The sequence below is a fragment of the Arachis ipaensis genome, chromosome B1 (genome assembly GCF_059453495.1).
Source record: "Arachis ipaensis isolate K30076 ecotype BB chromosome B1, ASM5945349v1, whole genome shotgun sequence".
In the NCBI taxonomy this organism is placed as follows: domain Eukaryota; kingdom Viridiplantae; phylum Streptophyta; class Magnoliopsida; order Fabales; family Fabaceae; genus Arachis; species Arachis ipaensis.
In genome coordinates, this window is record NC_142436.1 from 67,556,219 (window position 1) to 67,628,307 (window position 72,089).

Here is a 72,089-nt window from a genome sequence, read left to right on the forward strand (position 1 = left end):
TATTCTTCGCAGTCACTTTGTTCAGCTGTCGATATTCCACACAAAGTTGCATTCCTCCGTCCTTCTTCTTCACCAATAAAAATGGCACTCCCCACAGAGATACACTCGGTCGAATGAACCTCTTGTTCAGAAGCTCTTCCAACTGAGCCTTTAGTTCAGCCAGCTCTATTGGAGTCATTCGATACGGTGCAATCGATACTGGTCTGGCTCCCGGAACCAATTCAATCGCAAATTCAATCTCCCTTTGAGGTGGAAACTCAGGAATATCTTCTGGGAACACTTCCGGAAAGTCTCTAACTACCGAAATCTGATCTAAGTTCTGGGCGTCACCTAAAGCATTAGCAGCCAACAAGATATAACCCTGACACTCCTCTCCACTATAGTGCACCATTATAGAGTTCAGGTAGTAACCCTCAGCTATCACTGCTCCATTTTCTCCTTCTGGCATAAACTGAATTGACCGCTCAAAGAAATCCAACAAAACCCAATTCTTCAACAACCAATAATCAAACCCCAATATCATCTCCAACGCGACCATTGGTAAACAAATCAATTCATGCACAAAGTCTCTACCCTCAAGTTTGAAACCTACTTGTCTATAACCTGACCTAGTTACCATCGTCTAATACGGAGTATGTACATGCAATTCAAATGCTAATTCTGACACTTTCAAGCCTAGTTCCTCAACTTTGTCAAACGAAATAAACGAATGTGAAGCTCCAGTATCATACAATGCAACCAAGATTTTACCACTAATTAAACAGTTACCGCTCATCTGAGGATCCGCCTTAGCAGCGTCCTTGGCGTTCACAGCAAACACTCGCCCTTGATGTTGACTCTGACCCGCATTCAGGTTCTTCCCACGAGTACAATCCCTCGCAATGTGACCAGGCAAAGCATAGTTGAAGCAACCACATATACCAATCTTGCAAGAGTCATATGGATGAAAACGTCCACAACGATCACAAGTTAAATCCGGAGAAACCTTACTCTGATTCCCTCTTCCTTTGCCACGCTGGTACTGATCATAAGTATTCTTTTTGAAGCCTCCTTGACCTTGAGGTGCATGTCCTCCTTTCTTGAAATTTTGACCCCTTGGCTGAAAGTACTTGCCACGTCCCCGACTAGTATTTCCTCCATGAGTGTCCTTTGACGAGGCTACCGTCTTTGCATATTCCTCAACAACTCTCACCTTGTTCACCAGATAGGAGAAAATACAAATCTCAGAAGGAGTCACAACAGTCATGATGTTATCTTTCAAGCCCCTTTGATACTTGATGCACTTACAGCTTTCGTAGGTCTCCGGGGCACCCTGACACACCCTAAGAACCTACAGAGCTCCTCAAATTGGTTAGTATATTCTGCCACAGACAAAGTACTTCTTATAAAAAGTACTTCTTTGCAGATTCAGAAAAGTACTTCTTATAAAAAGTCGTCTGGAATACATCTCAAGGGATGTCGGCATTTTAAAGCTGTAGCAAGTGGCATTCTCCTTACCACCAATGTTGGGCCTCTCCCAAAAGCTGATACGCAGCAAACTCCACATACTGGTTGTTTGGAACATGCTGTGCTTGTAACGTATGCTCCATGGCCTGAAACCAATTATCCGCTTCTGTAAGGTTGGTTGAACCTCTGAAACTTGGCGGATGAACCTTGAGAAAAGTAGCCAAGGTCATCAGAGTAGCTCCCATGTTATCACCATTTCCTTCCGCATAATTATTTCCGTTTCCATCTCTGTTTCTGTTCCCGGCTGGTTGGCCCAACCTCTACACAGCTTGCAGAGTCGCAGCAGTATTTGCCTCCATGGTATTCGCAAGGTTAGCCATTACCGCCATGAATTCGGCATGGTTATCGGCCGGTCGCTCATTTCTACTCTCTGCTGGTGAACGCATACGACCTCGTCCGCGAGTGGCCATTAGGGTTCCTGTCTATACCAAACAATCGATATCATGGTGATCAGTCTCAATATCAAAAGCCTAGTGCTTCAATTATGCCACAAGGCACTCACAAACAAGCATGCTATGCAATATCAAGTAGATAACCTAATAGCATCAAAGAAAAAGACACACAGAGTTATGCATTGAAGCACAAAAATACTGTTAGAGTTGTATTATGCCTTTCATTCCAGGAAGCACAAGATTAAATGTACATTGTTTGGAGAATTGGTGGACCAAGTGCTTCCACATCTCGAGCGACATGATGGGGAGCCTTTCATAATGGTTGTTCAGCTTTTTAAGTCAAATGTATACGTAAGTTCTGTGAATGTTCAAAGCACTTACTATGTCTCCAAATGTTACTTCAATCCAAACTTTCCCAAAGTTATTGACTTCAAAAAAATGTGTCTCTGGAGTGCCCAAATTACTGCTTTATTATGAGTACATAAAATATAACTTAAAAAACCATGTTAACTTATATGAGTCTTTTTGGACTTTCTATAGATTGGCAGAGGAGGTTGTGCCCTGTTCATAATGGATAACTCATTTTTAATTGTAACACCCTAATTACCCTAAGACTTACCTCGCATCGTAAAGCAAAGGTTAATCAAGGTTACAACTATTCTAAGGCTTATACATATGTATATATAGAAGAAGTAATATATTCTAGAAGCCCGATGATGACTGCGCATCATGTTATGTTTTTCTATGATTTTTTATATGAAAAATTAGTTTATTTTGCTTAATTATTGAGTATTTTTATGCTTAAGTTGTATATTGCTTTGATTTCTTTGAATTGTTTAACTTTGTAGAAAATGGTGGAAAAAGAAGCAAAAAGTACAAAAGAAGTAAAGGAAGCTGGCGTGCCACTTGGTGCTCTGGGCGTGGCACGCCAGGCCAATGAAACAGAGAAGAGTTGCTTAACACAACATAATGGGCATGCCACTTGGAACTCTGGGCGTGGCACGCCAAGCTTTTGAAGCCAATTCTCATCAATGGGCGTGCCACTTGGTGTCGAAGGTGTGGCACGCCAATGCTTGAAAAGGCCTAACCACCTACTGGGCGTGCCACTTGATGTCGAAGGCATGGCACGCCAACCCCAGCAACCTAAGAAGAAGAAGACTGGGCGTGCTACTTGAGCTTTAAGGCGTGCCACGCCAAGACCAGATAACCTTGGGCATGCCACTTGAATGCTGGGCGTGGCACGCCAGCTACTGGAACAAGGGAACCATGCATGCAATACATGGGCGTGGCATGCCACCTACTAGGCGTGGCATGCCAGTTATGTTTTCCAGAGAAGTGAAGAAGGCTTATCATGGGCGTGGCAAGCCACCTATTGGGCGTGGCACGCCAGTATAAATTTCCAGAGAGGATGTATGAAGTGCACACAATGGGTGTGGCACGCCAGACCTTGGGCGTGCTACGCCAGTTCAAAATTCCAGGGAAGAAGAGCAAGAGGAAAGAGCCTGGGCGTGCCACTTGAATTTGAAGGTGTGGCACGCCAAGCTAACCAAGCTTGAAGAAGACCCTGGGCGTGCCACTTGATGTCGAAGGCATGGCATGCCAGGGAGGTTAATGTAAGGGGTGTGCCACTTAAAGAGATGGGTGTAGCGCTCCAAGCCAAACTAAGTGGCTAGGCATGGCACGCCACTCAAACGACCAGCACACGCCAGGCACATACATCATTTCATGGGTTTTTCCTTTTCCCTCCAGATGTAATTTTCTTTTCTCTTTTGTATTTTCTTAATTCTAGTTATAGGAGTAGTATAAATAACTCCTAGAAGTACTGAAAGGGAGGATTATCTATCATTTTTCTGGTCATTCCACAAAGAGGGGTCTTCGGACTCCCTCTTCTCACCCAGACTTCTCTCCTCTTCCACTTTCTTACTTGTAAATATTTTAGTTATGAATCACTAACTCTTTCCATTGGGAAAGAGAGCTCTATTATTTTTCAATGGATTAATTTTTTTATTCTTCTTCTTCTCTTCATCTCTCTTTGATTTACTAGAAGGGATTTCGTTCTTCATGTTAGCATTCAATTATCTTGGAAAAGAGATTGAATCTATTTGGGTTTTATATGAACCTTGGAAGAGGAATCACAAAACCATGCTTGAAATCGTTTCTCACACTTGAGTAGATTTAGATTTTAGGTTGGATATTGTGATATTTAATCTACCAACTACTTGGATTTATGAGGATGTGTGGTATAATCAGGGAACAAGCTTCATCTCTTCTCATGATTAACTAGACCAAGGAATTGGTTATTGATTAAGATTTGAGAGATTGAATCACCAAGGAATTGGGATTCAATCAATCATGATTGCCAAGAGGTCAATGAGTTGCATGATTGAAGATGAGATGAAATCAATTAATCCGGAGAATGCAATAATGTCTCTTGATCCCAATGTTTATTTTATCTTTTTTTCTTTTATTTATTTTATGGTTATTTATATTTTTTGCACTTTACATTTTCAGCACTTTACTTTCTTGTACTTTACTTTCCTTGCCATTTACTTTCTTACACTTTATTGCTTTCCTTTACTTTCATGTCATTTACATTTCTTGTTGATTATCTCTCATTAATGTTTGTCTAACTAGAATAATCAACTAACTATTGCTTGCTTAATCCGTTAAACTCTGTGGGATTCGACCCCACCCTTAGTGGGTTATTACTTGACGATATTTGGTGCGCTTGCCAAAGAACGGATTCATTTTATATGGGGAGTGAATTCCGGTCATCACCCAATGAAGGATATAACTCAAAAACAGGATTTGAAAAGCGCAAAACGTGCACACGAAGCTACAAACTTAACGCACAAGATATAGATATAATATAACAAAATATCAGAGTATAATAATGTAAGGATCTAGCTATGGCTAGGGGAGTTTAGGCCGGCTAGCTATATACAGGCAATACAGAAATATGAAAGTTAAAACAGCTTACACAAGTTTTTCTCTCAAAGTAAGCCTCTAGGAAAACATAAATACAAAAGTGAGAGATATAAACAAAATAAGCAAAAAGACTCCAAAATATATCCAGGATCCTCCGCTCTGTCACCATCGAAGCAACTCACCGAGGTGGGTTGCGACCTACATCTGAAAAATAACAACAGAATATGGTATGAGAACCGGAGGTTCTCAGTATGGTAACAGTGCCCAGTGATGTAAGATATAAGACTCCAGGATGCCAGAGGCAATCCTATAACTTCATATCCATTACAAGATTCTTCTTAAAGCATATCTAAGACAGTAAAGCATAACTTAAAACCTTAACATATTTAAAAGGGGTAATCTAACTTAGTGGATTTTCTAACTAACAACTCTCCACTATCCCACAGCCTTCACCAACCTATCCTACATGCGATCCCATTATCACCGCATTCCGAACCTCCTGAATCCCAGCAGAATACACAATTAATTACAATGCAAGTAAAACACAAGTATAGGCACATACATCAAGTAATTCAAATAGGCAATTAGGCATGTTATACAATTAGGCAAACAATTTCAAGTCGACAAAGCATACAAACAGATAGAAGATGCATATGATGAATGCCTGTCCTACTGGCTGTGATATCACATTATCAGTTCAACTGTCAACCCGACACATCTCCATGGAGATGTCGCCCTTCGGAATCATAATGGGAACCCCCGAGATATGGTGCTCGAAACACCGTCAAGGATCTTGTGCCTACACACTCTAGCGATCCGAAGGGATGCGAACGGGATACTCTTGCCACGGACCTCACATCTCAACGCAAGCGGGATGAACCACCGCCCTTACGCCGCCGCCGCTACCTCGACAAGCGGGATCCAACTGCCGTCCCTGCCGGGCGCATAGCGTCTCAACAATCTCAATTAAAAAATATTACATCAGTGGTTTTGAAAAATTTATTATTTCATTATATCAATAATTCATCATTTCAAACTCGGAGTCCTCGACTCACCTCAACCACTGTCAATTCACAATTTCCTTTCCAAATTTATTAGTTCATCAGTTCTAACTTTTCAAGGTATAAACAAATTAAATCTTCTAGGACTTTTTCCCATGTTTTGATACCCGAAAATAAGCCAAAGAGTCTTAAATAGGTGTCACAGAAGTTTACAAGCTTGTTGGGAAGGTGAAACAGTTAAAAACAAGAATTTAGTTGAAAAACAGGGCATGTGCGTACGTACAGGGGTGTGCGTGCGCATGCCCAGGAAGATTTACAAAATGTGTGCGTATGCATAGCGATGTGCATACGCACAAGTGTAAATATTTCCAATTCTGTTCGCTCGCACAATGCGTGCGAACACCCTCAACAGAATGCATGATGCCAGGGCATTTTGGCCAGTTTCACTGACCTTTTCTTTACTGTTTTTAGGGTAGTTTGATGCATTTCCTTAGAAAATAAGCTAGTTTTGGGTAGATATTCACTTACATCTTGATTCAAGCATACATTGTGCACTTTACATGATTTCATGAGGATTTTGCATGAATTTAATGACAAATTGGATGTTGTACTTCCCATGACTTGGACTAGAACTTTGATGCACTCTATTGCTTGATTTCAGGACAAAGGAAGCAAGGAAGAACCACGTTGGCAGCCATGTTAATCTAATTAACGTAACTCCTAACGTGGAATGGGAGTAACTTGCAAAGTTAATGAGAAAAGTAATCGCCAATAACGCTCTCGAAGCCATCATTGCCCACGTTAAGAGTCACGTTAACTAAGTTAACGTGAACTCTAACGTGGAGGAAAGGAAATGGAGCCAACGTTAGTGACACTTACCTTTGTCACTAACGTTGGACCAAGCTCATAAGTGGCCACGTTAAGAGCCACGTTAACTTAGTTAACGTGGGCTCTAACGTTAAGAAGCAAGAGACAAGCCAACGTTAGTGACATTCACCTTTGTCACTAACATTGGCCAAGCCTCCATAAGCCACGTTAACTCCCACGTTAACTTAGTTAACGTGGAAGTTAACGTGAAGCAAGAATGTGATCGCCAACGTTAGTGACACCTAATATTGTCACTAACGTTGGAATGAACCCAGACAAGCCACTATGAGCCACGTTAACTCCCACGTTAACTTAGTTAATGTGGAAGCTAACGTGGATAAGGGAATGATGAGCCAACGTTAGTGACACTCAACTTTGTCACCAACGTTGGAGATGGCTAGCATGGCCACGTTAGAAGCCACGTTAACCTAGTTAACGTGGACTCTAACGTGAGAAATAGGGGCACATTGGAACGTTAGTGGCAAAGGTAAATGTCACTAACGTTCTCGAAGGTTGGCAAGCCTACGTTAAAAGAGCCACGTTAACTAAGTTAACGTGGACTCTAACGTAGGAAAGGGGGAGACTTCTCAACGTTATTGGGAAAGGTAAGTCCCAATAACGTGTGCGAAGGACAAAGAGGCACGTGTTGCCTTAATGAAGTCATGTGCAGACATCGACGCGTGCGCGCACGGTACGCGTGCGCGTCCCTGGCTAATTCCGCAATGTGCGCGCGAGCGCCTTGTGCGCGTGTGCGTGCTTGGCCGTGATCAATTCTTTGGCTTTTTGTGCTTCTCTCCACTTGCATGCTTCCTTCCTTGCTTCCTTTGATCCATGCCTGGCCTATTTCAATCTTGGAATTACTAGCAAACACATCAAGGCATCTTATGGAATCAAGGAGAAATCAAAATTCATCAAAATAAGGCCTAAAAAGCAAGTTTTTACACTTAAGCACAAATACGGGAGAGATAACAAAACCATGCTAATTCATAGGTTAAATGCGAGAAAAAGGTCATTAAAATACTCTAAATTCAATACTCTAAAAAGGTGCGTCCGCGTGAGTTGAGTTGAGCTGGGGGCTTAAAGTTGGCCCGGATCCAGCGCAACTCTCTAGATATTGGCCCAGAAGTTGTAGCAGCGGATCGACGCGTACGTGGCAGGTGCACGTACACGTGCGTTTCCCTATAGCTGTATGGACGCGCACGCACGTAGCGCGCGTCAGCGTGGAAGGAATTGGGCTTGAGGCACAACGCTGGCCTAAGAGAGGCCCAACTCTCTGGAATATGGGTGATGATGCATCCGCTCAGGGACGCGTGCGCGTACGATGTGCGCGCGCGTCCTCCCCACCCCCCCTTTTTTTTCATGCAGAAAAATTATGCTCAGGTGCTCCCTATACTGCTCACAACTCTTTATTCAATCAACCATCATACAATTCACAGAAATACAATTTGATATTATTCATCTACTACTAAACACAACATACACGTGACTAAGCTAACAATTAAGTTGTACAAACAAATTATGTAAAACATCTACCTACAATGGTAACTCAAATCACTTATTAGGCAAATTTAAAAGATAATGGAAAGAGTTTACCATGGTGGGGTGTCTCCCACTTAGCACTTTTAGTTTAAGTCCTTAAGTTGGACATTTTGAGGAGCTTATTGTCATGGTGGCTTATGTTTGTACTCATCCTCGAATCTCCAAGGATCCTTGCTTCTCAATTGGTTGACAGAATTTCCAACCATCTTCGTCAAGCTTGGGCAAAGTTCTACCCAAGATATGAGTCCCCATAGTTGGTCTTCACCTAGCGAGCCGGGGTCCCATATCTTATCTTCGCACCTGTCTTCAATTTGATCCTCATACTTTTTCCTTCCGGGTGGTAGATATATAGAATTTTCTTTAATATACCCAGCCTTCCTTTGAGACCCATGCAAAGTGGTATTCTTCTAATCATCGTTCCTATGCCTTGAAACTTTGACCTTAATGAGCCTAATTCCTAACTTGCAACCACTACATAATTTTCTTTTTCCTTTAAGTCCAAAAAGAGCTCTAAGTTGTCCATTATTCTCAATCAAACCATATTCAAGTGGGAAATTAAAGTCTAGAGATAGAGATTTTACCCGCTTAAATGTTGTATTGGATGGTAAGTTGGGAAGGGATACCTCCCCACACTTAGACAATGCAAGGTCTACTTCCTTGTACTCTTCTTTGTGTATTTCCACCTCTTGACAAATTTCTTTAATTTCAACCATTTCCCTTTTACTTGGCTTGGTGTTGTCTTCAAGAATTTCGGTTTCATGCCCAATGGGAGGTGATTCAATTTTGGATAGAAATTCATTGATGACTAAACCCATCTCTTGATCAACCTCTTCATAATCTTCAATCTCAATGTACACCGTGCCAACGTTTTCCTCTTGGTAGCTCTCTTTCGATTCACTCTCTTTCTCATTGCTCATCAAGGGTATGGGAGGGTGTGCACATTCTTCTATAATTTCAACTCCATGTCCAATGGGAGAAGATTCCATTGTAGAGAGAAATTCATCCATGATTGAATCCATCTCTTGATAAACTTCTTCCAAGTCTCCAACGACGGTGTGCCTTAGAGGTTGCGCACCCTCTTCAACATCAATATCAAGCTCCTTGGAAGAGTGCTCCATGGTGCTACATTCCCTTGGACTTTTAACATCTCCTAAATCTTCAACCACTTCTTCCTTTTCTTCAATGATTGTAGCTTCCTCTAGTTGCTCCAATACAAAATGGCATTTCTCATCCCCCACCAGAGTTTCCAATCTCTCCTTCATGCTTTGCTCTTCTTTCGCGGTTCCACATGTGGCTACGGAAGCACCTCGAGTATTCAAACATTGGTGGGCTAAAGTGTACACCACCTTGGTCAAATTGGTCACAAACTCAAGTGTATCCTGCTTCATAGCTTCTTGTCCTTGAAGTAACAATGTGAGAGGATCGTCTATTGGGGCTTGGGGTGAGTAGGAAGGTTCATCATTTTGGAGGGAGGGTTCATAGTAGGAAGGTGGTTCTTCTTGGTAAAGGTATGGAGATGATGAGTATTGAGGTGGTTCTTGGGAGTAATCTTGATATGGTTGTGGTGATTCTAGAGGTTCTTGCTCATAATGGCCATAAAAATATGGTATGGATGATTGGTTATATGATGGATATTGATCATAAGGTGGTGTTTCGAAGGCTTGTGAGTATGGTTGAGGTTCATGTTGAGGATAAGAATCATAAGCATATGGTGGTGGTGCTTGATCATCACAAAAGGAGTCACCATAGCCATTGAATTGACATGTACTAGGATGGTAATTATACCTATAAGTATCCGGAGGTTGTTGCCAATAGGAGTGATCAATTCCTTGAGGCTCCTCCCATCTTTGTTGGTTCCATCCATAATGAGTGTCATCATTGAAGTTCATATTTCCTACAACACAATTAGAACCAAACTCATAGCCAAGGTGGGAATTCATAGTGGAAAAGCAAAATAAAACTAACAAAAACTAGCAAATAAAGAAAAAAGCAAGATATTCACACTATTCACATATATACAATAACCAATAACACAACACCATTGCAAATCCCCGGCAACGGCGCCATTTTGATGAGCGAACTCTTGACGGTTTAGAATTTCTCAAATAAAATCTCGTCGAAGTATAGTTTCTAAACCAAGCAATGATCCTTTCATACAAAAAGTTGTTTGTCACTAAAACAAACCCCTAAATTTATAAACTGAAGTATTCGAACCTCGGGTCGTTCTCCTTAGGAATTGCAATGAAGTGGTTTGTTATTGGTTGTAAGTTATTTTGGGGTTTTAAAATTTTGTGCAAGAAATATAAATGGCAAAGAAAATAAACTAACAATTAACAAAGCTCTTGGCAAGATATGAGAACTAGAAATCCTATCCTAGTTATCCTCCTCAATTGTGATGAGAATTGTTCATTACTCCCACTTAGTTAACCCCTAACCATGGAGGAAAGTCAAGTGGATGAATCAATTTGATTCCTCAAGACCTAATCAACTCCTAAAGGAAAGACTAGCTTTAGAGGCATTCAAATCAATTAGAAATCTCTAATTATCAATCAACAAAGTAATTAGATAACTCAAGAGTCACTAATCACTCTACCTAGGCCACGAAGAATAAAATCTATACAAAAATCCAACCAAGCATTTCATCAAACACTCGGAAGGCACAAAAGAAAAGTATAGCAAATCACAACAAGAATGAATTCTAACTACAATCGAATACAAAGAATTAACAACAACAACCAAGGAAATCACAATTATCATGAATTACCTCAAATTGCATTATTGAAAGGGAATAAAAGAAACAACAATCTATCCAAAACAAAGTGAAGAATCACAAGAATTAAAGTACATAACTAGAGAGAGGAAGAGGAGAAGATTAAGAATTGGCAAAGGAGAATTGAATTAAGGCATGAATTAAACCTAGATCTAAGAAGAGAGATTAACCCTAACCTAATCCTAATCCTAGAGAGAAGTGAGAACTTCTCTCTCTAGAACTATTCTAAACTAAAGCTATGACTAACTTCTAATCTAATTGCCTCCCCCTTTAATCCTTGATCCTTTTATTCCTTTCTATCAGTAATTGGCGCCAAAAAATTGGTTCAGAAACCCTTCAAAATCGCCAGGCACGTGTTGCCTTAATGAAGTCATGTGCAGACATCGACGCGTGCGCGCACGGTACGCGTGCGCGTCCCTGGCTGATTCCGCAATGTGCGCGCGAGTGCTTTGTGCGCGTGCGCGTGCTTGGCCGTGATCAATTCTTTGGCTTTTTATGCTTCTCTCCACTTGCATGCTTCCTTCCTTGCTTCCTTTGATCCATGCCTGGCCTATTTCAATCCTGGAATTACTAGCAAACACATCAAGGCATCTTATGGAATCAAGGAGAAATCAAAATTCATCAAAATAAGGCCTAAAAAGCATGTTTTTACACTTAAGCACAAATACGGGAGAGATAACAAAACCATGCTAATTCATAGGTTAAATGCGAGAAAAAGGTCATTAAAATACTCTAAATTCAATACAAGATAAACCCTAAAAATGGGGTTTATCATTAGTAGCAATGTTTGTGCCACTAACGTTGGAGTTAACGTGGCTCTTACTTTGGTGAGGAACGTTAGTAAAAAAGGTGATTGTCACTAACGTTCTCGAACCCACGTTTCCACTTAAACGTTAACACCACTAACGTCCTGAGCTAAAATCTCTGCCTATTTCACATTTTCTCTCTGCAAGTAAAACTAAGCCCAATGAAGAAGATAACTGCTTCAAACTCAAGATCCAAAGGCCCATACCCAAGACTTGAAGAGCCAACTGGAAGATCAGAAGAGTAGTATATATAGGAGTAGCTTTGAATTAAAATGGGAGTTGGAAATTATAGGGAGCCTCCTGGCATAGAACTACTCCCTGTATTTTACTTTCTCTGCACTTCTAGTTTCATCATGTATTCTCCATCTTTGTTTTCATTTTCCAGAGCTATGAACAAGTAAACCCCTTTCATTGGGTTAGGGAGCTCTGTTGTAATTTGATGGATCAATACTAGTTTTCATTATTCTTCTTCTATCTTTTCTCTTGATTTTACTTGAAAGCTTTCGATCTTCATCCAATTGGGTATTTATCTTGGAAAAGAAGCTATTCGAACTTGGATCTCTTCTGAACCTTGAAAGAGGAATGAAGAGATCATGCTAGAAATGCTTTCTCATGCTGGACCAAATTGGGTTTGGATGGATATGTGACTATAATCCTCTCAACACTTGATTTGGGAAATGCATGTGGTATAATCAGTGACCATACTTCATCTCTTCTCATGAGCAATTGACCAAGGAATTGGCTATTGATCAAGATTTAAGAGACTGAATTACAAGGAATTGTAATTCGATCACTTAAGATTGCCAAGGAGATCAATGAGTGCATTGATTGAGGAAGAGATGAAAATGAAATTGATCCGGAGAATGCAACATCTCCTGAGCCCAATGAACTCCCCATTTCTGATCTTACCCATTCTCTTTAATTTCTGTCATTTACTTTTATGAGCAATTACCCCATTCCCATTTAAGATTCTGCAATTTACTTTCCGTCATCTACATTCAGCTCTTTATTTCTAGCATTTACTTTTCTGTTATTTACTTTCCCGCCATTTAATTTTCTGCAATTCTCAACTTAAATTCTGATTCGCTCAACTAGAACATTCCTCTAATTAAAGTTGCTTGATAAATCAATCCCTATGGGATTCAACCTCACTCTATTGTGAGTTTTTACTTGACGACAAATTCAGTACACTTGCCAAAGGAAATTTGTTATGAGACAAGTTTTTCGTGCATCAAGTTTATGGCGCCGTTGTTGGGGATTGATTGTGCATCAACAATGATTAAATTGGAAGATAACTAGATTGAGCCTTTTATTTTTGTTTGATTTAATTTTCTATTTGAGTAATTTATTTTCAGTTTTAGTTAATTTCTTCCATTCCCCCTACTTTTTCATTTTTAGTTATTTACCATTCATTCCACTGACCCACTAACTGTTTGATATATTGCATCACTCACACTAACAGTCATTCTGACAGAAATACTTTCTGTATCTATTTTCCTTGTTTGTACTTGTGGGTTGTATGACAGGGAGAAGAAGCGGCACTTCAACTTCCTTTGATTCTGAACCTGAGAGGACCCTCTTTAGATTAAGGAGAGAAGCAAGAGGAAAAAGAGTAGTTGGTGCTGAGGAAGAGGAGGAATACTTTGAACCAAACATGGAAGAAAACATGGAAAACCATCATGAAGAAGAGACTCACAACCATGGCGGAGGAGGTCGAGCAAATCATGCTGGGGAGGATAGAAAAGTTTTAGGCTCTTACATCAATCCAAACCCAGGAAACTGTGGAAGTAGCATTCAAAAGCCAACCATCCACGCCAACAATTTTGAACTAAAGCCACAGCTCATCACCCTTGTTCAGAATAACTGTTCGTTCGGAGGAGGTGTCCAAGAAGACCCCAATCAACATCTAACCACCTTCCTGAGAATATGTGACACAGTGAAGTCTAATGGTGTTAATCCTGACGCCTATAGACTGCTCTTATTTCCATTCTCACTCAAGGATAAGGCAGCCAAGTGGCTGGAGTCTTTCCCAAAGGAGAGCTTGACAATTTGGGAAGATGTGGAGAACAAATTCTTAGCAAGATTTTTCCCCCCTCAACGAATCAATAGGCTGAGAGCTGAGGTCCAAACTTTCAGGCAACAAGATGGTGAGACTCTGTATGAAGTATGGGAGAGGTTTAAAGACCTAACAAGGAGATGCCCACCAGATATGTTCAATGAATGGGTGCAGCTGCACATTTTCTATGAAGGGCTCTCTTATGAATCAAAGAAGGCAGTAGACCATTCATCCGGAGGATCTTTGAACAAGAAGAAGACCATTGAGGAGGCCATAGATGTCATTGAAACTGTAGCAGAGAATGACTACTTCTATGCTTCCGAAAGGGGGAACACTAGAGGAGTGATAGAGCTAAACAATGTAGATGCTCTGCTGGCCCAAAACAATCTCATTACCCAGTAGCTGGCTGACCTCACCAAGAAGATGGAGAGGAACCAAGTAGCAGCAATCACTACTTCATCAACAACTCAAGAAGGAGTGAATGAAGAAGCAGAGGGTAGTCAGGAGCAAGCCAACTACATTGGGAATTCACCTAGGCAAAACCATGATCCATACTCCAAGACCTACAACCCTGACTGGAGGAATCACCCAAACTTTGGGTGGGGAAATCAATAAGACCAAGGCCTTGATCAAAGACGCCCAAATCCCAACAATGCAGCCCATCAACATTTCACATCTAGACCATATCAACACCCCCATAACAACACCTCTCCACATTCATATCAAAACCAAAATAACTTACCTCATCCTTCCACCTCTAATCCCAATCTACCATCATTTGATGACAGACTCTCAAGGATTGAGAATCTACTTGAAGGCATAGGCAAGGAGATTCAAGACAGTAAAGCATTCCGAGAAGAAGTGATGTCCAATATGCAGAACCAGGATGCTGCCATCAAGAAACTTGAGACACAAATTGGCTACTTATTCAAGCAAATCCCCAGCCACAACCTTCGCAGTAATACTAACTCAACCAAAAGGGAGGAGTGTCAGGCTATCACCCTTCGGAGTGGGAAGGAACTGAAGGAAATCCCCTAGAAACCACAAGAAGAGGACTCAAATAAAGAGGAAGAAGAGCAGGACGAAGCTCGAGTTCCCACTTTGAGTTCACAAAAAGGGGAAGGAGTGCTGAAGCCAGACGTCCCAAGAGTCCCATACCCTCAGCAATTAAAGAATAAGGGAGATGACAATCAGTTTTCAAGATTTTTGGAAATCTTCAAGAAACTGCAAATCAACATACCCTTTGCTGAAGCAATAGAACAAATGCCACTCTACGCCAAGTTCTTGAAGGAGCTCATGACTAAGAAGAGAAGCTGGAAGAACAACGAGACAGTGATACTAACCGAAGAATGTAGTTCTATCATTCAGCATAAACTGCCCCAGAAATTGAAGGATCCTGGGAGTTTTCAAATCCCTTGTATTATAGGGGAAATCACAGTGGAGAAAGCTCTTTGTGACTTAGGAGCCAGCATCAATTTGATGTCAGTAGCTATGATGAGGAAAATGAAGATAGAGGAGGCTAAACCAACAAAAATTGCCTTACAGTTGGCAGACAGATCGTTCAAGTTCCCTCATGGTGTAGTAGAGGATTTGCTGGTGAAAGTGGGAGACTTCATATTCCCGGCAGACTTCGTAGTGCTGGACATGCAGGAGGAAGCCAAGACCTCCATTATCCTAGGAAGGCCATTCTTGGCCACTGCTGGAGCTGTCATTGATGTCCAAAAAGGTGATCTCACCTTGAGATTACACAATAAAAAGATGACAATCAATGTGTTCAAGGCCATGAGTTACCCACAAGAACAACTGGGGGAATGTATGAGGTTGGACTCACTTGAAGAGGAAGTGCAGGAGAGTTTTGATGAAGAAGAGTCTGAAGAGCCCGAAAGAATAATAGAGGAAGAGTGTACATCAAGTGAAGAGGTTGCAACGACAGAAATTGGCATACTAGGTGCACCAAAGGAAGAGAACGAAAAGTCAGAAGCACCTAAACTTGAACTCAAAGCACTGCCACCCACTCTCAAATATGCATACTTAGGAGAAAATGAAAATTACCCAGTGATCATAAGCTCATGCCTCAGCAAAGATCAAGAAGATGAACTGATCAAAGTACTGCGACAGCACAAGGATGCCATTGGTTGGACACTTGCTGACCTGAAGGGGATAAGTTCGGCCATATGCATGCACAAGATACTGCTGGAAGATGATGCCAAACCATCCATTCAATCCCAAAGGAGGTTGAACCCAATCATGAAGGAAGTGGTACAGAAGGAAGTTATGAAGTTATGGCAAGGGGGGTAATCTACCCAATTTCAGACAGCCCCTGGGTTAGCCCCGTGCATGTCGTCCCAAAAAAGGGAGAAATTACCGTGGTTCCCAATGAGAAGAACGAACTAATTCCTACAAGGACAGTCACAGGATGGCGGATGTGCATAGACTACAGGAAGCTCAATGAGGCTACACGAAAAGATCATTTCCCCCTTCCATTCATGGATCAGATGTTGGAAAGACTTGCAAGGCACGCATATTATTGTTTTCTCGACGGTTATTTAGGATATAACCAAATAGTGGTTGATCCCAGGGATCAAGAGAAAACCTCATTCACTTGCCCATATGGAGTGTTTGCCTACAGGCGCATGCCATTTGGGCTATGTAATGCATCTGCGACTTTCCAACGCTGCATGCTTTCTATCTTTTCAGATATGATAGAAAAATTCATTGAAGTTTTTATGGATGATTTCTCGGTATTCGGAGATTTCTTCCCTAGTTGCCTACATCACCTCGCCTTGGTATTGAAAAGATGCCAAGAGACCAATCTGGTCTTGAACTGGGAGAAATATCACTTTATGGTGACAGGAGGAATAGTCCTTGGTCACAAAGTTTCTAACCAAGGCATTGAGGTTGACAGAGCTAAAGTAGAACTTATTGAAAAACTGCCTCCACCCAGTGATGTCAGGGCAATTAGGAGCTTTTTGGGGCATGCTGGTTTTTACAGAAGGTTTATTAAAGATTTTTCAAAGATAGCCAACCCTTAAGCAATCTCCTTGTATCTGATACACCATTTATCTTTGATGAAACATGCATGTTAGCCTTTAAAAATTTGAAAATGAGGTTGTCCTTTGCTCCTAACATTTCCCCACCTGATTGGAATTTACCATTTGAATTGATATGTGATGCATCTAATTTTGCAGTTGGGGCAGTGTTAGGACAGAGGAAAGACAACTTAGTCCATGTGATATACTATGCTAGCAAAGTCCTTAATGATACTCAAAGAAATTATACCACTACTGAAAAGGAGTTACTAGCAATAGTTTTTGCATTTGACAAGTTTAGATCATACCTCATTGGTGCTAAAGTGATTGTTTTTACAGATCACACAGCACTTAAATATTTGTTTGCCAAGCAAGAATCAAAACCAAGACTAATAAGATGGATCTTATTGCTGTAGGAATTCAATATTGAAATCAGAGACAAGAAAGGAGTGGAGAACAAGGTAGCAGATCACCTATCCAGGATTCCTCATGATAAAGGTGGAGCACATGATACAAGTGTGAACGAGCTCTTCCCTGATGAGCAGTTGATGACAGTTCACAAAGCACCATGGTTCGCAGACATTGCCAACTTCAAGGCAACTGGGGCCTTACCTCCAGAGATCAATAAACATCAAAAAAGGAAGCTCATGAATGATGCAAAATACTTTGTCTGGGATGAGCCATATCTCTTCAAGAAGTGTTCAGATGGAATCCTTAGGAGATGTATTTCGGAAGAAGAAGGACGAGAGGTCCTATGGAATTGCCACGGCTCATGCTATGGAGGCCACTTTGGAGGGGACAGAACTGCAGCAAAAGTGTTACAAAGCAGATTCTTTTGGCCCACCCTTTTCAAGGATGCCAAAGAACTAGTAAAGAGCTGCAATGAATGCCAAAGATCTGGAAACTTGCCCAAAAGAAATGAGATGCCACAAAATTTCATCTTGGAACTGGAATTGTTTGATGTGTGGGGAATTGATTTCATGGGACCATTCCCAACCTCATATGCAAACAAGTACATCTTGGTAGCAGTAGATTACGTTTCCAAGTGGGTAGAGGCTATTGCAACCCCAACGAATGATAACAGGGTGGTCATGAACTTCCTCAGGAAGAATATCTTTAGCCGGTTTGGAGTCCCACGAGCACTCATCAGTGATGGAGGGAGCCATTTTTGTAACAGACCACTAGAAGCTCTTCTCCTACGATATGGGGTAAAACACAAGGTAGCCACGCCTTACCATCCCCAAACAAGTGGACAAACTAAGATATCCAACAGAGAGCTAAAGAGGATTTTGGAAAAGACTGTGGGTGCATCAAGAAAGGATTGGTCGAAGAAGCTGGATGATGCTCTTTGGGCATACAGAACAGCATTCAAAACACCACTTGGAATGTCCCCATATCAACTAGTGTATGGGAAAGCTTGTCATTTACCACTGGAGCTGGAACACAAAACTCTCTGGGCTATTAAGATACTAAATTTTGACAGCATTGCTGCTGGTGCAAAGAGGATCTTGCAGCTGCATGAGATGGAGGAATTCAGGTCACAAGCCTATGAAAATACCAAGATGTATAAAGAGAAGGCAAAGAGAAGACATGACCTGCATCTTTCACCCAGGAGTTTCGAAAAGGGGCAGCTAGTACTCCTTTACAATTCCAAATTGAGACTGTTCCCAGGAAAACTCAAATCAAGGTGGTCCGGCCGTTTTCTTGTCACAAAAGTTTCGCCATATGGACACATCAAAATCATGGATGAAGGTTCAGAGAGGACTTTTACAGTGAACAGACAAAGACTCAAGCATTATCTGGGCAACATGGGGGAAAACCCCAGAGTACAGTATCATCTCAGGTAAAGGAGGAATCGTCGAGCTAGCGACGGTAAAAGAGCGCTCTGTTGGGAGGCAATCCAACCTCAGGTAGTTTTCTTTTCAGCTTTATTTTAATAAAGGTCACAAGCTGTTTCCCCTGTATTGCGAGGAGCTAAGTTTGGTGTTCCACACCAACACAATCCAAGAGTAAAAGTGTAATTCTAAGTTTGGTGTTCCACCAAAGGATATTAGTTAGAATCACACTCCACTCCCAAAGAACATTGCCATCTCCAACCAATCAAGGGAAACCACTTAGATGTAGTTAGAATTTAGGTAATCATTGTTTTGTTAATAACAAGATATGAGGTTCTCTGCATATATACAATGTTTTGCACTGGGCAAGGAACTAAGTTTGGTGTTCACACACCAAATTAAAGTCAGAAGTCACAAGCATACATGCAAGCTAACTATTTCTCAAGTGCTTTGGGAACAAGCAACTTCCAATAACTTTGCAGGAATCTTATGAGGAAATGGTGCACCTTCACCCAAGGAAGTGAGGTAGCAAAGACTAGGATGATGACAAAAAAAGAGGGCAACTAGAAATCATCACCCGAAGGTTGCATTGTTACTTAATTCCATTGTACTTAGAATGTTGAAATTGGAAGTCCGAATGCACTTTTGATCAATAGTGACTCGTTAATTGGAACCTTTTTCAATTCTGTCTTTTATGTTTTTGGTTGAATAGGTCTATGTTTGCTAGTCTTTATGTCACTGCATCCTTACTTTGCTTACTTGTATGCTTGTCACTTTAAATCAAATGAAAAAGAGAATGAGTTTTTACAAAAGACCAGAGAGGAGTTCACACTATGGAGTAAGTTCATGAGTTTATGGTATAGTCATAAGATAGCTAAGTTGGTTCAACCACCAGGTGGGAGGACAACTATCTGTCATGAATACTATGCTTGAGACACACCCCATGAGACTAGCTAAATAAGAAGATCCTAATAAGAAAAAGGGAAAGAACAATAAAGGTTGAAAAATAAAAGAAAAAGAGTAAGCAATAAGGCTAGGCACCAATGGTTTTAATCTTGAGGCATGTGTCTGTGGTGCTCCTGTGTGAGGGATCTACTTGGATGAATAAGCTCTTAGGGGTGCCTTATCACTTGGTAACTTGGGTTAACTAACTCGGGATTATCAGCTGAAAGTCCACTATCAAGAGTAACCTTCACCACAGAGCATTTAGTAACCCAAAGAGGTACTGGACACCAAGGTCTCAAGAAAAGAAAATAAATAAACTATATGCCTGTGGTGTGTATGTATGGGGGAAAGAGACTTGAGGGAGTAAGTCCTTAGGGGTGTCTTAACACCTAGCACCTTGAACCAACTGGTTCGGGAGTGTTGGCTGAAAGCTTATCTTAAAGAGTCACCCCCTTACAGAGCACTTAGCCTAAGAACACAAATAAGCCCTGAAATAACAACAAAAGGATCAATGAATAAAAGTCTCATGGGATGCAATCACAGTGAGTATTCTAGGACATGATAAAGGTCTGAAAGCCAGTAAAGGAATGAATCTAAGTTGCTATGCATGAAACCACCATAAAACCAGGGACATGACCTCCACAAGAATGACTCATTTCTCTTGGCATTCCATTCATCATTCTCTTGTTCCAATACTTGCTTAGGGACAAGCAAGCTTTAAGTTTGGTGTTGTGATGCCAAGGCATTTTGGCCAGTTTCACTGACCTTTTCTTTACTATTTTTAGGGTAGTTTCATGCATTTCCTTAGAAAATAAGCTAGTTTTGGGTAGATATTCACTTACATCTTGATTCAAGCATACATTGTGCACTTTACATGATTTCATGAGGATTTTGCATGAATTTAATGACAAATTGGATGTTGTACTTCCCATGACTTGGACTAGAACTTTGATGCACTCTATTGCTTGATTTCAGGACAAAGGAAGCAAGGAAGAACCACGTTAGCAGCCACGTTAATCTAATTAACGTAACTCCTAACGTGGAATGGGAGTAACTTGCAAAGTTAATGAGAAAAGTAATCGCCAATAACGCTCTCGAAGCCATCATTGCCCACGTTAAGAGTCACGTTAACTAAGTTAACGTGAACTCTAACGTAGAGGAAAGGAAATGGAGCCAATGTTAATGACACTTACCTTTGTCACTAACGTTGGACCAAGCTCATAAGTGGCCACGTTAAGAGCCACGTTAACTTAGTTAACGTGGGCTCTAACGTTAAGAAGCAAGAGAGAAGCCAACGTTAGTGACATTCACCTTTGTCACTAACGTTGGCCAAGCCTCCATAAGCCACGTTAACTCCCATGTTAACTTAGTTAACTTGGAAGTTAACGTGAAGCAAGAATGTGATCGCCAACGTTAGTGACACCTAACATTGTCACTAACGTTGGAATGAACCCACACAAGCTACTATGAGCCACGTTAACTCCCACGTTAACTTAGTTAACGTGGAAGCTAACGTGGATAAGGGAATGATGAGCCAACGTTAGTGACACTCAACTTTGTCACTAACGTTGGAGATGGCTAGCATGGCCACGTTAGAAGCCACGTTAACCTAGTTAACGTGGACTCTAACGTGAGAAATAGGGGCACATTGGAACGTTAGTGACAAAGGTAAGTGTCACTAACGTTCTCGAAGGTTGGCAAGCCTATGTTAAAAGAGCCACGTTAACTAAGTTAACGTGGACTCTAACGTAGGAAAGGGGGAGACTTCTCAACGTTATTGGGAAAGGTAAGTCCCAATAACGTGTGCGAAGGACAAAGAGGCAACGTTAGTAGCAACGTTTGTGCCACTAACGTTGGAGTTAACGTGGCTCTTACTTTGGTGAGGAATGTTAGTAAAAAAGGTGATTGTCACTAACGTTCTCGAACCCACATTTCCACTTAAACGTTAACACCACTAACGTCCTGAGCTAAAGTCTCTGCCTACTTCACATTTTCTCTCTGCAAGTAAAACTAAGCCCAATGAAGAAGATAACTGCTTCAAACTCAAGATCCAAAGGCCCATACCCAAGACTTGAAGAGCCAACTAGAAGATCAGAAGAGTAGTATATATAGGAGTAGCTTTGAATTAAAATGGGAGTTGGAAATTATAGGGATCCTCTTGGCATAGAACTACTCTCTGTATTTTACTTTCTCTGCACTTCTAGTTTCATCATGTATTCTCCATCTTTGTTTTCATTTTCCAGAGCTATGAACAACTAAACCCCTTTCATTGGGTTAGGGAGCTCTGTTGTAATTTGATGGATCAATACTAGTTTTCATTATTGGTGCACAGAAATTGTGATTACACTTTGATTATGTAAAATTCATCACTCTTTCTTTCCCTGGTAATGGCGCCAAAAACATGATGCCAATACCATGGTTCACAACTTCGCACAACTAACCAGCAAGTGCACTGGGTCGTCCAAGTAATACCTTACGTGAGTAAGGGTCGAATCCCACGGAGATTGTTGGTATGAAGCAAGCTACGGTCACCTTGTAAATCTCAGTCAGGCGGATATAAAATAATAATGGAGTTTTCGAAATTAAATAATAAAAGAGGGATAGAAATACTTATGTAATTCATTGGTGAGAATTTCAGATAAGCGAATAGAGATGCTTTTCGTTCCTCTGAACCTCTGCTTTTCTGCTATCTTCATCCAATCAGTCTTACTCCTTTCCATGGCTGGCTTTATGTGATACATCACCATTGTCAATAGCTACTTTCGGTCTTCTCTCGGGAAAATGATCCAAATGCCCTGTCACGGCACGGCTAATCGTCTGGAGGCATCACCCTTGTCAATGGCTTCATCTTATCCTCTCAGTGAAAATGGTCAACGCACCCTGTCACGGCACAGCTATTCATCTGTCGATTCTCAATCATGCTGGAATAGGATTTACTATCCTTTTGCGTCTGTCACTACGCCCAGCAATCGCGAGTTTGGAGCTCGTCACAGTCATTCATTCATTGAATCCTACTCGGAATACCACAGACAAGGTTTAGACTTTCCGGGTTCTCTTGAATGCCGCCATCATTCTAGCTTACACCACGAAGATTCCGATTAAGAGATCTAAGAGATACTCATTCAGTCGAAGGTAGAACGGAAGTGGTTGTCAGGCACGCGTTCATAGGGAATGATGATAATTGTCACGTTCATCACATTCAGGTTGAAGTGCGAATGAATATCTTGGAAGCGAAATAAGATGAATTGAATAGAAAACAGTAGTACTTTGCATTAATCTTTGAGGAACAGCAGAGCTCCACACCTTAATCTATGGAGTGTAGAAACTCTACCGTTGAAAATACATAAGTGATAATGGAGTTCATTGGTCTCGGCCCCAGAGGGGAACCGGAGTAACCAAGACTACTATGATCCAAAGATAAAACTCAGGATGTCAAATACAATAGTGAAATGTCCTATTTATAATAAACTAGCTACTAGGGTTTACAGAAGTAAGTAATTGATGCATAAATCCACTTCCGGGGCCCACTTGGTGTGTGCTTGGGCTGAGCTTTGAGTGTTGCACGTGTAGAGGTCCTTCTTGGAGTTGAACGCCAGCTTTTGTGCCAGTTTGGGCGTTCAACTCTGGTTTTGGATCCTTTTCTGGCGCTGGATGCCAGAATTGGACAGAGAGCTGGCGTTGAACGCCAGTTTGCGTCATCTAAACTTGGCCAAAGTATGGACTATTATATATTTCTGGAAAGCCCTAGATGTCTACTTTCCAACGCAATTGAAAGCGTGCCATTTCGAGTTCTGTAGCTCCAGAAAATCTACTTTGAGTGTAGGGAGGTCAGAATCCAACAGCATCAGCAGTCCTTCTTCAACCTCTGAATCTGATTTTTGCTCAAGTCCCTCAATTTCAGCCAGAAAATACTTGAAATCACAGAAAAACACACAAACTCATAGTAAAGTCCAGAAATGTGAATTTAACATAAAAACTAATGAAAATATCCCTAAAAGTAACTAGATCCTACTAAAAACATACTAAAAACCATGTCAAAAAGCGTATAAATTATCCGCTCATCACAACACCAAACTTAAATTGTTGCTTGTCCCCAAGAAACTGAAAATCAAATAGGATAAAAAGAAGAGAATATACTATAAATTCCAAACTATCAATGAAACATAACTCCAATCACATGAGCGGGACTTATAGCTTTTTGCCTCTTGAATAGTTTTGCCATCTTACTTTATCCATTGAGGTTCAGAATGATTGGCATCTATAGGAATTCAGAGTTTAGATAGTGTTATTGATTCTCCTAGTTCAGTATGATGATTCTTGAACACAGCTTCGTTATGAGTCTTGGCCGTGGCCCTAAGCACTTTGTTTTCCAGTATTACCACCGGATACATAAATGCCAGACACATAATTGGGTGAACCTTTTCAGATTGTGACTCAGCTTTGCTAAAGTCCCCAATTAGAGGTGTCCAGGGTTCTTAAGCACACTCTTCTTTTGCTTTGGACCTTGACTTTAACCGCTCAGTCTCAAGTTTTCACTTGACACCTACACGCCACAAGCACATGGTTAGGGACAGCTTGGTTTAGCCGCTTAGACCAGGATTTTATTCCTTTAGGCCCTCCTATCCACTGATGCTCAAAGCCTTGGGATCCTTTTTATTTGCCCTTGCCTTTTAGTTTTAAGGGTTATTGGCTTTTTGCTCTTGCCTCTTGGTTTTAAGAGCTTTTGGCTTTTTCTGCTTGCTTTTTCTTTTTCTTTCTATTTTTTTTTCGCCTACTTTTTTTTTCTGCAAGCTTTGTTCTTTGCTGCTTTTTCTTGCTTCAAGAATCATTTTTATGATTTTTCAGATTATCAAATAACATGTTTCCTAGTCATCATTCTTTCAAGAGCCAACATATTTAACATTCTTAAAACAACAATTTCAAAAGACATATGCACTGTTCAAGCATTCATTCAGAAAACAAGTAGCATTGTCACCACATCAATATAATTAAGCTAAGTTTAAGGATAAATTCGAAACTCATGTACTTCTTGTTCTTTTGAATTAAAACATTTTTCATTTAAGAGAGGTGATGGATTCATAGGACATTCATAACTTTAAGACAAAGTTACTAACTACTAATGATCATGTAATGAAGACACAAACACAGATAAGCACATAACATAGAAAACGAAAAACAGAAGAAATAAGAACAAGGAATGAATCCACCTTAGTGATGGTGGCGTTTCCTTCTTGAGGAACCAATGATGTTCTTGATGGAGTGCTCTTGATGTTCCACCCTTAATTGTCCCATGTTGGCTCTTAATTCTCCTAGGGAGGTGTTGATTTGCTCCCAATAGTTTTGTGGAGGAAATTGCATTTGAGGCATCTCCGGGATCTCATGGTGATGAGCTTCCTGCGCCTCTTGAGCTCCATGAATGGGCTCTCTTGCTTGCTCCATCTTTTTCTTAGTGATGGGCTTCTCTTCCTTAATAGGAATGTCTCCTTCTATGAAAGCTCCAGCTGAGTAACATAGATGGCAGATAAGATGAGGAAAAGCTAGCCTTGCCATGGGGGATGACTTTTCCTCTCCAATCATGATGCTATGAATCATGATGGCCCGATCCACAGTAATTTCAGATCGGTTGCTAGTGGGAATGATTGAGCATTGAATAAACTCCAACCATCCTCTAGCCACAGGCTTGAGGTCCAATCTTCTTAGTTGAACCGGCTTGCCTTTGGAGTCAATCTTCCATTGAGCTCCTTCCACACATATGTCCATAAGGACTTGGTCCAACCTTTGATTAAAGTTGACCCTTCTAGTGTAGGGGCATTCATCTCCTTGCATCATGGGCAAGTTAAACGCCAACCTCACATTCTCCGGACTAAAATCTAAGTATTTCCCCCGAACCATTGTAACGTAGTTCTTTGGATCCGGGTTCTTACTTTGATCATGGTTCTTGGTGATCCATGCATTGGCATAGAACTCTTGAACCATTAGGATGCCGACTTGTTGGATGGGATTTGTTAGAACTTCCCAACCTCTTCTTTGAATTTCATGTCGGATCTCCGGATACTCATTTCTTTTGAGTTTGAAAGGGACCTCGGGGATCACCTTCTTCTTGGCCACAACATCATAGAAGTGGTCTTGATGGGCTTTGGAGATGAACCTTTCCATCTCCCATGACTCGGAGATGAAAGCTTTTGTCTTCCCTTTCCCCTTTCTAGAGGATTCTCCGGTCTTAGGTGCCATCAATGGTAATGGAAAAACAAAAAGCTTATGCTTTTACCACACCAAACTTAGAATATTGCTCGCCCTCGAGCAATAAAAGAAAGAATAGAGGAAGAAGAAGAAGAAAATATGGAGAAGATGGGTGAAGTGTGTTTCGGCCAAGAAGGGTATAGAGGGGTGTGTTGTGTGAATTTGATGAAGAATGGAGGGCTTTATATAGCGAAGGGAGGGGGGTTTAAGGTTCGGCCATATGGGTGGGTTTGGGTGGGAAATTGGTTTTGAATTTTGAATGTAGGTGGAGTTTATGAGGTAGGTTTATGGGGAAGAGTGGGTGGATGTGAGTGGTGAAGGGTTAATAGGGAAGAGGGATGGAGGTGATAGGTGAAGGGTTTTGGAGAAGAGTGTTTATGGGATTATGTGAAAGAGGGGTGAGAAGAAGTGAGTGGAAGTAGGTGGGGATCCTGTGGGATCCACAGATCCTGAGATGATCCTGTGGGGTCCACAGATCCTGAGGTGTTCAAGGAATTACAACCTTGCACCAAATTAGGCATGTAAAATACCCTTGCACACAACTCTGTGCGTTCAGCGCCAGGTTGGTGCCCATTTTGGGCGTTCAACGCCCATTTACTAGCCATTTCTGGCATTGAACGCCATAACCATGCTTGTTCTGGGCGTTCAGCGCCCAGAAGCTGCCCATTTTGGGCGTTCAGCGCCAGAATCATGCTCTGTTCTGGCGCTGAACGCCAGACAGATGCTCCTCCAGGGTGTGATTTTTCTTCTGCTGTTTTTGATTCTGTTTTCAAATTTTTTGTTTATTTTGTGACTCTACATGATCATTAACCTAAGAAAACATGAAAAACAATAATAGAATTAGATAAATAAACATTGGGTTGCCTCCCAACAAGCGCTTCTTTAATGTCAATAGCTTGACAGTGGGCTCTCATGGAGCCTCACAGATGTGCAGAGCTTTGTTGAGACCTCCCAACACCAAACTTAGAGTTTGGATATGGCCTCCCAACACCAAACTTAGTGTTTGATTGTGGGGGCTCTTGTTGACTCTGTAGTGAGAGAAGCTTTTCATGCTTCCTCTCCATGGTTGCAGAGAGAGATCCTTGAGTTACAAACACAAGGTTGTCCTCATTCAATTGAAGGACTAGTTCTCCTCTGTCCACATCAATCACAGCTCTTGCTGTGGCTAGGAAAGGTCTTCCCAGGATGATGGATTCATCATCTTCCTTTCCAGTATCTAAGACTATGAAATTAGCAGGGATGTAAAGGCCTTCAACCTTTACTAACATGTCATCTACTTGTCCATAAGCCTATTTTCTGGAATTATCTGCCATCTCTAATGAGATTTTAGCAGCTTGCACCCCATAGATTCCCAGTTTCTCTATTACAGAGAGGGGCATGACACTACAAGAAAAATACCCATTCAGCCACACTTTTTTTAAGCTACATTTGAAAAGCGTAGCCTATTCCTAGAATAGGCTACGCTTTTCAAATGTAGCTTAAAAAAAGTGTGGCTGAATGGGTATTTTTCTTGTAGTGTCATGCCCCTCTCTGTAATAGAGAAAATAGGCTACGCTTTTCTCCGTGATACCTTTTTATAAGAGAAAAGGATACACAAATATGACATCATTTATAAAGCGTAGCCTTAGGTATTATAGAAATCACTTATAAAGTGTAGCCGTAGGTTGACATCTATAGGTTCACTTTTCATATCAAAGGAGACGCTTTTAAAGGATAGCCTATTTATTAAGTTTTAGGTGCTTTTTAAAAATGATGCCTAATGTATGTAGAGCCAAAAACTTAACACTTAGTAAATTTTCTTCCTCATTTTCGTGAAAGCAAACCGATGACACTTAATAAAATTTTTGCCATTCCCTCCAAATCTCACTCATCACCTCCAAAGCAGGTTCATCCACTTTTGTAAACCCTCTCACTCCAAAGCACCTTCATGGCTTCATCACTCAGTCTCTTCATCACCTTCATCGTGAAGTAGAAACCCTGCCTGCCTCCAAAGCTCACCATCGTCGCTCCCAACTCACTCTCTTCACTCTCGCCATTGACCCTCTCACTCTCGGTCTCGCCATTGACCCTCTCACTCTCGCCATTCCCTCTCACTTTCACTACAAGAAGAAACCTCTACTGACCGTCGCTCCTCTTCGCCATCGCTTGCACTGATCGTCGCTGTGCCGCCCTCACCATCGTCGCTGCGCCGCTCTCACCAATGTCATCTCCGTGCTTCTCATCATCGTGATCGCTGTGCTCACATCATTGAATAGGTATGTATTGATTTCTATTTGGTTCTGAAATTACAGAGGCTTAGGGTTCCTATTTTAGGGGTTTTAATTGGGGGTTTAAATCTGCGAAATATGGGTTTGTGAACTGTAATTTGATAACATGCACGCTGTTGTTGATGAAGATGTGTGGTATTTTAGGGTTTGTGAACTGTGATTTAATATATAGCTTGTCTATTTTCTCTGTATTTTTGTTACCGAGACTGAATCCAAATGCAGTGGAGGGTTTTTGATTAAAAAGAGATCACTAGAAACTTACCTGCAATCTACAGTTAAGAAGTTGAAAGTCTCAATTTTAGGTGTATGAAACAAGACTAAGCTAGTTTTTAAGGAGCCCATTGTCTCTGCTGAACAGGAATAGAGAAAGAATCTGTGTTGGTTCAACATTCTATTAAGGAATGTCAAACAAAGAGAAGGGGTTGCACTCCCCGGAGAGAGATATTGAGAGCTATTTCAAAGAAAAATGATGAAATGATTAAATTAAGAACTAGCTTTGTCTCAAATTGGTTTAATGAGGTATGACAGCTACCAAATACATGAGTTGTGCATCCATTACTATTATTATGTCATTATTAGTAATATATAGTATATACCAATACCTTTTTTTAAGATGTAGTGACCTTTCATGCTTATTTTTCTTTTATATAGTTGACTTATTTTTTTCTTTGATATCATCATTGACTTAAATATAATTTCATATGTTTGACCATTTCAGAAGAATGGTGTTGTGTTTTCTGTTCTGTTCTGATGTCTTACATTTTATTGTTGCAGGAGTGGCCAGAAGAAGTATATCCTCCTTATGCAAATGGGCCTGCTTATGTAATTTCCAGTGATATAGTTACTTTCATCTTATCTCAACATAAAGATAGGAAGCTAAGGGTTAGTTGCCTTAATATTCTTTTTACTTCTGAATTTTATAGTGATATAGTTACTTTTATCTTATCTCACAGTTTTGTATTCATCAGTCATCACTACTGCAACAACATATCCAATATTTCTCTTTTGTACACTTCTCATCCCTAACATCAGCAACCCACATTTTTAAACATTATTACTGCCAATCTGTTCATCCCTGTGATTGAGCAATTATTTGCCAGCCAGAAGAAAAATGGGACAAAATAGTCTATTTTGAGGTGTTGCATAACACGAGTCTTCAAAAAAGCATTGAACAATTAAATATACCACATGCTACATAAACCATGAAGGGTCATCGCTTACTAAACTCAAACTTAGTTAATGACTATAATACAGGTGAAAGGTTTAAGAATGGTGTTGGAAGAGAGACGGAAATTTTTATAGGTCAAGAATGGTGTTGGAAGAAGGTAGATGGTAGTTTGGTGTGGATGGTAAGGAGATGGGAACAAAAATGACTTTTAAATTTTTTTGGTCTTTATTTTTACCAAACAAGATTTTGACAATTTAGTATGTCTCTATCCCTAATGTCACCATCTCCGTCTCTGTATTTATGTCTCAGGACAATATCCAAATGGAGCCTTAGGCCCACTACCTTCTTAGATATAATTTATCATAACAAAAAATAAATAAATATAAATAGAAACCATGAGATCACATGCAGTTCAGTTTAGGATAACATATAGCCTATAACTCCAACATGCAGTATATATAGTTGGAGTGCAATTTATGCACTTTCAATGTCAGATTTTTAGAAAAACAAGTTTCACGTTATACAATTAGAAGTTTGGCTTGAGAGATTGGAAATCTATGCTTCACTGGTCTTTGTTAATTTGGTTTTATTATTCTAATTGTTAATTATTTTTGTATATTGCCTTGTTTTTAAATTTGGAATTTAGGATATTATTATTGGATGTGGTTGAAAATTAATTTGAATGAGATATGCTTGTCATTTTTGTATTTATAATTTTATACTGGACTTTTAAATTTGTGTAAAATTTATACTACAATATCTAGGAATATCAATATGTATCATTTCTCCTTTTGTTCATGGTTGGTTTTTTCATTAGCTTATTCATTGAGATTGAATCCAAATGCATGTTGAGGATTAATAATTTTCTTCGTCCAAAATTGTGTTTCCTTTTCAGGAGCAAAATTTGGTGGCTGCCATGAGCTTTAGATTGTTTTGATCACTCTCTCTCTAGCTCTTTGATCTCAACAGGAAACGCAGTGTTTGCTCAGTGAGCCAGGTAACTTCTCATTTCTCAGCTCCATTATTGTGGTTGCATGCATATTTGATATGAGACATTATATAGTATCTGAAATTAGATTGAGGATGTGGACAGACTTTGATATCAGACATTATATAGTAGTCACACTAAACCTTTTGGTTCAGTTTTTATTGTCTATTGTGAATGGATTTTGAGTGATGTCTATATAGTAGTCACACTATTGACCCTAATCAAGTCTCAAACCTGAGTACGCAACACATATCATAGGGGAGTGGTGTGAGCTTATGAATGAATCTGGTTTGCCATGTTACCAGGTTTAGTTATTAAGTAATTGAGCTGAGTTGTAAGTTTGACAAATGAAATGGTTTCCTGCCAGCGCCAAAAGGGTTGTTTTCGCCGGAGCCAGAACATTATCGAGGACCAAAGTTGAAAGTTGCCATCATTGGAGCTGGGCTTTCTGGCATGTCAACTACAGTGGAACTCTTGGATCAAGGACACGAGGTTCAACTCCTTTAATCTTTAATATCACACTTCCTCCATTTCATATTTTATAAGTTATTTTGATACTTTGATTTATGAATATATGTGAAAAGTCAAAGCGACTTATCAGTATGGAACGAAGAAAATGTTATTTTGAAATTGGATGTTATGGTGTACATGGTAAACTTGATTTTTGAAGCAAAGGGGAGTGATTTGGTCAGTTTCTTAACACAATTATGGTGTTAAATTTATTAGGATATTCTAGCTAATGCATTTTATCTAGTATGTTTACTTCTAATTGCTCTCGATCAGGTGGATATATATGAGTCGAGGACTTTTATTGGTGGGAAAGTTGGTTCTGTTGTTGATAAGAAAGGAAACCAAATTGAAATGGGATTTCTTACAAATAGAAGTTGGTAAACGGATTTGATTGATCCCGTCTTTGAAATTCTCCAACCCCTCTGTTTATTTATGGTCTGAGAAGTTAAAAAATATTAAATATATAACCCTAGGAAACTTTGCCTAAGCAAAATTGATCAATTTTTCATGCCCATTGTGTTTAGGATTTGAAAAGCCATGCTTTATAGATGAATCCTTTGTTTTGCTTTTTTATCATATTATCCTTCTCCTTAAATCTTAATGAAATTATTCTTTTATAAAAAAGATAAAAAAAATGTCTATTGTATTTAACTTATAATATGTTTTATTAATCCATCATATTTTTTCAAAACCTCTGCTGATCTGAGCTTATTTTCTAATGTGCAGTCCCAGAAGAATACACAGGTGTGCTGTAAACTCTGTAGATAAAGGTTGAAGACTTCTTTAGGTACTTTTTCTCAGATGATGCTATAAACTTCCATGAGTCTTTCCATAAAAGATGTGGTGATAAAGGTAGCCTACATGAAACAACTATGAAACCTCTACATTTAAAAAATCATCTTTAATTTTGTATGCTTTGCTGGTTGTGAGTATGGTTTAAAGAGAAAAATTTAAGATGACTAATACCTGTCAATACACCTTAATGTTTTGTCGAGGATGATTTTTTCATTTCCCCCCTCCCCTTTCAGACTTCAAGTGTAGTTCGTGGCGTCCTCAAGAGAAATTTGGGTATGCTCGTGAACTATCTTTCAACATCCAATAAGACTTTATCTTGGTATGTTTCTGCCAGCTTTATTTCTCTTTTCTATCTGAGGTTCAACTAAAATTTTGAATGAAGCCAAAGTGAATGCCTAATATGGGGGCTTATGTACAGAGAAATATATGAACATATTGATGAGTTACAAAATTCCATTTCATGGAAAAAATGATTGAGTAGCGCATGCTTTAAGTAGTTAAGTTTGAAGTTATTAATTAAAATTAAGTAAATATAAGATAGAAAAAATTGTTAAATCTAAGATCCTGAGCATATGTCCTTTGATGAAGCAATAATAAGATCTTTGATGCGTCCCTATGATTTTTAAAAACTTAGTAAACTGTTCCTATGGAGACCTGCCAGTGGACATAATTGTGTTTCCTTTTCAGGAGCAAAATTTGGTGGTTCACCCAACACCACCAACGTCTGCTGTCTTTGCCTGCTGTTTCACAAATTCCTTTTCTTCGATTCTACCTGCTGCTATTCTGTCCTGTGCTATCCGGTTCTACCCTAATTTCCACCTTCTTTTAGGTTGTCTTTTTTTTCCTACCCTATTTTGTTGTTTTACCGTTATCTCTTGAATGATTTAATTGCTGCTGCTGCTAGGTCCCAAATCTGTTTGATTATATCAATTTAATTCTTGCTAAATGATGATTGTGCTGAATTTGTGGTTAAATGGTTGCATGGCAATTACAATTTTTTTGTCTGTAATTTTTACAGTTATTTTGGTTTAGTTGTTTGAGCTGGTAGCAGTGTTGTGCTAACTGTTAAGAATCATTTAATACATGGATTAATTCTGGAATCTCGATAAACAAACCTATAAACAAACCTTTTCATATTTGCTCAGGGGCTGTTATTTCCAACAAGGTATGGAAGTTAAGATGGAAATGAAGGTGGAAGATGCATATAGGAAGTCAATGGAGACAGTGTTGAATTGGATACAAGATACTGTAGATCTTAACAAGAGTCAAGTTTTCTTTCGTACATATGCACCCGTGCACTTCAGGTTTGTAATTTGTTGCAACAATTGTTATGATTTATATTTTGCCTTCCAAGTTTTACATATATTTATCCAATAATGTATGAATAGAAGTGGAGATTGGAGAAGCGGTGGAAGTTGTCATTTGAAAACACTGCCAGAGCTTAACTTGTCATTAGTGCCTAATGATAACTGGTCACAATTCAAAATAGGCAATTCATTGCTATCATCACATAAAAACAGCACTGAACTTGTCAAGTTGAAAATATTGAATATAACAGAGATGACAGCTCAGAGAAAAGATGGACACTCATCAATCTACTATCTTGGTCCGAATGGCAGCACGGCGGCACTCCATCGGCAAGATTGCAGCCACTGGTGTCTGTCTGGTGTACCTGATACATGGAATGAGCTGCTTTATGCAATGTTCATGAAACATGAAGGCTTCTCATAGCAAGGAACTTCAAAGAGTCATGGAAGCATTATATACAGCAATTCTTTTTTATTTGTCTTGGGCAGCAAGGACTCGCAAATTGTTCTCAGCAGTCTCAAAAAGACGCTAACACGTAGGCTAGAATTATGTATTCATTTAAAGAAATTATTTAGTATAATTATGTATTTATTTTTATTTTATAATATTCAATTCATTCAAATAAAAATGCAAAATTATTATACATGTAATAATTAATCATATTACTAAATATTAGGTTTTAGAAAAAAATTATTAGAATATATATATATATATATATATATATATATATATAGAAAATAAAAAAAAAATAATGAGGGACCTAAGGCTACACTTATATACAGTAGCTATAGTATACAAAAAAAAAAGAGGGATCTAGGGCTACGCTTATAAAAAGTAGCTATGGTATACAATGTGGCTACGCTTTACAAGTGATGCAGTAGCGTTGAAAAGCGTAGCCTATTCTAGAAAAATGAAAGCTGAAAAGCGTAGCCTTTGATCCTGGACAGAATCACTTGAAAAGCGTAGCCTATTCCCAAACGCCAAAAGCGTAGCCCTTGGTGCAGAAAAGCGTAGCCTTTGAGAATAGGCAACGGCCGAATAGGAATCACCCCAAAAAGCGTAGCCGTAGCCCAAAAAGCGTAGCCGTTAGCCTAAGGCATCATTTTTTTTTTCACTTTTAGCTATACTTTTCAAGTGTACCTGAATGGGTGTTTTTCTTGTAGTGTGAGGTTTATCCCTGAACCAAGGTCACACAGAGCCTTAAAGATCCTGGTGCCTATAGTACAAGGTATCATGGACTTTCCAGGATCCTATCTCTTCTGAGGCAATGTCAGTTGATCCAGATCACTTAGTTCATTGATGAACAAAGGAGGTTCCACTTCCCAAGTATCAATGCCAAATAATTTGGCATTTAGCTTCATGATTGCACCAAGAAACTTGGCAGTTTGCTCTTCAATAACATCCTTATTCTCTTCAGAAGAGGAATACTCATCAGAGCTCATGAATGGCATAAGGAGGTTTAATGGAATCTCTATGGTCTCTAGATGAGCCTCTGAGTCCCTTGGTTGCTCAGAGGGAAGCTCCTTATTGATCACTGGACGTCCCAGGAGGTCTTCCTCCTTGGGATTCACGTCCTCCTCTCCCTCTTTGGGTTCGGCCATTTTGCTTATGTCAATGGCCTTGCACTCTCCTTTTGGATTCTCTTCTGTATTGCTTGGGAGAGTACTGGGAGGGATTTCAATGATCCTTTTACTCAGCTGGCCTACTTGTGCTTCCAAATTTCTAATGGAAGATCTTGTTTCATTCATGAAACTTACAGTGGCCTTAGATAGATCAGAGACTAAGTTTGCTAAATTAGAAGTATTTTGTTCAGAATTCTCTGTCTGTTGCTGAGTGGATGATGGAAAAGGTTTACTATTGTTAAACCTATTTCTTCCACCATTATTAAAGCCTTGTTGAGGCTTTTGATCCTTCCATGAGAAATTTGGATGATTTCTCCATGATGAGTTATAGGTGTTTCCATAAGGTTTACCTAAGTAATTCACCTCTGCTATTGCAGGGTTCTCAGGATCATAAGCTTCTTCTTCAGAAGATGCCTCTTGAGCACTGTTGGATGCAGCTTGCATTCCATTCAGACTTTGGGAAATCATATTGACTTGCTGAGTCAATATTTTGTTCTAAGCCAATATGGCATTCAGAGTATCAACTTCAAGAACTCCCTTCTTCATAGGCGTCCCATTACTCACAGGATTCCTCTCAGAAGTGTACATGAACTGGTTATTAGCAACCATGTCAATGAGTTCTTGAGCTTCTGCAGGCATTTTCTTTAGGTGAATGGATCCAGCTGCAGAAGTATCCAATGACATCTTTGATAGCTCAGATAAACCATCATAGAATATATCCAGGATGGTCCATTCTGAAAGCATGTCAGAAGGACACTTTTTGGTCAGTCCTTTGTATCTCTCCCAAGCTTCATAGAGGGATTCACCTTCTTTCTGTCTGAAGGTCTAAACGTCCACTCTAAGTTTACTAAGCCTTTGAGGAGGAAAGAACTTGGCTAAGAAAGCCTTGACCAGCTTATCCCAAGAGTTCAGGCTATCCTTAGGTTGAGAGTCCAACCACACTCTAGCTCTGTCTCTTACAGCAAAAGGGAAAAGCATGAGCCTGTAGACTTCAGGATCTACTCCATTAGTCTTGACAGTATCACAGATCTGCAAGAATTCAGTTAAGAACTGAAAAGGATCTTCAGATGGAAGTCCATGAAACTTGCAGTTCTGCTGCATCAGAGAAACTAATTGAGGTTTCAGCTCAAAGTTGTTTGCTCCAATGGCAGGAATGGAGATGCTTCTTCCATGTAAATTGGAATTTGGTGCAGTAAAGTCACCAAGCATTCTCCTTGCATTGTTGTTGGGTTCGGCTGCCATCTCCTTTACTTGTTCGAAATTTTCAATCAAGTTGTCTCTGGATTGTTGTAATTTAGCTTCCCTTAATTTCCTCTTCAGAGTCCTTTCAGGTTCTGGATCAGCTTCAACAAGAATTCCTTTTTCTTTGTCCCTGCTCATAAGAAAGAGAAGAGAAAAAGAAAAGAAGAGGAATCCTCTATGTCACAGTAAAGAGGTTCCTTATTGTTAGTAGAAAAGAAGAAGAGAAAAATCTAAACTCAGAAAGAGAGAGAGAGGGTTCGGATTTTTGGTGGGTGAGGGAGAGATGTTAGTAGATGAATAAATAAATAGAATAAGATGAGAGAGGAAAATTTCGAAAATAATTTTTTGAAAAAGAGTTAGTGATTTTTTAAAATAGTTTTTGAAAAAGGTTAGTAGTTTTTTTTTCGAAAAAAAAAATTAAAATAATAAAAAAAGAAATTTTTGAAAAAGGGGGAAGATATTTTCGAAAATTAGAGAGAGAGAGAGAGTTAGTTAGGTAGTTTTGAAAAAGATAAGAAACAAACAAAAAGTTAGTTAGTTAGTTGAAACAAATTTGAAAATCAATTTTGAAAAGATAAGAAGTTAGGAAGTTAGAAGAGATATTTTGAAATCAAATTTTGAAAAAGATAAGATGAGATGATATTTTTGAAAAGATATGATTGAAATTGGTTTTGAAAAAGATTTGATTTTTAAAATCACAATTAATGACTTGATTCACAAGAAATCACAAGATATGATTCTAGAACTTAAAGTTTGAATCTTTCTTAACAAGTAAGTAACAAACATGAAATTTTTGAATCAAAACATTAATTGTTATTGTTATTTTCGAAAATTTGATATAAAAATAAGAAAAAAATTTTTGAAAAATATTTTTGGAATTTTCAAAAATAACTAAGAAATTTGAAAAAGATTTGATTTTTGAAAAAGATTTTGAAAAAGATGAGATTTTTAAATTGAAAATTTGATTTGACTCATAAAAACAACTAGATTTTTAAAAAATTTTTTGAAAAAGTCAAATCTAATTTTCAAAATTTGATGAGAGAAAAAGAGAAAGATATTTTTTTTATTTTTGAATTTTTAATGATGAGAGAGAAAAACAAGAAAAATGATGCAATGCATGAAATTTTTAGATTAAAACAATGAATGCATGCAAGAATGCTATGAATGTCAAGATGAACACCAAGAACACTTTGAATGTCAAGATGAACACCAAGAACATGATTTTGAAAAATTTTTAATGAAAAGAAAACATGCAAGACACCAAACTTAGAATTCTTTAATGCTTAGGCACTAAGAATTCAGGAATGCATATGAAAAACAAGAAAAGACACAAAACATGCAAATGCAAAGATCAAACAAGAAGACTTACCAAGAACAACTTGAAGATCATGAAGAACACTATGAATGCATGAAAATTTTCGAAAAAATGCAAGATGCACATGCAATTGACACCAAACTTATAACATGACTCAAGACTCAAACAAGAAACATGAAAAATATTTTTTATTTTTATGATTTTCTAATTTTTTTGTATTATTTTTTTTCCATTCGAAAATTAGTGTGAAAAAGAAAAATAAGTATTCCAAAATTTTTAATATGAATTCCAGGAATCTTGCATTCTTAGTCTAAAGCTTCAGTCCAGGAATTAGACATGGCTCACTAGCCAGCCAAGCTTTCAATGAAAGCTCCGGTCCAAAACACTAGACATGGCCAATGGCCAGCCAAGCTTCAGCAAGATATCAGAATATACTGCTCATTACTTATCAAATATGTAACTTGCCTCTATGCTGATGGTTTGGAAGCCTCAGTCCAAAAGAATTTAGACATGGCTTTGCAGCCAGCCAGGCTTCACATGCTTCATGAAACACTAGAATTCATTCTTAAAAATTCTGAAGAAAAAATATATTTTTGAAAATATTTTTATTTTTTTTTCGAAAACAAAGGAGAAATTTTTGAAAGATTTTTGAAAAATTGTTGAAAAGAAAACAAAAAGAAAATTACCTAATCTGAGCAACAAGATGAACCGTCAGCTGTCCAAACTCGAACAATCCCCGGCAATGGCGCCAAAAACTTGGTGCGCAGAAATTGTGATTACACTTTGATTATGTAAAATTTATCGCTCTTTCTTTCCCTGGCAACGGCGCCAAAAACTTGGTGCGCAGAAATTGTGATTACACTTTGATTATATAAAATTCATCGCTCTTTCTTTCCCTGGTAATGGCGCCAAAAACATGATGCCAATACCATGGTTCACAACTTCGCACAACTAACCAGCAAGTGCACTGGGTCGTCCAAGTAATACCTTACGTGAGTAAGGGTCGAATCCCACGGAGATTGTTGGTATGACGCAAGCTATGGTCACCTTGTAAATCTCAGTCAGGCGGATATAAAATAATAAGGGAGTTTTCGAAATTAAATAATAAAAGAGGGATAGAAATACTTATGTAATTCATTGGTGAGAATTTCAGATAAGTGAATAGAGATGCTTTTCGTTCCTCTGAACCTCTGCTTTCCTACTATCTTCATCCAATCAGTCTTACTCCTTTCCATGGCTGGCTTTATGTGATACATTACCATTGTCAATGGCTACTTTCGGTCTTCTCTCGGGAAAATGATCCAAATGCCCTGTCACAGCACGGCTAATCGTCTGGAGGCATCACCCTTGTCAATGGCTTCATCTTATCCTCTCAGTGAAAATGGTCAATGCACCCTGTCACAGCACGGCTATTCATCTGTCGGTTCTCGATCATACTGAAATAGGATTTACTATCCTTTTGCGTCTGTCACTACGCCCAGCAATCGTGAGTTTGGAGCTCGTCACATTCATTCATTCATTGAATCCTACTCGGAATACCACAGACAAGGTTTAGACTTTCTGGATTCTCTTGAATGCCGCCATCATTCTAGCTTACACCACGAAGATTCCGATTAAGAGATCTAAGAGATACACATTCAGTCGAAGGTAGAACGGAAGTGGTTGTCAGGCACGCGTTCATAGGGAATGATGATGATTGTCACGTTCATCACATTCAGGTTGAAGTGCGAATGAATATCTTGGAAGCGAAATAAGATGAATTGAATAGAAAACAGTAGTACTTTGCATTAATCTTTGAGGAACAGTAGAGCTCCACACCTTAATCTATGAAGTGTAGAAACTCTACCGTTGAAAATACATAAGTGATAATGGAGTTCATTGGTCTCGGCCCCAGAAAGGAACCGGAGTAACCAAGACTACTATGATCCGAAGATAAAACTCAGGATGTCAAATACAATAGTGAAATGTCCTATTTATAATAAACTAGCTACTAGGTTTTACAGAAGTAAGTAATTGATGCATAAATCCACTTCCGGGGCCCACTTGGTGTGTGCTTGGGCTGAGCTTTGAGTGTTGCACGTGTAGAGGTCCTTCTTGGAGTTGAACGCCAGCTTTTGTGCCAGTTTGGGCGTTCAACTCTGGTTTTGGATCCTTTTCTGGTTTTGGATCCTTTTTTGGAAAGCCCTGGATGTCTACTTTCCAACGCAATTGGAAGCGTGCCATTTCGAGTTTTGTAGCTCCAGAAAATCCACTTTGAGTGCAGGGAGGTCAGAATCCAACAGCATCAGCAGTCCTTCTTCAACCTCTGAATCTGATTTTTGCTCAAGTCCCTCAATTTCAGCCAGAAAATACCTGAAATCACAGAAAAACACACAAACTCATAGTAAAGTCCAGAAATGTGAATTTAACATAAAAACTAATGAAAACATCCCTAAAAGTAACTAGATCCTACTAAAAACATACTAAAAACCATGTCAAAAAGCGTATAAATTATCCACTCATCAATTATTCTTCTTCTATCTTTTCTCTTGATTTTACTTGAAAGCTTTCGATCTTCATCCAATTGGGTAGTTATCTTGGAAAAGAAGCTATTCAAACTTGGATCTCTTCTAAACCTTGAAAGAGGAATGCAGAGATCATGCTAGAAATGCTTTCTCATGCTGGAGCAAATTGGGTTTGGATGGATATGTGACTATAATCCTCTCAACACTTGATTTGGGAAATGCATGTGGTATAATTAGTAACCATACTTCATCTCTTCTCATGCGCAATTGACCAAGGAATTGGCTATTGATCAAGATTTGAGAGATTGAATTACAAGGAATTGTAATTCGATCACTTAAGATTGCCAAGGAGATCAATGAGTGCATTGATTGAGGAAGAGATGAAAATGAAATTGATCTGGAGAATGCAACATCTCCTGAGCCCAATGAACTCCCCATTTCTGATCTTACCCATTCTCTTTAATTTCTGTCATTTACTTTTTTGAGCAATTACCCCATTCCCATTTAAGATTCTGCAATTTACTTTCCATCATCTACATTCAGCTCTTTATTTCTAGCATTTACTTTTCTGTTATTTACTTTCCCGCCATTTAATTTTCTGCAATTCTCAACTCAAATTCTGATTCGCTCAACTAGAACATTCCTCTAATTAAAGTTGCTTGATCAATCAATCCCTGTGGGATTCGACCTCACTCTATTGTGAGTTTTTACTTGACGACAAATTTGGTACACTTGCCGAAGGAAATTTGTTATGAGACAAGTTTTCCATGCATCAATGCACCTTCCAACGTGTGCGTTCGCACAGGTGTGTGCGTGCGCACAGCTTGCAAAACCTTGTTGGTTGTGTGTGCGTACAGGTCATGCTAGCGCTCCCAACAGCAAGCCTTCCCCTGTGTGTGCGTACGCACAAGGTTGTGCGTATGCACGGGTTCAAAAACTCACAAGGGTGTGCGTGCGCACACAAACCATAAATCACAAATTTTGCAGCATTCACAGAATTCAGATTTCAACACCAAATTTTGAATGATCATAACTTCGTCTACAAAAATCCATTTCCTACAAATTTTATATCCACTTAAAGATTTTTCAATATGTAAGAATCGCGAATTAATTAACCGATTTATTTACGTAAAATAATAATAATTTAATTGTCCGAAATGGGTTCAAAATTTTAGAATATTAATTAGAAAATATAAATATGATTTTTGGATGCAGTAGATTTTTCTGAGTCAGAAAATGTATTTTCTACGAAAAATTGAGAAAAATCGTGAACTGGCAGCCGAACCGGTTGAACCGGTTTAAGTCTGCCCGATACTGTGCGAAAAAAAAAATTTAAAACAGCTGAAAACCTTAGAAAATCTTAGAAATAGAAAACCGGGCGTTAATTTTAAAGGTTTGGCCCGAAGTTGGGCCAAACGGGCTAAAAACGCTAATGGATTGGACTAGTCCCAAGTTCCAAGCCCAACATATATAAGTCATTTAAGTGAACCCTTTTCAGCCATAAACCACTCACACAACATAAACACCAGCTGCATGAGAAGAGAGAAAGAGAAGTGGAAAACACTATTCACTTCTCACTTCAAGTCGTGATATCTCGAGCTACGGTGCTCCGATTCGCTTGCTGATGAGCGGATAATTTATACGCTTTTTGGCATCATTTTTATATAGTTTTTAGTATGATTTAGTTAGTTTTTAGTATAATTTTATTAGTTTTTAAATAAAAATAACATTTCTGGACTTTACTATGAGTTTGTGTGTTTTTCTGTGATTTCAGGTATTTTCTGGCTGAAATTGAGAGACTTGAGCAAAAATTAGATTCAGAGGTTGAAGAAGAACTGCAGATGCTGTTGGATTCTGACCTCCCTGCACTCAAAGTGGATTTTCTGGAGCTACAGAACTCCAAATGGCACGCTCTCAATTGCGTTGGAAAGTAGACATCCAGGGCTTTCCGGCAATATATAATAGTCTATACTTTTTCCGAGTTTAAATGACGCAAACTGGCGTTCAACAATGTGCAAGACCTCTTGGGACGTTCAGTGACCAATAAGGAGTTTCCCTTTGAGGAACCAAAGGAATCTGAGGCTCATCTAGAGACCATAGAGATTCTATTGAACCTACTTCTGCCCTTCATGAGCTCTGATGAGTATTCTTCTTCTGAAGAGAATGAAGACGTCACTGAAGAGCAAGTTGCTAAGTACCTTGGTGCAATCATGAAGCTAAATGCCAAATTATTTGGTAATGAGACTTGGGAAGATGAACCTCCCTTGCTCACCAATGAACTGAATGCATTGGATAGGCAGAAATTACCTCAAAAGAAATAGGATCCTGGTAAATTCCTAATTCCCTGTAACATAGGCACCATGACCTTTGAGAAGGCTCTGTGTGACCTGGGGTCAGGAATAAACTTAATGCCACTCTCTGTAATGGAGAAACTTGGGATCTTTGAGGTGCAAGCTGCCAGAATCTCTTTAGAGATGGCAGACAACTCAAGAAAACAGGCTTATGGACAAGTAGAGGACGTGTTAGTAAAGGTTGAAGGCCTTTACATCCCTGCTGATTTCATAATCCTAGACACTGGGAAGGATGAGGATGAATCCATCATCCTTGGAAGACCCTTCCTAGCCACAACAAGAGCTGTGATTGATGTGGACAGAGGAGAGTTGGTCCTTCAACTGAATGAGGACAACCTTGTGTTTGAAACTTAAGGATCTCCTTCTGTAACCATGGAGAGGAAGCATGAAAAGCTTCTCTCACTGCAGAGTCAACCAAAGCCCCCACAGTCAAACTTTAAGTTTGGTGTTGGGAGGCCATAACCAAACTCTAAGTTTGGTGTTGAACCCCCACATTCAAACTCTAAGTTTGGTATTAGGAGGTTCCAACCTTGCTCTGATTATCTGTGAGGCTCCATGAGAGCTCACTGTCAAGCTACTGACATTAAAGAAGCGCTTGTTGGGAGGCAACCCAATGTTATTTAATTATATCTATTTTATTTTTATTTTTATTTCATGTTTTATTAGGTTGATAATCATGTGGAGTCATAAAAACTACTGAAAAATCAAAAACAGAATGAAAAAAACAGCATTAAAAATAGCACACCCTGGAGGAGGAGCATTCTGGCATTTAAACGCCAAAAACAAGCATCTGTCTGGCGTTTAACGCTAGAAACAAGCATCTACCTGGCGTTAAACGCCAGAAATAGGCTATATTTGGGCGTTTAACGTCCGAAACAAGCAGCAGTCTGGCGTTAAATGCTAGGATTGCACAGCAAGGGCGTTTTACATGCTTAATTGGAGCAGAGATGTTAAGTCCTTGGCCCCACTGGATCTGTGGACCCCACAGGATACCCACCTACCCCACCTCTTCTTCTCTCCTCTTCACACCTTTCCATAACACTCTTCCACAAATACCCTTCACCAATTAGCTCATTCTCTCTTCCCCATCACCTCTTCACCACTCTCCCCTCCCAAACCTACCCACACATGGCCGAACCACTCACCTCCCTCCATCTCCTCCATTTTCTTCTTCTTCTACTACCTTCTCTCTTCTTTTGCTCGGGGACGAGCAAACCTTCTAAGTTTGGTGTGGTAAAAGCATTGCTTTTTTGTTTTTCCATAACCACTAATGCCTCAAGGGATGCACTTCCCTCCATAAAACTATTGGGAGCAAATCAACACTTTCCTAGGAGAATTAAGTTCCAATATGGGACAACTAAGGATGGAGCCCCAAGAGCACTCCATCATCCTCCATGAGATTAGAGAAGATCAAAGAGCTATAAGGGAGGAACAACAAAGACAAGGAAGAGACATAGAGGAGCTCAAGAGCACCATTGGTTCTTCAAGAAGAGGAAGACGCCACCCTCAATAAGGTGGACCCGTTCCTTAATCTCCTTGTTCTTATTTTCCTGTTTTTCGGTTTTTGAGCCTTATGTTTTATTTATGTTTGTGTCTTTACTATATGATCATTAGTGTCTAAGTGTCTATGTCTTAAAGCTATGAATGTCCTATGAATCCATCATCTCTCTTAAATGAAAACTGTTCTAAAAACAAAAGAACAAGAAGTACATGGTTTCGAATTCATCCTTGAAACTAGTTTAATTATTTTGATGTGGTGACAATACTTTTTGTTTTCTGAATGAATGCTTGAACAGTGCATATATCTTTTGATATTATGGTTTATGAATGTTAAATATGTTGGCTTTTGAAAGAATGATGAAAAAGGAGACATGTTATTTGATAATCTGAAAAATCATAAAATTGATTCTTGAAGCAAGAAAAAGCAGTGAATACAAAAGCTTGCGAAAAAAAAAGAAAAGAAAAATGGTGAAAAAAAAGAGAAAGAAAAAGAAAAAGCATGCAGAAAAAGCCAAAAGCTCTTTAAACCAAGAGGCAAGAGCAAAAAGCCAATAGCCCTGAAAACCAAAAGGCAAGAGTAATAAAAAGGATCTAAGGCTTTGAGCATCAGTGGATAGGAGGGCTGATGAGAATTGGATTCTTCCCCCCACCTTATTAACCTCTAACTATGAAGGTAAGTAAAGTGGACAAATTAATTCCAATTTTTAATCAACAATGAGTTTGATAACTCAAGAGTTACCAATTTCTCAACCAAAGCCAAAAGAGAGAAATTCTACTTGAATGGAAATAATTTGGATAAACACAGGGCATTAATAAATTAAAGAGAGCAATCATGAGTCTGAAATACTTCGAATTATATTAAATAAAATGTTTAAATCATAACATGGGAATTCATAAATTAAATTGGAAAAATAAAAATAAATAAAAATAAAGAACCTGGGATTGAGAGTCACTCCTAAAACTAAGAGAAATTCTAAATCTTAATCCTAAGAGAGAGGAGAGAACCTCTCTCTCTAAAAACTACATCTACTCCTAAAATTGTGAATATGAGAGCCTTCTTTTGAATGGATACAGTCCCCCACTTTATAGCCTATAATCTGTATTTTCTAGGCCACAAACTGGGTCAGAAACAGTCCAGAATTCGCTGGTTTCGGATTTTGCCACGCTGGTTTTTCGTCCCTGCGACGCGGCCGCATGGATCACGCGGTCGCGTCACCTAGCGTCATGGGAACTATAACATATTATATATCAAATTGAAGCCCCGGACGTTAGCTTTCTAACGCAACTGGAACCGCGTCGTTTGGACCTCTGTAGCTAAAGTTATAGCCGTTTGAGTGTAGAGAGGTCAGGCTGGACAGCTTAACAATTTCTCCAACTTCTTGCATTCCTTCCACTTTTGCATGCTTTCTTCCCATCCTCCAAGCCATTCCTGCCTTATAATATCTGAAAACACTTAAAACACATATCAAGGCATCTAATGGTAATAAGAGAGGATTAATAATAAGCAAATATAAGATCAAAGAAGCATGTTTTCAATCAAAGCACATAATTAGGAAGGAAATATAAAACCATGCAAATAGTATGAATAAGTGGGTAAAGAGTAGATAAAAACCACTCAATTGAGCACAAGATAAACCATAAAATAGTGGTTTATCAACCTCCTCACACTTAAACATTAGCATGTCCTCATGCTAAGCTCAAGAGAAGCTATAAAGATGAAGAGGAGTAGTAGAATGTATGAAATGCAACCTATCTATATGAATGCAACTACATGCAAAATGATTCTACCTACTTGGTTAAAAATAAATAAGTTCTCCAAGACAAACATAAATCAGATTTCACTAATTCAAATCATAAAATAAAAATCAGGTAAACTTGTAAGAAGACAGCTCATGAAAGCAGGGAACATAGAATCAAGCATTGAACCCTCACTAGTAGTGTATATCACTCTAATCTCTCAAGTGTATAGGGTTATTCACTCTACTCATCTCTAGTCATGCTTTCTAAACATTGTTCTTCATCTAACCAATCAACAAATATTTAATGTACCAATGCAAACATCATGAGGTCTTTTCAAGGTTGTAATGGGGCTGAGGTAAAGGTAAGGATATATGTATGGCCAAGTGAGCTATACTATGAATCTTCAATTAACCTAAGCTCTCACCTAATATACATATACTCTATATACTTTTAAATTCATGCCTAGCTACCCATAATTCTCACTTTTGTATAATTCCCATACTCATGTACCAAATTTTTCTTTAATTTTTATCACATGTGCATTGATCTTTTATTAACTTAACATTGGGGTAATTTTGTCCCCTTATTTATTTATTTATATTATATATATATATATATTTTCTCTTTTTCTCTTTTTCTCTTTTTTTTTCTTCTTTTTTTTTTGTAGAGAAATAAACATAACTTATCAATGCACATGGAATTTCTATTATTTTTCTATTTTGGTTTTTCATGAGTAGGTTCCCAAATTCCTAATATTCAAATAAATTAGAAACATGTTACATTCCCTTATCAATCCATGTTCCCACAATTTTCCCACACTTAATTGATGCACAATCTCTAACTTAAGCTAACCAAAGATTCAATTTGGGATAATTAATTAGTTTTTCTGCTTAAGGTTAGTAATGTGGTTATAGAACAAGAGGGGATTAAAAGCTCAAGGGGGCTAATGATGCCAAGGCATCTTAGGCTAGTTTCACTAGCCTTTTTTCTTTTATTTTTAGTTGTTTTATGCATTTTCTTGAGCCTTAAGTAATCATTTGGGCCAAATAGTCATGTTTGTCTTAAATCATTCAAACATGAAGATTTTGATGCAAATTCCATGAGTTTTTAGTTATATTCCTTGAATGCTATGAATGGAAGAATTCTCAGAAATTTTGCAAGACTTTGATGCAGTTGTTTGGATGATTTCAGGGAAGAAGAGGCTAGGCAAGGAAGCAACAAAATCAATAAAGGAAGCTTGAATATCACATGTGGAGTTTAAGTTCCAGTTTAAGCTTAAACTGGAGCTTAAACGCCAAAACCATGAGAGCTAAGGAAATGCTGAAAGTGGCGTTTAACCTCCAGTTTAACCTTAAACTGGAAGTTAAACGCCAGAATTAGAAATGCACCAGGGAGCATTTCCACGTTTAAGCTCCAGTTTAACCTTAAACTGGAGCTTAAACGTGTTCGACTATTTTTTTTCTCCTCCAGGGTTGCTTTCTCATTTCCACGTTTAAGCTTCAGTTTAACCTTAAACTGAAGCCTAAACGTGCTCGAGCTTGTGCCTCCAGGGAGTGTCAGCGTTTAAGCTCCAGTTTAAGCTTAAACTGGAGCTTAAACGTGTTATATGGAACAGCTTGACCATGCCTTCTTCAAACATAAATAACATGAGCTACAAAACTCCAAATGAAGTGATTCAAAATGCATTGGAAAGAAGACATCTAGAGCTTTCCAAGCATATATGGCATGCATGGTGGATACTAAAAATTGAGGGAAAAAACAGCCCCGTAATGTGCATAGAAGAGCATAGTACCAACATGCAATCAGGCCAGCTGACCTCTTCACCTTCCATGGAGTATAACTCGAGTTGTAGAACTCCAAATGATGCGCTTCCAGTTGCATTGGAAACCAGACATCCAGAGCTTTCCAACGATGTATAGAAGTATGGGGTGGACAATGCAACTGAGCTCCCAAAATTGGCAATTTCGAGCACGTTTAAGTGACTTAAACGTTGGCTTAAACGCTGTCAAACCAACCAGCAACCTTGTCACCTTCAATCAAGCATAACTTGAGCTATAGAGATCCAATTGAGGTGCTTCCAGTTGCGTTAGAAAGCTGACATCCATAGCTTTCCAACGAGGTATAATAGTCTATATTTGGCATCAAATTGGCAAGGTTGACAAGAGAACAAAGTGACGACTCAAGAAAGGGGGGTGCAACGTTTGAGTGTAGTTTAATGGATCATTATCCTTTTTGGATCAATTATGTCACTCTACCCTTCAAGCAAGCAAGGCCCATCAACAACACCAAATCAAGGCCACAAGAATCATCTAGAATAGTTTATTTTTATTTGATTGTAATTTGCTTTGAATTTCATTTTCATTTTGTAATTTAGGGAGCCTATTTAAAGGCCTTAGTTTCTGCATTTGAGACAGGGGGGATTGAGGGGGAATCCAGCCCCTGAGGGTGAAGTTTTGACGGAGGATCAGGAGAGAACTTGGGATCATTTTCTTTTAGTTTTGTAATTGAATTCAGAGCTATGAATCACTAAACCCCTTTCATTGGGTTAGGGAGCTCTATTGTAATTCAATGAATCAATAATAGTTTTATCTTCTTCTTCAATCTTTTCTCTTGAATTTTGTTAGAAAGCTTCTCGATCTAATTCCATTGGGTAGTTGTCTTGGGAAAGAAACTACCCATAATTGGAATCCTTCGGAACCTTGGGAAAGGAATGGAGGATTCATGCTAGAGAAGCTTTCTCACAGTGAATTGGATTGGGGTTTGGATGGATATTGTGACATGTAATCCTACCAAATTGTGGTTCATGAAACTGTGTGGTATAATCAGTGATCGAGCATCATCTCTTCTTATGAACATTTAAACCAAGGGATTGGGAATTTGTTCGTTTTTGAGAGAATTGGTGAGCCAAGGGATTGGGATCCAATCATATAAGATTGCCAAGCAAAATTCAATGAATGCATTGGTTGAGGAAGGAATAAAAATGTTTTGATTCGGAGATCTCAATATCTCCTAACACCCAATGAATTCCCCATTTCTGATCTACCACTTTCTCTTTACATTCTGCAATTAAATTCATGCAATCACCCCATCCCTTTTAATTTCAGCAATTTAGCTTCTCGCTCTTTAATTCATGCAATTTTACATTCCGCAATTCTCATCTAAATTTTGATTCCGCTCAACTAGAACATACTTCTAATCCGAATTGCTCACTCAACCAATCCTTGTGGGATTCGACCTCACTCTATTGTGAGTTTTTACTTGACGATAACCGGTGCACTTGCCGGAAGGAATTTTGCCGATCGTGCAATTTCCTAAATCGTAGCATAACAAGTTTATGCGCATCAAGTTTATGAATCATAATAACATGAATCATTCTGTGGTGGTGGAGAGTTTCTCATGAATTTTGATTGACCAAAAGATGATGGATACTCCTTTCTTTTTTGCAATGTGCTCAGTCTCAAACAATACTCATCCAAAGATAGTGGAAATTCCATAGTGAGGCAATATCACAAACAGCTAGTGGTTAGTATGCTAACAAGTGAATAAGCAAAGAAAACAAATTAAAATTTGCAGAAATTAGCAGTAATAAACTGAAACAAAAACTATTAACAAAAGAAAAGAAAAATTGCTCAATCTAGTTAACTTCCAATTGGAGAATTGTCAATCGAAAACCAATCCCCGGCAACGGCGCCATAAACTTGATGCGCATAAACTTGTTATGCTACGATTTAGGAAATTGCACGATCGGCAAAATTCCTTCCGGCAAGTGCACCGGTTATCATCAAGTAAAAACTCACAATAGAGTGAGGTCGAATCCCACAAGGATTGGTTGAGTGAGCAATTCGGATTAGAAGTATGTTCTAGTTGAGCGGAATCAAAATTTAGATGAGAATTGCGGAATGTAAAATTGCATGAATTAAAGAGCGAGAAGCTAAATTGCTGAAATTAAAAGGGATGGGGTGATTGCATGAATTTAATTGCAGAATGTAAAGAGAAAGTGGTAGATCAGAAATGGGGAATTCATTGGGTGTTAGGAGATATTGAGATCTCCGAATCAAAACATTTTTATTCCTTCCTCAACCAATGCATTCATTGAATTTTGCTTGGCAATCTTATATGATTGGATCCCAATCCCTTGGCTCACCAATTCTCTCTAAAAACGAACAAATTCCCAATCCCTTAGTTTAAATGTTCATAAGAAGAGATGATGCTCGATCACTGATTATACCACACAGTTTCATGAACCACAATTTGGTAGGATTACATGTCACAATATCCATCCAAACCCCAATCCAATTCACTGTGAGAAAGCTTCTCTAGCATGAATCCTCCATTCCTTTCCCAAGGTTCCAAAGGATTCCAATTATGGGTAGTTTCTTTCCCAAGACAACTACCCAACGGAATTAGATCGAGAAGCTTTCTAACAAAATTCAAGAGAAAAGATTGAAGAAGAATATAAAACTATTATTGATTCATTGAATTACAATAGAGCTCCCTAACCCAATGAAAGGGGTTTAGTGAGTCATAGCTCTGAATTCAATTACAAAACTAAAAGAAAATGATCCCAAGTTCTCTCCTGATCCTCCGTCAAAACTTCCCCCTCAGGGGCTGGATTCCCCCTCAATCCCCCCTGTCTCAAATGCAGAAACTAAGGCCTTTAAATAGGCTCCCTAAATTACAAAATGAAAATGAAATTCAAAGCAAATTACAATCAAATGAAAATAAACTATTCTAGATGATTCTTGTGGCCTTGATTTGGTGTTGTTGATGGGCCTTGCTTGCTTGAAGGGTAGAGTGACATAATTGATCCAAAAAGGATAATGATCCATTAAACTACACTCAAACGTTGCACCCCCCTTTCTTGAGTCGTCACTTTGTTCTCTTGTCAACCTTGCCAATTTGATTCCAAATATAGACTATTATACCTCGTTGGAAAGCTATGGATGTCAGCTTTCTAACGCAACTGGAAGCACCTCAATTGGATCTCTATAGCTCAAGTTATGCTTGATTGAAGGTGACAAGGTTGCTGGTTGGTTTGACAGCGTTTAAGCCAACGTTTAAGTCACTTAAACGTGCTCGAAATTGCCAATTTTGGGAGCTCCGTTGCATTGTCCACCCCATACTTCTATACATCTTTGGAAAGCTCTGGATGTCTGGTTTCCAATGCAACTGGAAGCGCATCATTTGGAGTTCTACAACTCGAGTTATACTCCATGGAAGGTGAAGAGGTCAGCTGGCCTGATTGCATGTTGGTACTATGCTCTTCTATGCACATTACGGGGCTGTTTTCTCCCTCAATTTTTAGTATCCACCATGCATGCCATATATGCTTGGAAAGCTCTAGATGTCTTCTTTCCAATTCATTTTGAATCACCTCATTTGGAGTTTTGTAGCTCAAGTTATTTATGTTTGAAGAAGGCATGGTCAAGCTGTTCCATATAACACGTTTAAGCTCCAGTTTAAGCTTAAACTGGAGCTTAAACGCTGACACTCCCTGGAGGCACAAGCTCGAGCACGTTTAGGCTTCAGTTTAAGGTTAAACTGAAGCTTAAACGTGGAAATGAGAAAGCAACCCTGGAGGAGAAAAAAAATAGTCGAACACGTTTAAGCTCCAGTTTAAGGTTAAACTGGAGCTTAAACGTGGAAATGCTCCCTGGTGCATTTCTAATTCTGGCGTTTAACTTCCAGTTTAAGGTTAAACTGGAGGTTAAACGCCACTTTCAGCATTTCCTTAGCTCTCATGGTTTTGGCGTTTAAGCTCCAGTTTAAGCTTAAACTGGAACTTAAACTCCACATGTGATATTCAAGCTTCCTTTATTGATTTTGTTGCTTCCTTGCCTAGCCTCTTCTTCCCTGAAATCATCCAAACAACTGCATCAAAGTCTTGCAAAATTTCTGAGAATTCTTCCATTCATAGCATTCAAGGAATATAACTAAAAACTCATGGAATTTGCATCAAAATCTTCATGTTTGAATGATTTAAGACAAGCATGACTATTTGGCCCAAATGATTACTTAAGGCTCAAGAAAATGCATAAAACAACTAAAAATAAAAGAAAAAAGGCTAGTGAAACTAGCCTAAGATGCCTTGGCATCACAACACCAAACTTAATCCTTGCTTGTCCCCAAGCAAGTTCTGAATTATTGAGAAGAAAGAATGCAACAGAAAGTAAATTCATTAGCCATATCAGTAAGTAATTGACATTGATTAATGGGGTGTTCATGCAGAAAGTTGTTGCGGCATCACTTTATTGTTTCTTAGGTAAGAATGTCACTTTTTATGTTTCCACTAAAACACTGCTATGGCCTCTTGTTATTCACATATCCTTGGCAAGTTTCTTTTCTTTGTTTTTCTTTTCCTTTGAGCTTATTTGCTCCTTGTTGCTCAGTGTCATGTGTTGCACAAGCCTTTGGCATTTTCTTTTTCTTATCAGTGCACTACACATATCCACTACAGGCATTTTAGTTCACATTTCTTCTTGAGACATTGGTGCCCAGCACCTCTTTGTGTGACTAAATGTTTTGTATTTAGGTTGCTCTTGATAATGGACTTTTGGTTGATAATCCCGGGTTAGTTAACCCAAGTTACCAAGTGTTGAAACACTCCTCAGAACCTATTCATCCAAGCATATCCTTAATACATAAACACCACAGGCATTTGTCTCAGAAGTTCAAACCATTGGTGCCTAGCTTATTTTCTCAATTTTTTTGCTTTTTGGTTGCCCTTTTTCAGTGGCTTTTTCTTCTTCTTCTTCTTTCTTTTTCATGGCCAAAGACATTTATTCATCAAGATCCATAGACAGCATCCTAATTTCCACTAAAAGTGACAGTTCTAACTTTATTTCTTAGTGAGCTGACTATTCAATCAAACATGCATACCACCATTTAATCTTATTTGATTTCTTACCAAATGGAATTGAGTTACTTTTGTTCAAACATTTCTTCTATTTTTTTTTTGAACAGAACAAACAGGGCAAGCATACATTTAAGCAAGTGAAATTTATCCAGACACTTAGACTATCACTTATTTGGAAATTAAACAAACAGACAAACAAAAACTGCAATGACTCAAACTTAAAGCAGGGGTGCGTGCAAACTTCCAATATCAGCAATTCAAAGTACAAGCAATTAAGTGACAATACAACCTTTTAGCATCTTCTTTGTTGTTCATCATCCTTCCTAGCCTTGGTGTTCTCTTTGATGATGATGTATATTCCTTCCATGAGATTGATTGTCTTCCTGCAAAGCTATTAGAAGTTGCTTGTTCCCCAAGCACTTTGAGAATTGGTTAGCATGCATGTATGTTTGTAGGCCTCTGAACTTAGATTGGTGTGTGAACACCAAACTTAGTTCCTTGCCATATGCAGCAATTTGGATCATATGCAGAAAACCTCATGTGCTTTTATTAAGAAAATAACTATGAACTAGAAAAAGAAACTATGAACTAGAAATTAAACTATTGTTTAAGTAGTTTCCCTGATTGGTTGGAGCTAGTGACTAGTCATGCTGAGGTAGAAATGTGCTTTTAATGAAGTTTTTGGTGGAACACCAAACTTAGAATCTCACATTCACCCTTGAATTGTTTTGGTGTGCAACACCAAACTTAGCTCCTTGCAATACAGATAAATCTACTTAACTCTTTTATTGAAATAACTAGAAAAGAAAAACTACCTTTGGTTGGGTTGCCTCCCAACAAACGCTCGTTTACTGTCATTAGCTTGACATGCTGTTCCTGACTTTCTTCCTCTTCCTCCAGTTTGTTAAGAGGAATGACTTCAAGTGGATAAAGGAGCTAGTTAGTGCCCCTTGTTGTGAATGCCTCTTTCCAGCAAGCTTTCCCTTGTGATTGGCTTGAGTGAACTTGCTTGTTGGCTCAGGAGTTGGATTGTTCTTCGACCTTCTCTTCTTCATGGATATGGTCCTTTGTTTCTCGGTCACAATCCTCATTTTGGTGCTTGTTTCTACTGCCTTCACATCCTTGATCTCAGAACTTGGTTGTTGTTGGACAGTTGGAGTATCCTGTTCATCAAAAGCTTCCTGAATTTGTGGTTCAATGAACCCTTCCTCTTTGCAACTCTCTGTTTCATTGGAGTGTGATCTCCCTTGATTGACTTTCTCCCTTTCTTGTTCTTCTGATTCCTCCCTTGGGTTTGCCATGGTATCACTAGAAGAATTGTGGGTAGGGATTTGCTTTGATAGATATCCAATTTGTGCTTCTAGCTTTTGAATGGCAGCACCTTGATTTTGTAAGTTGGATATCACTTCTTCCTTAAAGCTTTTCAAATCAGCCACATCTCTGCCCATAGTTGCAAGCATTCCTTCTATCCTGGTTAACTGATCATGAAGTGATTGGTTCGGATTGGGTTGATGAGGTTGATTATCTTGGCTGTGATATGGTGGCTGGGAGTATGTGTTTTGTGTGGGCTGATAGAGTCTTTGGTTGGAGTGTTGGTAGTGGTATGACTCTTGTGTGTAGTGGAATGAGTCTTGTGGATAGTGAAATGAATTGTATGAATTTGAGAAGGAATTTTGTGCTGAGAAATGCTCAAGTGATGAAGAATTTGGATATGTAAAACTAGGAGGTGAGGTTGGATAATTCAGAGGTGATGGCTCTTGATGAATGGGGTGTGAATAAGTGAAATCTCTTTGGTTTTGATCTTCCCAGCCACAACTTGAGTAGTGATCAAATTCACCAAAACATGGACCATTTTGTGGCTCTGGGAAGTACCCCGTTTCCTGTTCCTGATACTCCCACCCACCATGAGCATAATAACATGAATCATTCTGTGGTGGTGGAGAGTTTCTCATGAATTTTGATTGACCAAAAGATGATGGATACTCCTTTCTTTTTTGCAATGTGCTCAGTCTCAAACAATACTCATCCAAAGATAGTGGAAATTCCATAGTGAGGCAATATCACAAACAGCTAGTGGTTAGTATGCTAACAAGTGAATAAGCAAAGAAAACAAATTAAAATTTGCAGAAATTAGCAGTAATAAACTGAAACAAAAACTATTAACAAAAGAAAAGAAAAATTGCTCAATCTAGTTAACTTCCAATTGGAGAATTGTCAATCGAAAACCAATCCCCGGCAATGGCGCCATAAACTTGATGCGCATAAACTTGTTATGCTACGATTTAGGAAATTGCACGATCGGCAAAATTCCTTCCGGCAAGTGCACCGGTTATCGTCAAGTAAAAACTCACAATAGAGTGAGGTCGAATCCCACAAGGATTGGTTGAGTGAGCAATTCGGATTAGAAGTATGTTCTAGTTGAGCGGAATCAAAATTTAGATGAGAATTGCGGAATGTAAAATTGCATGAATTAAAGAGCGAGAAGCTAAATTGCTGAAATTAAAAGGGATGGGGTGATTGCATGAATTTAATTGCAGAATGTAAAGAGAAAGTGGTAGATCAGAAATGGGGAATTCATTGGGTGTTAGGAGATATTGAGATCTCCGAATCAAAACATTTTTATTCCTTCCTCAACCAATGCATTCATTGAATTTTGCTTGGCAATCTTATATGATTGGATCCCAATCCCTTGGCTCACCAATTCTCTCTAAAAACGAACAAATTCCCAATCCCTTGGTTTAAATGTTCATAAGAAGAGATGATGCTCGATCACTGATTATACCACACAGTTTCATGAACCACAATTTGGTAGGATTACATGTCACAATATCCATCCAAACCCCAATCCAATTCACTGTGAGAAAGCTTCTCTAGCATGAATCCTCCATTCCTTTCCCAAGGTTCCGAAGGATTCCAATTATGGGTAGTTTCTTTCCCAAGAAAACTACCCAATGGAATTAGATCGAGAAGCTTTCTAACAAAATTCAAGAGAAAAGATTGAAGAAGAAGATAAAACTATTATTGATTCATTGAATTACAATAGAGCTCCCTAACCCAATGAAAGGGGTTTAGTGAGTCATAGCTCTGAATTCAATTACAAAACTAAAAGAAAATGATCCCAAGTTCTCTCCTGATCCTCCGTCAAAACTTCCCCCTCAGGGGCTGGATTCCCCCTCAATCCCCCCTGTCTCAAATGCAGAAACTAAGGCCTTTAAATAGGCTCCCTAAATTACAAAATGAAAATGAAATTCAAAGCAAATTACAATCAAATGAAAATAAACTATTCTAGATGATTCTTGTGGCCTTGATTTGGTGTTGTTGATGGGCCTTGCTTGCTTGAAGGGTAGAGTGACATAATTGATCCAAAAAGGATAATGATCCATTAAACTACACTCAAACGTTGCACCCCCCTTTCTTGAGTCGTCACTTTGTTCTCTTGTCAACCTTGCCAATTTGATGCCAAATATAGACTATTATACCTCGTTGGAAAGCTATGGATGTCAGCTTTCTAACGCAACTAGAAGCACCTCAATTGGATCTCTATAGCTCAGGTTATGCTTGATTGAAGGTGACAAGGTTGCTGGTTGGTTTGACAGCGTTTAAGCCAACGTTTAAGTCACTTAAACGTGCTCGAAATTGCCAATTTTGGGAGCTCAGTTGCATTGTCCACCCCATACTTCTATACATCGTTGGAAAGCTCTGGATGTCTGGTTTCCAATGCAACTGGAAGCGCATCATTTGGAGTTCTACAACTCGAGTTATACTCCATGGAAGGTGAAGAGGTCAGCTGGCCTGATTGCATGTTGGTACTATGCTCTTCTATGCACATTACGGGGCTGTTTTCTCCCTCAATTTTTAGTATCCACCATGCATGCCATATATGCTTGGAAAGCTCTAGATGTCTTCTTTCCAATGCATTTTGAATCACCTCATTTGGAGTTTTGTAGCTCAAGTTATTTATGTTTGAAGAAGGCATGGTCAAGCTGTTCCATATAACACGTTTAAGCTCCAGTTTAAGCTTAAACTGGAGCTTAAACGCTGGCACTCCCTGGAGGCACAAGCTCGAGCACGTTTAAGCTTCAGTTTAAGGTTAAACTGAAGCTTAAACGTGGAAATGAGAAAGCAACCCTGGAGGAGAAAAAAAATAGTCGAACACGTTTAAGCTCCAGTTTAAGGTTAAACTGGAGCTTAAACGTGGAAATGCTCCCTGGTGCATTTCTAATTCTGGCGTTTAACTTCCAGTTTAAGGTTAAACTGGAGGTTAAACGCCACTTTCAGCATTTCCTTAGCTCTCATGGTTTTGGCGTTTAAGCTCCAGTTTAAGCTTAAACTGGAACTTAAACTCCACATGTGATATTCAAGCTTCCTTTATTGATTTTGTTGCTTCCTTGCCTAGCCTCTTCTTCCCTGAAATCATCCAAACAACTGCATCAAAGTCTTGCAAAATTTCTGAGAATTCTTCCATTCATAGCATTCAAGGAATATAACTAAAAACTCATGGAATTTGCATCAAAATCTTCATGTTTGAATGATTTAAGACAAGCATGACTATTTGGCCCAAATGATTACTTAAGGCTCAAGAAAATGCATAAAACAACTAAAAATAAAAGAAAAAAGGCTAGTGAAACTAGCCTAAGATGCCTTGGCATCAGCTAACAAAGGTGATGTAAAAGGTAGGCTTATTTGGGATAAGTGAGCTAATAACAAATAATGGCCTCAATCATATGCAAGCATGTAAATATACTAAATAATGGACATATAGAATGGAACAAAATATAGATTACAATCATAGAGAAGGGAACACACAAGAATAAAATATTTATGGTTAAATAATGTAACCATGTAAATAAGCTCAAAGTCTCACAGGTTGTGTGTTCTTTGACTCAAAAACCATGTTCTAAATACAACTTCAAACAAGTTTTAACAAAAAAAAAATTTTTTTATTAGTGAAATGCTATAAAATTTCTTGAAAAAGAAAATATTACTTCAACCAAGTAGTAACTAAATGCATAAAATCAAATAAACATGCAATTAAATATGCAAATGCAACAACTAATAAGAAAAAATAAAACATTGGTGTTTGAGATAGGAAGGTACTAACCCACGGAGATCAGTATCGACCTCCCCACACTTAAAGATTGCACCGTCCTCGGTGCATGCTGAGATGTGCAGGTGGACGGGTTGTTTCAACTGTTGCTTTTCTTTAAGGATTGTGCAGATGGACTTGTCTGTCTCCCCATGTATACGTCTTCCGGTTCTCTTCTTGGTGGCCATCATGAAAGAAAAAGGGAAGAAAGGTAACCCAATAATAGAGATAAGAAAATAAATGAAGTATGGTTGGGTTAATACCAAATGAAAAGGGTCTCATTTACATGGTAGCTACAACATGTAAGTGAGAAAACAATAGAAGCCATGGCATACCAGTGGTGCAGAATATGCAACAATGGGGAAGAGAGTGGGGAAGGAAAGATAATATAAATTAAAAATCAATACAAAAGTAATACAGGTATAAAAGATTGGCATTGATTTAAATAATATTACCTAACCAGAATAAAACAAGTCATAAGCATCAAGAAAATACCAGAAAAGATGTAACAGTTGAATAAGAATATTTGAACACCAATAATAATTTTAGAAAAATAAAAATATACAATGAATGAGAGTATGCAATTAAATAAAATAAAATGAAAGTGAAAAATAATGAGAAGTAGAAAAAAGAAAGTGAGAAAGGAGAGAGAAGGGAGAATTTAGGATTAGAAAAGAGAAGATAAGAAAATTTGCACTAATCTGGATAGGTTGTGCGACGCTGGCGACGCGGTCGCGTGGTGCGCGATAAGGTTGGGTGACGCGGACGCGTGGGGCACGCGATCGCGTGACTTGATTTGTGCTAGTGGCGTGAGTGCAGCCTCGCGGTCGCACAACTCTCTGTTCAAAACTCAGTATTGCCAAAATCCAGGGTGACGCGGTCGCGTGGTCGACGCGATCGCGCGGGTGGCCTAATTTCCAATATGACGCGGACGCGTGGGGCACGCGTTCGCGTGGGAGGGCTTGGGCTGCCAGCACGAGTTCAGCCCAAGTCCAGCACAACTTTCGGCCATGCACCCTTTTTACGCCGATTTCAGGTCACGCGGCCGCGTGGGTGACGCGGTCGCGTGGGAGGGCTTTATTCCCAGGTGATGCGGTCGCGTCAGCAATGCGGTCGCGTGGGGTGATTTGTTCCATTGGCACGCCTCCAGTGCTGCTCCTGCGAAACTCTCTGTTCGTTTTTATTTTTCTCCCCTCTCCTTGCGACGCGGACGCGTCGCTGATGTGGTCGCATCGCGTGCTCGCTTCTTTTTTTTTGTAATCTGAAAAATGCAGAATGCAGTGTTAATATGAATGTGATGCAAAACTCCAGGTTCAATATAACAAAATAAAATAAAATTCAAAAACAAATAAAAATAAATAAAAATAAAAAAGGACGATCATACCATGGTGGGTTGTCTCCCACCTAGCACTTTTAATTAAAGTCCTTAAGTTGGACATTTGATGAGCTTCCTGTTATGGTGGCTTATGCTTGAACTCATCCAGGAATCTCCACCAGTGTTTGTGATTCCAGTAACCTCCGGGGTCCCAAACTAGGCATGTAAAACCCTTGAGCAGCTTCAAAAAGATTCTTAGGCTCCCGGGGTGTTGGATGTCAGAACAGATTCCAGGATCCCAAACTTTACTTTTACACCCGTTTTTGTCTCGATCTGCATTTTTCCAGCCGGGTGAAAGTTGATCTGAATTCTCACTGCAGCGACCAAACAGCTTCCTAGACCCATTCAATTGAGCTCTACACCAACCTTTGCGTTTAAACTTAAAACTTCCAACCATAATGAACCTTACTTGAAAATTCTTACCACTGGCCATCTTCCTCTTACTATTAATGCCACAAAAAGCTCTAAGTTGACCATCCGTCTCCAGTAGCCCATATTCAAGTGGGATTAGAAAGCTATGGGATATGAATTTTACCCACTTGAATGTTGTGAAGGATGATGGCAACTTAGGGGGAGGTATTTTTAATGAAATTGCAAGCTCCACTCCCTTGTGCTCTTCTCTGATAATTACCACCTCTTTGCAAGCTTCTTCAATTTCAACCTCTTCCTCTTGGCAGCTCTCTTCCAATTTAATCTCCTCTTCATTGCTTTCCAAGAGCATGGGAGGTTGTGCTACTTCTTCTTGAATCTCCATCTCTTGATCAACCTCTTCCAAGTCTTCAACTATGATATGCTTTGGAGGTTGTACACCCTCCTCAGCATCAATTTCAACCGTCTCGGAAGGAGGTTCTATGACTAGACTTTCCCATGGAGATTCTGCATCTCCTAAGTCTTCAACCACTTCTTCTTCTTCTTGAACAATGACAGCTTCTTCTACTTGTTCTAGTACGAATTCATTCTCTGTCTTGTCCACTGGAGTTTCTGGTATCTCCTTCATGCTATGCTCTTCACTAGACTGTCCACATGGGGCTGTGGCTGATCCTTGTGTATTTAAGCGTTTTTGAAGCCCATTGAATTAATACTTGCCCCAGTTGTTGAGTGGTTGCCTGAAATCGATCTACTGTTTCCTTGAGACGATCCTTTGCCTCTTGATGCACTCGGCTTTCATAAATAGAATCATAGTGCTCTTGGATTGATAGATATGGAGATGGTGAATATTGAAGTGGTGGTTCTTGTGAGTAATTGGGTTGGAATTGGGGTGGTTCTATATATGGTTCATATGGCTCATAAGGTGGTTGGTATAGTGGTTAAGGGTTAGGGTCATATAGAGGTGAATGGCGGAAAGGGGCTTGTGAGTTTGGTGGTCCAAAGTTATGTTGAGGAAAGGGTTCATAGGCATATGGTAGTGGTTGTTGATAGTCCATTGGAGGTGGTTGTTGCCATGAGGATTGGTCAAGTCCTTGTGGCTCCTCCCATCTTTGATTGTTCCAACCTTGATGCCTGTTCTCATTGTAATTTCTTCTTCCTGCAACATAATTGTAACCAGACTCATAGCCAAAGGGGTGAGAGTTCATAGTAGAAAATAGAAATTAAAAATGAAAATAAAAATAAATTTAAATTAAAAGGTTATTTAAATTTTGAATTTGAAAATTAAATTTTGAAATTTTGAAATTTTGAAATTTGAAAATTGAAAAATTTTTAAATTTGAATTTTGAAAAAAAATTTTTAAATTTGAATTTTTGAAATTTGATTTTTTTTTTTGAAATAAGATAAGATAAGATAAAAATTTTAAAAAAATAAAAATCTGAAATTTTTTTTTATAAAAACAAATAACCTCTTAATTTATGAAAAAGCAAAAATAAAAATAAAAACAGATAAACAAGCAAAAATAAAATATTTACAATAACCAATAATAAGGCACACGTTTGCAATTCCCCGGCAACGGCTACATTTTGACGTCGGGATTTTTGCCAGTAAAGAATGTCATAAAAACAGTCGCGTTGTAGATATAGTCTCTAAACCGACAAAAAATCCCTTCGTACAAACGTTTTGGTTGTCACAAGTAACAAACCCCTTTGAAATTGATAACCGAGTATTCAAACCTCGGGTCGTCTTCTCAAGGAATTGCAGGGAGGTGTGTTCTTATTATTGGTTATGAAGATTGTAAATTGGGGGGTTTTGAGAAATTTAGAGTTTGGGCAATGTGCACAGGTATATTTTCAAGCAATAAAAATTAATAAATAACTGTAAAATAAACTCTTGGCAAGGTATGAAGAACTAGAGGTCCTATCCTAGTTATCCTTATCAATTGTGATGAGAATTGGATTCTTCCCCCACCTTATTAACCTCTAACTATGAAGGCAAGTTAAGTGGACAAATTAATTCCAATTTTCAATCAATAATGAGTTTGATAACTCAAGAGTTACCAATGTCTCAACCAAAGCCAAAAGAGGGAAATTCTACTTGAATGGAAATAATTTGGATAAACACAGGGCATTAATAAATTAAAGAGAGCAATCATGAGTCTGAAATACTTCGAATTACATTAAATAAAATATTCAAATCATAACATGGGAATTCATAAATTAAATTGGAAAAAAAAATAAATAAAAATAAAGAACCTGGGATTGAGAGTCACTCCTAAAACTAAGAGAAATCCTAAATCCTAATCCTAAGAGAGAGGAGAGAACCTCTCTCTCTAAAAACTACATCTACTCCTAAAATTGGGAATATGAGAGCCTTCTTTTGAATGGATGAAATCCCCCACTTTATAGACTCTAATCTATATTTTCTGGGCCGCAAACTGGGTCAGAAACAGTCCAGAATTCGCTGGTTTCGGATTTTGCCACGCTGGTTTTTTGTCACTGCGACACGGCCGCATGGATCACGCGGTCGCGTCGCCTAGAGTCAGAGGAATTATAACATATTATATATCAAATCAAAACCCCGGACATTAGCTTTCCAACGCAACTGGAACCGCGTCGTTTGGACCTCTGTAGCTAAAGTTATAGCCGTTTGAGTGCAGAGAGGTCAGGCTGGACAGCTTAGCAATTTCTCCAACTTCTTGCATTCCTTCCACTTTTGCATGCTTTCTTCCCATCCTCCAAGCCATTCCTGCCTTATAATATCTGAAAACACTTAACACACATATCAAGGCATCTAATGGTAATAAGAGAGGATTAATAATAAGCAAATATAAGATCAAAGAAGCATGTTTTCAATCAAAGCACATAATTAGGAAGGAAATATAAAACCATGCAAATAGTATGAATAAGTGGGTAAAGAGTAGATAAAAACCACTCAATTGAGCACAAGATAAACCATAAAATAGTGGTTTATCAAGGGCCTAAAGGAATAAAATCCGGCCTAAGCGGCTAAACCAAGCTGTCCCTAACCATGTGCTTGTGGCGTGAAGGTGTCAAGTGAAAACTTGAGACTGAGCGGTTAAAGTCAAGATCCAAAGCAAAAAAAGAGTGTGCTTAAAAACCCTGGACACCTCTAATTGGTGACTTTAGCAAAGCTGAGTCACAATCTGAAAAGGTTCACCCAGATATATGTCTGTGGCATTTATGTATCCGGTGGTAATACTAGAAAACAAAGTGCTTAGGGCCACGACCAAGACTCATAAAGTAGCTGTGTTCAAGAATCAACATACTGAACTAGGAGAATCAATAACACTATCTAAATTCTAAGTTCCTATAGATGCCAATCATTCTGAACTTCAATGGATAAAGTGAGATGCCAAAACTATTCAAGAGGCAAAAAGCTACTAGTCCCGCTCATCTGATTGAAGCTAAGTTTCATTGATATTTTAGAATTTATAGTATATTCTCTTCTTTTTATCCTATTTGATTTTCAGTTGCTTGGAGACAAGCAACAATTTAAGTTTGGTGTTGTGATGAGCGGATAATTTATACGCTTTTTGGCATCGTTTTTACATAGTTTTTAGTATGATTTAGTTAGTTTTTAGTATAATTTTATTAGTTTTTAAATAAAAATCACATTTATGGACTTTACTATGAGTTTGTGTGTTTTTCTGTGATTTCATGTATTTTCTGGCTGAAATTGAGGGACTTGAGCAAAAATCAGATTCAGAGGTTGAAGAAGGACTGCAGATGCTGTTGGATTCTGACCTCCCTGCACTCAAAGTGGATTTTCTTGAGCTACAGAACTCCAAATGGCGCGCTCTCAATTTCGATGGAAAGTAGACATCCAGGGCTTTCCAGAAATATATAATAGTCCATACTTTTTCCGAGTTTAGATGACACAAACTGGCGTTCAACGCCAGCTTTCTGCTCTATTCTGGAGTTAAACGCCAGAAACAGGTTGCAAAGTGGAGTTAAACCCCAAAAATAGGTTACAAGCTAGCGTTCAACTCCAAGAGAAGCCTCTACACGTGTAAAGCTCAATGCTCAGCCCAAGCACACACCAAGTGGGCCCCAGAAGTGAATTTCTGCATCATTTACTTATTTCTGTAACCCTAGTAACTAGTTTAATATAAATAGAACTTTTTACTATTGTATTCAGAGTCTTTGGATCTGATCTTTGATTAGTTTTATGCTATCTTATACCTTTATGGGGGCTGGCCATTCGGCCATGCCTGAACCTTCCTCACCTATGTATTTTCAACGGTAGAGTTTCTACACACCATAGACTAAGGTGTGGAGCTCTGCTGTTCCTCGAGTATTAATACAAAGTACTATTGTTTTTCTATTCAATTCAAGCTTATTCCTATTCCAAGATATTCATTCACACCCAAGAACATGATGAATGTGATGATTATGTGACGCTCATCACCATTCTCACCCATGAACACGTGCCTGACAACCACTTCCGTTCTACATGAAGATGAGCTAGAATGAGTATCTCTTAGATATCTAATACAGGGGACCGAGTCCGAGATATTAGAGTCTTCGTGGTATAAGTTAGAACCCATGGACGGCCATTCCTGAGATCCGGAAAGTCTAAACCTTGTCTGTGGTATTCCGAGTAGGATCCGGGAAGGGATAGCTGTGACGAGCTTCAAACTCGCGAGTGTTGGGCGTAGTGACAGACGCAAAAGGATAGTAAATCCTATTCTAGTATGATCGAGAACCGACAGATGATTAGCCATGCAGTGACAGCGCATTGGACCATTTTCACAGAGAGTACGGGATGTAGCCATTGACAACGGTGATGCCCAACATACAGCTTGCCATAGAAAGGAGTAGGAATGATTGGATGAAGACAGCAGGAAAGCAGAGGTTCAGGAGGAACGAAAGCATCTCTATATGCTTATCTGAAATTCTCACCAATGAATTACATAAGTATCTCTATCCTAGTTTATATTTTATTTATATTTTTATTATCAATTCACCATAACCATTTGAATCCGCCTGACTGAGATTTACAAGGTGACCATAGCTTGCTTCAAGCCGACAGTCTCCGTGGGATCGACCCTTACTCACGTAAGGTTTATTACTTGGATGACCCAGTGCACTTGCTGGTCAATTGTGCGAAGTTGTAACAAAGTGTGATTCACGTTTGAGAGCACCAAGCCTTTGGCGCCATTGTTGATGATCGCAATTTCGTACACCACTTGCCGTCAGCGGCTATGTGAAGTTGTTGTTGAGCCCGTCATTTCTATCTAAACCTTGTGGTAAGTTTCTTGAGATTCTCTGCCCAGTTTTTGTGCCCTTGTGAAATTCAGATTTTTGGGTTTGGTTTTGAGTGAAATCTTGTGTTTTGGGTGTTTAGGTACACTTTAGCACTTGAGTGATGTTGGTTTTGACTTCCAAAACTATTGAACAAGATAAGAGCCATTAAACCCTTGTGAATTTATGTTTAATTGGAACCCTAGATTGATTTGAGGTGATTTATATGTATATAGTTTGATTATTGTGGCTTTGGGAGCTTTTGGAACTTAATTGTGCTTATTGGAGTGGAAGGGAAAGCTTGGATTTTGGTTGAAAGCTCTTTAGTGCTCAATTTTGAGTTTTGGACATATAGGGGATTGGCCAAGGTATGGTTTTAATTTCCTCTATGTAGTATATAATATTCATAGACACTAAGGCTAGTGACCCATAGTATAGGTTTGGAATTTATATGTTGTTGATGATTGTTTGGGTTATTGATGTTGTGAATGTTTGTTAAGATAATGATGTTGGAATGTGATGTATGATGAGCTTGTATGAATGTGTAGTTTAGTCATTAATATGGAGTATGAATAAGTTGATGAGGAAGATTGATATTGAGGAAATGAGAATTTTTGAATGTGTTGGTAGGAAATTGCTTGATATGTTGTATATTGATATTCAAGGTTGAGAATGTTAAAATGTAAAGGAAAATATAGTAAAAATGGTGCAATATGTCTTAGAGTTTGGATTTTGATGAGGAATGGGGTTTGGAATGGTGCTATTTGGTTTTGGTTGGGTTAAGTTGTGAAATTGGGAAATTTGGTAAATTGTGAACTTTTGGTAAAGGTTGGTTTTTAGTGAATTTTGTTCGATCATAACTTTTGCCTCATTTTTCAAAATTGATTGGAATTTATTTGAAATTAAAGCTTATTGAAAACCCTCCAATTTAATATAAAGTTTGTAAAATTTGGGTTTTTGTAGAGGAAGTTATGATCACTCAAAATTGGTGTTGAAAATCTAAAATTTTGCTAAGTTGTAAAATTTCATGATTTCTGATATGTGCGAGCGCACACCCTCGTGCGGACGCACGCCCTGTAAAAGTTTTGACCTGTGCGAACGCATACACCTGTGTGCACGCACAGGCAGGGAAGTGCGTTCTTTTTGCAACGCTAGCACAGCTTGTGCGCGTGCATATCTAAGGAAGAATGTCAACCTATGCGGACGCACAGGTCTATGCGGACACACACGTTGGGAAGGCCAGTCTCTTGGGGGCGCTGGCACAGGTTGTGCGAGTGAACAGATCTTGTAAATTTTGGCACCTGTGCGTACACACACTGATGCAAGCGGAAATTAGCCGATTAAGAAATTAATATAAGAAATATATTGCGAGTACAGTTCTTAACCAGCAAAAATCCGCTTATCAATTTAGAAGGGTTGTCACAAAATTAGAATAAAAATACTGGGAGTAGGAATCCTAGGTCGTCTCCCAACGAGTTGACAAAAGAGTGTTATTTTATTAGTCAGGAATTTTTTGAGAGGTTTTAAGAGTTGGAGAACAGAAAATTAAATGATTGTAATTTGAAGCAATAAAAATTAATGAGAGAATTTATTCAATTAAATAAAAGCCTTGACCGGGGGAAGATTAATTGGAAGTTCCGTCCTTGTTGGATTTTTCCAAGTGTAATAGTAAAAGGTTATTGTTCTACTTAGTTATCCTTTACTGAATAAAGGAAAGTCAAGCAACTAACTAACCAACTCTGAATCCCAGGTCCTAATCCTCTCCTAAGGAAGGATTAGAGTTAGAGACCAGGAAGTTAGCCAACAACTTCCAATTTAACTAATCACTTGAGCATTCCAACTCTATGGTCTCCTCTTAATCAACCCCCAAGTCAAGTTGGGAGTCTACTCCATTGACCTGGAAATTACTTGCATAGAATTAAAAAGGGAATAAAAGGAAGACATGATAAACAATAACTGAAAATTAATTAAAAGTAAAAATGGTTCTTTGCATTAATAAATTCCAAATGGCAACATACATATCTGAACAGGGTTAATAAGTAATCAAAAGAGTAAAGGAATAAGAAAGCAAACTAGAATAGTAGAAACTTCAATGGAGGTAATGACTCTTCTCAATATCCAAAGCAAAAGCATAAAACTAGAAATCTATGAATGTAAAGGAAACCTAGAGGAAGTGGTAATTTCTCTCTAAGATTCAAAACTAAAACTAAAACTATGCGAATGAGAATGTGTGTTGAGTCTCTGCTCGTCCACTGGCTCTAGTCTGTGTTTCTGGGCCGGAAACTGGGTCCAAACTCGGCCCAAAATTGCCCCTAGCATTTTCTACAATTTCTGCAGATTGCGCATGCCACGCGTACGCGTCAGTCACGCGTGCGCGTCGTTTGACGATTTTCCTTGTCATGCGTACGCGTCAGGCAGTCGCACGCGTCGTTGTACGAACTCCAACTCACGCACACGCGTGAGCCATGTGTGCGCATCGCTCTTCGCTGATTGTCTCCTTTATTTCTTGTGCTTCTTCCATTTTTGCAAGCTTCCTCTCCATCCTCTAAGCCATTCATGCCCTATAAAGCTTGAAAACACTGAACACACAGATCACGGCATCGAATGGTATAAAGAGGGATTAAAATACACAAATTAAAGGTTTAGGAAGCAAGTTTTTAATCATAGAGTAGAATTGGGAAGGAATTGTAAAAATCATGCAATTTATATGAATATGTGTGCAAAGACTTGATAAAACCACTCAATTGAGCACAAGATAAACCATAAAATAGTGGTTTATCAACCTCCCCACACTTAAACATTAGCATGTCCTCATGCTAAGTTCAAGGAGATCAAAAGAATAAATGGGGAAAAGTAAGACTCATGAAATGCAACCTATATGTGAATGCAACTATATGCTAAGATGATTCTGTCTACTTGGTTAAAAGTAAATAAGTTCTTCAAGACAAACATAAATCAGATATCACTAATTAAAATCATACAGTAAAGAAAAGTAGATTTGTAAGTAGACAGCTCATGAAAGCAGGGAACATAGAATTAAGCATTGAACCCTCATTGGTAGTGTATGTGCACTCTAATCACTCAAGTGTATAGGGTAATCCACTCTAGTCTTCTCTAGTCATGCTTTCTAAACTTTGTTCTTTACCTAACCAATCAACAAGTATTTAATGTACCAATGCAAACATCATGAGGTCTTTTCAAGGTTGTAATGGGGCTAAGGTAAGGGTGAGGATATATGTATGGCTAAGTGAGCTATAAATTGAATCCTTGACTAACCTAAGCTCTCACCTATACACACACTCTATATACTTCTAAAATCATGTCTAGCTACCCTAAATTCCCACTTTTGCATCACATACTCACGCATCAACTTTTCTTTAATTTTATCACATATGCATTGATCTTTCATTAACATTGGGGTAATTTTGTCCCCTTATTTATTTATTTATTTATTGAATATTTTTTGGTTTTTTTTAATTAAAAATACAAAAGTATACATAATATACCAATGCACATGGATTTTTAATTTTTCTGGTCTCACATGAGTAGGTACCCAAATTCTTAATATTTTATCATAACACATTCCCTATTAACCCATGTTCCCACAGTTTTTCCATACTTAGTTGATACATAATCTCTATCTTAAGCTAACCAAAGATTCAATTGGGGTATTTAATTACTTTTTCCGCTTAAGGCTAGTGATGTGGTAAAATATAGAATAAATGAGGATTAAAAGGCTCAAGGTGGCTAACAAAGGTGATTGAAAGGGTAGGCTATTTGGGGTAAGTGAGCTACTAATCAAATAATGGCCTCAATCATATGCAAGCATGTGAATACACTAAACATTGGACATATAGAGTGGAACAAAGAGGGGTGGTAACAGCATCTCCACAGTCGGGGTTGTCATGGCTCCCGGTGCTGGTAGTTGAAGTGGAGTACGAAGTGTCTAGTTCTTCTTCAGATGGGTGGTTGCCAGCAATCAACTCCTTGAGGTATGTAAATTGGCGCTTGTTACGGCGCTCAATTCTCTTTGCCTACCGGTCAAGCCGGTCCAATCTCTGAAGTATCTGATGGAGCAGCTAATTTGTTGAAGGTACTTGTGATGTGGAAGGAGAAGGAATATCTCTGGCCAGGTCTGTAATCCGGCTGGTAGTGGCTGCTTGGGGTCTGATGTACTTCCCATTGGGGACATACTGATCATCCTGCGGAAGTATGGTCTTGGTGTCCCCAGCTCTGTAGGAGACTCCAGTTGCCGAGACTAGATTTGAAACCAGGACGGGAAAGGATAGGTTGCCCACAATCTGTACGTGTCTCATGGCGTGCCGGAGGTGTCTTGGTAAGTTGAGAGGCTGGTCTGTAAGGATACACCAGAGGAGAACAGCCAGGTTTGCAGTGAAGGAGGACTCGTGAGTGCTCGGAAAGACGTAGTGGGATATAATCTGTGCCCACACTCGAGCCTCCAAGGTAAGTGCTGAAGCCAATATGCCCTTAGGTCGGGATTGATGGTATCTATATATCCATCTGCTGCCAGGTTGTGCTATAACTCTGAGGACGGCGTCCCAGTCAAATTGGAATGTTTGGTGCTTGAAAGAGGCTTATTGGTATGCGTCCAATCCTTCTGGGGTAGGGGGAGATCTAAAGCGCGCTGAATGGCCCCTTCAGTTATGGGGACTTGCTTCTGACAGACATAGACAGACTGCAGGGTTGGCATGTGAAAATTGGAGTAGAATTCAACTACCCATGAGAGGTTAACCTGTCGTGGCTGTCTCCGTAAGAATCCCCATTGTCTGAGCTCAATGCGGGGCTCAAAAAACTCAACAATGTGGGTAGGGAGGATGAGTAGGTGCTCATTGTTGTAGTTCTTCTCAGCCAGGATGGGAAACATCTGCTCACAGTAGCAGTTAGTGAACCGCGTAGTGTCCCTTGCTGGAGAGGCTTTCTCGGTTTCATCGACCTTGATGATCCTCTTGACCCGCTTTGTTGATGGCTTGACTGATGTTGAGGATGGTTCGGCAGCTGGTGCTCTTTTCGTTCCTGTCCTCGCCGGTGGCTTCTTAGAGGCTTTCTCTTTACCTTTCCTGGTGGCCATCCTGAAAAGGGATAAAAGAAAGGGACATGAAATCAAGTAGCTAGAACCGGGAGGAGGAAAATACAAGTGATAATCAATGCCAAGGTAAAGAAGAATGTCGTAAACACATGGTCGCGACTCCATGTAATCAGGACATCAATGGAAATATAGCATGATAAATTAAGACGATTAGATGCAAGATGTTTATTAGCATGCCGGCAAAGGCATGAGTAGCATAGATCAAGCATTAATTGCTCAATTTGATTATCAAATGTAACAAACTAACAATCACATTTGTATTGACAATTATTTTTAATTAATAAAAGGTTGCAAGGGTTTTGTGAAAAACAAGCAGCAGAGTAGAATAATAGAATAATTAGGAATTCACAATGCCATATGGACTTTTCATAAACACTTGGTAGGCATGTAAAATAGGTTAGGGAAAGTATGAAATCCGACATGCAAGCAACCCAAAAATTAATATTAATTATCAAATCACTTCCTAATATATCCACAAGCAAATATAGAAGAGAACAATCACCTATGTAAATTTCTAACACCAATTAAAAGAATGCAAAAAGAATAGAAAAATAATAAGAAGGAAAGAAAGAAGAAAGGAAAAATTAAGTAAATGCAATAATTAAATGAAGAATGAAATAGTAGAGGAGAGAAAGAAAAGAAACCTGATGAGGAAGATGAAAAGAAGAGGAAGAAAGGAGTAGAAAGTAAGAAAGAAGAAAGAAGTAAGAAGAAAAGAAGAAAGAAGAAAGAAGTAAGAAGTAAGGAAAAAGGAAGAAAATTAGGATTTGGGGGGAGGGAAACGGAAACTGGGTGGCGTACAGGTTTAGGTGAGGCGGCGCATACGACGCGTACGCGTAAGGCATGCGTACGCATGGGGCGCGATTTTTATAGTGACGCATAAGCGTCTGGCACGCGTACGCGTGATCTTGGTTTATGCAAATCGCGCGAAGGCATCGACACGTATGCACAACTCTCTGTTCGCTCTTGGCATGGGGCAAAAACCTCATATGACACGTGCGCGTCATGCACGCGCACGCGTGGACGGCCATAAGGGGGAGGGACGCGCACGCATCAGGGACGCGTACGCGTGATGAAGTTTGTGCCGTTAGCACAATCCAAGCCCTAAGCCATCACAACTCTCTATCCAGTTACTTATTTATGCTGATTTCATCATCCACGCGTAAGCGTGCTGGACGCGTACGCATGAGCATGTTTGTGCGCAATGCACACTTCCTGTGCTACTCCCGCGCAACTCTCTGTTCACTTTGTGGGTGATGTGTACTTACGCATGACGCGTACGCGTCAGCGATGCTTGCACGTCGAACACCCCTTTTTTTTATGCATAATGAAAAATGCAGCATGCAGATGTATATGCAGAAACTATGAATGACTACTAAGAAAATTAAAATAAAATAGACTAAGAATGAGAAGAAACGATCATACCATGGTGGGTTGTCTCCCACCTAGCACTTTGCTTTTACGTCCTTAAGTTGGACGGTCCACAAGCTCAATCTGCTTCTGTTGGTGGATCTTCCAAGAGGAAGATCTCCAGCTCCTTATTTTTCTTCAACTTCTCACCATGATATAGCTTTAAGCGATGTCCATTGACCTTGATGAATTTGGAGCTTGAAGGATGACTCAGGTGAAAGACTCCATATGGCTCTGCCTTCTCTACTCTGTAGGGACTTTCCCATCTTGATCTCAGCTTGCCTGGCATGAGCCTCAGCCTTGAGTTGTAAAGGAGAACCAGATCTCCAGGTCTGAACTCTCTTCTCTTGATATGCTTGTCATGCACAGCCTTCACCTTCTCCTTATATAGCCTGGAGTTGTCATATGCTTCCAGTCGAAGGGTCTCCAGTTCTGCCAGTTGCAGCTTCCTTTCAGCACCAGCTTTCTCAAATCCCATGTTGCACTGCCGCACAGCCCAGAAAGCCTTGTGTTCTACCTCCATTGGAAGGTGACAAGCCTTTCCGTACACTAAGCGGAAGGGACTCATCCCAATGGGTGTCTTGTACGCTGTCCGATACGCCCAAAGCACATCAACAAGTCTGGTGCTCCAGTCCTTCCTATAAGGCTTGACTATCTTCTACAGAATGCGCTTGATCTCTCTGTTAGACACCTCTGCTTGCCCATTGGTCTGAGGACGATAGGCTGTAGCTACCTTGTGAATGATGCCATGTCTCTTTAGTAGGCCTGTCAATCTCCTGTTATAAAAGTGAGTGCCTTGATCTCTCACGATTGCTCGTAGTGATCCAAAGCGACAGATAATATGGTTTCTAAAAAAAGAGACAACAGTGTTAACATCGTCAGTATTGGTAGGAATTGCTTCCACCCATTTAGAAACATAATCTACAGCTAACAGTATATATAAGTAACCACTAGAGTTTAGAAATGGACCCATGAAGTCAATGCCCCAAACGTCAAAAATCTCACAGAATAGCATAATCTGCTGGGGCATCTCATCCCTCTTGGATATATTCCCAAACCTTTGCCATGGGGGACAAGATTTACAGAAGGCAGTAGCATCTTTAAAAAGAGTAGGCCACCAGAATCCACAGTCCAAAATTTTTCTAGCTGTTCTTTGAAGGCCAAAATGTCCCCCACTCTCAGAAGAGTGGCAGGCCTCTAAAATAGACTGGAATTCTGATTGAGGCACACACCTTCTAATTATCTGGTCAGCACCATACCTCCATAAATATGGGTCATCACATATATAATATTTGGACTCGCTTTTCAGCTTGTCCCTTTGATGCTTAGTAAAATTCGGAGAGAAAGTATGGCTAACTAGATAATTAGCTACAGGTGTGTACCAAGGAACTACTTCAG

The 72,089-nt window shown here is 39.1% G+C and overlaps 1 protein-coding gene, 2 non-coding genes and 1 pseudogene across 3 annotated transcripts; 2 read left to right on the plus strand and 2 right to left on the minus strand.

Annotated features, from left to right (window-relative positions):
• Positions 1–622: 622 nt before the first annotated feature.
• LOC107607875 (uncharacterized) lies at positions 623–1,246 on the minus strand. Its single transcript, XM_016309772.1, has one exon. It carries the CDS (start codon positions 1,244–1,246, stop codon positions 623–625), a length of 624 nt encoding a protein of 207 aa, XP_016165258.1.
• A 12,670-nt stretch (positions 1,247–13,916) lies between these two features.
• LOC148576914 (small nucleolar RNA R71) lies at positions 13,917–14,023 on the minus strand. The gene has a single exon (XR_015903604.1). It is a non-coding gene; the product is annotated as a small nucleolar RNA R71 (small nucleolar RNA).
• Positions 14,024–32,257: 18,234 nt separating this feature from the next.
• On the plus strand, positions 32,258–33,373 carry LOC110270971 (protein trichome birefringence-like 11 pseudogene; annotated as a pseudogene).
• Positions 33,374–35,310: 1,937 nt separating this feature from the next.
• On the plus strand, positions 35,311–35,418 carry LOC148576915 (small nucleolar RNA R71). Its single transcript, XR_015904131.1, has one exon. It is a non-coding gene; the product is annotated as a small nucleolar RNA R71 (small nucleolar RNA).
• The last annotated feature ends 36,671 nt before the right edge of the window (positions 35,419–72,089 follow it).

Bases quoted from the DNA above. Each gene is read 5' to 3' on its own strand.
- LOC107607875 (XM_016309772.1), bottom strand. From the start codon at position 1,246: ATGACTGTTGTGACTCCTTCTGAGATTTGTATTTTCTCCTATCTGGTG.